The 72089-nt window shown below is 39.8% G+C and overlaps 1 protein-coding gene and 1 non-coding gene across 2 annotated transcripts; both read right to left on the reverse strand.

Annotated features, from left to right (window-relative positions):
- Positions 1-12743: 12743 nt before the first annotated feature.
- LOC133820322 (small nucleolar RNA R71) lies at positions 12744-12849 on the reverse strand. Its single transcript, XR_009886740.1, has one exon. It is a non-coding gene; the product is annotated as a small nucleolar RNA R71 (small nucleolar RNA).
- A 10358-nt stretch (positions 12850-23207) lies between these two features.
- On the reverse strand, positions 23208-24038 carry LOC133815236 (uncharacterized). Its single transcript, XM_062248092.1, has one exon. The coding sequence runs from the start codon at positions 24036-24038 to the stop codon at positions 23208-23210; it is 831 nt and encodes a 276-aa protein (XP_062104076.1).
- Between the last annotated feature and the right edge of the window lie 48051 nt (positions 24039-72089).

The following is a 72089-nucleotide window of genomic DNA, read 5'->3' on the forward strand; positions in this document are numbered from 1 at the left end:
TGCCCATTGCCCTGGGGGTGTACCACCGCAGAGAAGCTCCTCCTTATACCTCTTTCCTTACAGTATTCATCGAAAGCCCCTCCTTCAAATTGGGTGCCATTGTCAGAAATAATTTTGTAGGGTACCCCATACCGGCATACGATGAATTTGTTGACAAAAGAGGTGATGTGCCTAGCGGTTATCTTCACAAGGGGTTCCGCTTCTACCCACTTGGTGAAATAATCCACTGCCACCACCGCGTACTTCGCTCCACCTCTGCCTGTAGGAAGAGCGCCGATTAAGTCTATCCCCCAGATAGCGAAGGGCCAGGGGCTGGGCATGCTGGTCAGTTTGCCTGGGGGTCTTCGAGGGTAATTGGAGTGCCTCTGGCACTTGTCGCATTTCATGGCAAAGTCCTGTGCGTCTTTCTCCATGGAAGGCCAGTAGTATCCTTGTCTTATGGCCTTCCTAGCCGTGGAGGGTCCACTTTCGTGGTTGTCGCACTCCCCCTCATGGATCTCTTGTAACACCTTAAACGCCTCCTCTTCTTCTACACACCGCAGGAGGGGCATGGAGAATCCTCTTCTGTAAAGGACCCCATCTATCAAGGCGTACCTTGCGGCCTTGTATACCAACCTCCGAGATTCGTTTTTATCCACAGGCAAGACTCCTCCCTCCAGGTACCTCTTGATTGGCTCGGTCCATAATTTCTTTGGGACGCTGATCATGTGCACATCTGCGCCTTCGATGCTGGGCTTTGGCAAGTACTCCACGGGTATTGATTCCAGGACATCACCATCCTTGGTAGATGCCAGCTTTGCAAGTGCATCGGCATGGGTGTTCTTTTCTCTGGGGATTTGCTCTATAGTATATGCCCCCATTCGTCCCAGGTAGCCCTTCACCTTCTCTAAATATGCTGCCATCTTGGGCCCCCTTGCCTGGTACTCCCCCTTTATTTGGCATACCACCAATTGCGAGTCACTGAAAATATGAAGGCGCGTTACTTTCAATTCCTGGGCTAGGCGCAGGCCAGCTAAGAGTGCCTCGTACTCCGCCTCATTATTGGAGGCTTCGAACCCAAATCGGATCGCGCAGTACATTCTGTGTCCCTCGGGCCCAGTCATCATGATGCCCGCTCCTGATCCTCCTTCATTTGACGCCCCATCAACATGCAAACTCCACTCCTCTACATCTCCCAGTTCATCCTCCACAACAGGCTGCGCCCCTCCTTCACTCTGTCCTTCATTCGGCTGATGGGTGAATTCTACTATAAAATATGCCAGCACCTGTCCATTGATGGAGGCCCTTGGGGTGTAGACAATATCAAACTGACTTAGCTCAATCGACCATTTCATTAGCCTCCCTGAGGTCTCTGGCTTATGTAGGACTTGTCTCAAAGGACTATCTGTTAAGACATCAATCGTATGCGCATGGAAGTAAGGCTTCAACTTCCTCGACGCCACTACTAGCGCATAGGCCAGTTTTTCGATCTCTGGATACCGGCTCTCCGCATCCACCAGACGCTTGCTGATATAGTATACGGGCTGTTGTTGCTTCTTCTCTCCCTTAACTAAGGCTGCGCTGATGGCATGCTCTGACACCGCCAAGTATAGGTACAGCTTCTCGCCGTTCTCTGGCTTTGCTAACAGGGGCGGCTTCCCCAGGTGCTCTTTCAACCTGACAAAGGCTTCCTCACATTTTTCATCCCAAGAGAACTTTTTGCTCCCTTTGAGGATGTCAAAGAATGGGATGCACTTGTCGGTGGATCTTGAGATGAACCTATTAAGGGCTGCCACCCTTCCTGTTAGGCATTGTACCTCCTTCTTATTCTTCGGCGGGCTCATTTCTATGAGTGCCTTTATCTTGTCGGGGTTGGCCTCGATTCCTCTGGAATTGACCATGAAGCCCAAGAATTTTCCTGAGGATACCCCGAACGTGCACTTGGCTGGGTTCAATTTCATCCGATATTTCCTGAGCGTGTCAAACATCTCACCAAGGTCTTTGTTGAGCTCTGCTGCTACTTTGGTCTTCACTAGCATGTCATCCACGTACACTTCCATATTCCTTCCTATCTGATTTGCGAACATTTTATTCACCAGCCTTTGATAGGTGGCTCCCGCGTTTTTGAGCCCGAAGGGCATCACCTTATAACAGTAGAGCCCTTTGTCTGTAATGAATGATGTGTGTTCCTCATCTGCAGGGTTCATTGGGATTTGGTTGTATCCCGAGTAGGCGTCCATAAAACTTAGTAACTCATGCCCCGCTGTTGCGTCTACTAACTGATCTATCCTGGGGAGTGGGAAGCTGTCCTTGGGACAAGCTTTATTCAAATTCGTGAAATCAACGCAAGTCCTCCATTTCCCATTTGGCTTCGGCACGAGTACTGGGTTTGATACCCACACAGGATAGAAGGACTCACGGATGAACCCGTTGGCCTTCAACTTGTCAACCTCCTCCTTTAACGCTGCGTACCTTGTTGGATCGAGTGCCCGCCTCTTCTGCCTGACGGGCCTTGCTCCTGGGGAGATGTTCAGGTGGTGGCACATTACGCTGGGGTCTATGCCCACCATGTCCTCGTGACTCCATGCAAACACGTCTAGATTATCCTTCAAAAATCTTATCAATTCTTCCTTTACGTCACCTTGTAGGCTTCTCCCTATCTTCAATTTCCTTAAGGGCTCTTCCGTCACCGTGGCCTCCTCTACTTCTTCTACCGGTTCTGCTCTTGCCTCATCCACGACCCGAGGGTCCAGCTCCTGCGGACCCCCTGTGGGCATGCTTATCGCCTCATGCACCACCATGGCCATCGGCTCACATGGCTTTGCAGGCGCGCGAAGTGAGGTATTATAACACTCCCTTGCTTCCTTCTGTTCTCCTTTCATACTCGCGATCCCCCCTGGAGTCGGGAACTTGACAACTAAGTGATATATTGAAGTTATGGCTTTCAATTCTCTCAGGGAGGGCCTCCTTAATACCGCGTTGAAAGCTGATGCGCAATCTACAACAACAAAGTTAGACATGACTGTGGTTTGGCGGGGTTGCTCCCCCATGGTAAGTGTCAACTCAATCATCCTAAGGGGTTGCACTGAATCCCCTGTGAATCCGTATAGTGACGACTGGCAAGGCTTTAGGTGACGAATGCCCAGTCCCATTTTTTCCAAAGCTGGGCGATATAGGATGTCCACTGAGCTCCCTTTGTCCACCAGGACTCGATGTACACGCATATTTGCCAACTGGACTGTCAGAACCAGCGGATCATTGTGGGGGAAGTGTACCCCTCGTGCATCTTCCTCAGTGAACGTTATCGAGTCGTTTTCCCCCTTGAAACTTTTCGGGGGTCGCTGTTCTAAACTCATGACGCAGGGGGGCGGACTTCGTCGAGCCTCTCTTGCATATTTATCTCGTCCCTTCCTAGAATCTCCTCCAAATCTTGGGCCCCCAAAAATGGTGCGGACCTCCCCTTGTATCTCTGGGGCTCGCTCCTGTGCCTGGGGTGCTGTGGGCTCGTTTTCTGGTCTTTGCCTTTCTCTCTTGACATAGCGGCCTAAGTGCCCCCGGCGGATGAGCTCCTCAATTTCCTCCTTCAAGTGGATACACTCTGCCGTGGTGTGTCCAATGTCCTTGTGGTATTGGTAGTATTTACTGGGGTCCCTCTTGGACCGATCCTTTCTCATTGGTGGGGGCTTCTTGAAGGGCACTCGATCTTCGTTGGTGACGTAAATATGCTCTCTGGTGTCAGTGAGGTTCGTATAGTAAGTATAGGCCGTTGGCCCATGATCACCCCCTCGTTTGGTCTTCCTCTTCGGGTCGTCTCTCGACCCCTCATACGTCCTCTTCTTCTTAGCTATATTCGGCCCGTCGTTAATTGGGGGCTTTGCGTGGGGCTCCTCCTTTCCGGCCTTCAGGTTCGCGTGGCCATCCTCCACACAGATGTACTTCTGTGCTCTTTCATAGAAATCATCCAAGTCGGTGACTTCCCTCTTTAGCATGTTGTCCCACAACTTGCTCCCTGGGAGCACCCCAACAGTAATGGCCATTTTTAACTCCCGGCGCGCTAGGCTTCCCACTTTTGCGGCCTCCATATTGAACCGGTGAATATAGCTTTTTAGGCTCTCCTTCTCCCCTTGCTTCACGTTGGCCAAGCTGGTACCTGGCATCGTGTAGTCTCGCACGGCATGGTGCTGCTGGAGGAACTCGTCAGAGAACTGCTGCCAGGACCTGATGGACCCTGGCCTTAGCCTTTTTAACCATTTGTATGCGGGTCCTTTCAGGGTAACAGCGAAGCAATGACACCTGGCACCACTTCTAATCCCCCTCAATTTCATGAGATCGTTAAACGCATCCAGGTGGTACTTTGGATCCGTGTTCCCTTCGTAAGGGGTCATATTGGGCTCCTTAAAATTGGTAGGGAGCCGGATCGCCTGAATTTCTCGCACGAAGGGTGACTCATGGTCGAAGTCTTCCTCAAAGGCCTGGCCACCCGACACGGTGACAATCTTGCACCGCAAGCTCCGCATCTCCGTGTCTAAGTCCTGCCTCCTTTTGCTGAGGGAGTCCCTTAGAGTGGATGGGCCAGGATCTGCCTTTCCCTTGCCTTCTCGAGGCGCCTCAGGGGGTGTGGTCCCTTTGCCTGCCCTCTTCTGGTTGATCTCCTCCCGCAAGTCTGGGGGCGTTCTTTTGGAGGTGACCTCATCCTCACGTCGAGGGGCAGCGGTGGTTCTCGACGCTGGCCTTTGGGCCTGCTTAGGCGGTTCGGGGTGATCATGTTGCTTCGTGCGAGGGGTGTTTCTAGTTGAGTGTCGGGTTCTTCCATCATCTACTGGCACAGTGGTCTCCCCCCCACCTTTGCCTTTTTCTTTTCTCTTAGGCAAGGTTATGCTGGACTTACCCTGCAGTAGGCCATTAAGGACCTCTTGCATGTTTTCCAAGGTAGTTTCTAACCTTTGGTTTTTACGGTGGAGCTCACGTATCTCCTCTTCGTAAAACCGGGACTTTGAACTCGAGCTCACGGAGTGGACCCGGGGGTGTTTGTCAGGCCTATGGGCAGAAGGGCCCGGGTCTTGCCGGCCGGAGTTCGGTGCCCGCGGCGGTTTTGGAGGGAACTCATCAGCGTGCACCGGTGGTGCTCTGGGAGGACTCCCCCCAGGTGGAGCAGCCGGTGATGAGGCCACCCTGTCTCCTCCTTGAACCTCAGGGTCTTTCGGGGGCTCCACGTCCCTGGGTGGAGGAGCGTCCTTCATGGAGGCCTTCAGCTGGACTCCATTTAAGTGAACTTCGACCTCCTGCGTCTCTCTCAGTCGCTTCGAGCGTCTCGGCATCTTCTTCTTGTCGGAAATAATGGTGGAACAGTAGCTTGAAACTAACGTTCCCACAGACGGCGCCAAACTGTTGACGGTGAGAACTCGTCAACGAAGATAAGTTGGAAAAATTATCAAATTGAAATCGCTAATTGGAAAGCTATGAAAACTTCAACAATGACTCAAGAACAATGGAATAACAACAATGGAGAATTCAGTATCTCATTCACACTAATGTCTCTGCTACAGTAAAATTTCCAACCCCCCCTTCAGGTGGCCTTGGAATTCCATTTATAGTAGGCTCTAACGGGCTTAGGTACATAGTGGTCCAGGGGACCAAGTGGTACAAACGTACTGTACTAGGGAAGTGGCTTCAGAGGTTGTGGCTGTACATCCCGTACAGGAGCAGGTGTCAGGAGGATGTCTCCACTACTTGTCTGTACCCCTTCCTGAGGCGTGGTAGCAGGCGTGTTGGCGCAGGAGGTAGTGGTGTCGGCTCTGACCTATGACCGTAGACGTACGGACCATGATCCTCACTAGCACTGGCATCCGTACCTGGTACCTGGTCGTACAAATATGTCTCACTCGACTCGTACCAGATCTCCTAAACATGGGGATCCCGAGATGTAGGGAACGGAACCCTTGGTACAGGATGCCTGGGGCATTCTAAGGTTACCCACGGGCGTGGGCGATAAATGCTTGGCCTCGCTCTACGTCTTAGCATATGAGGCAAGACGCCTCTGGGCCATGCGTGTCAAGTTACGGGGCGTCGGCACCCTGAGAAGATGGTGGGTTGATAGACCTTCAGGGATGCGCGCGCGGGGCCTTGCGCGGCCTCGCATATGGGATGCTGTTGATGGCCTCGCGCGGTTGGAGTGGCCTAAGGGCCCCGTGAGACAGGGGGATCTTGCCCATGCGACGGCCTCGCGAAACGGCCTCGCGGGATGGGCCTCGCGAGATGACCTCGCGAGACGACGGGGCTCCGCGGGACGGCCTTGCGGGACGGCCTGACTTCGCCCACGCAACGGCCTCGCGAAATGGCCTTGCGGGACGGGCCTCGCAAGATGACCTCGCGAGACGACGGGGCTCCGCGGGACGGCCTCGCGGGATGGCCTCGCGGAATAGGAGGTGTGGTCCACGTGAGGGCCTCGCGGGACGGCTTCGCGAGATGGCTTCACGGAACGTGGCCTGACTTCGCCCACGCAACGGCTCCGCGAAATGGCTTCGCGGGATGGGCCTCGCGAGATGACCTCTCGAGACGACGGGGCTCCGCGAAACGGCCTCGCGGGATGGCCTCGCGGAACAGGAGGTGTGGTCTACGTGAGGGCCTCGCGGGACGGCTTCGCGAGATGGCTTCACGGAACGTGGCCTGACTTCGCCCACGCAACGGCTCTGCGAAATGGCTTCGCGGGATGGGCCTCGCGAGATGACCTCGCGAGACGACGGGGCTCCGTGGGACGGCCTCGCGGGATGGCCTCGCGGAACAGGAGGTGTGGTCCACGTGAGGGCCTCGCGGGACGTTGGTCTTGCATTTCCTCTTGATGGGATTATGAGCATTAACAGGAAGTAAGGGAATTCACTCTCTGACTTGTAGAGGGCGGCGACGCTTATGTGGGGTGTTGCGGCTCAAATTGAGGATTTTTTCCAAATGGGGTTTTTAAGCTCGGGAACTCAAACCTAAAGGCTCGAGAAGGGTTCTACTACCCGATTTAGTAGAATTTGAGATCCCGGAGGCTAGGAATTAACCCTGAAGGTTTTAAATAGTCTAGTGTTTGATGGTTGTCCATTATTGTGTTGTGACTACGTTATATAGTTAGGGCTCGGGAGTCAGGTTTGCGCTCAGGATTGCCCTACGCTATCTACTCGTGACTCGAGGTAAGAAAATTGTACCTTTGTTGTGATTAGGGCTCGGGCCCCTATTAATAAATATGACTATGTTTACTTTATTAGGCATGGGGGTATATGTTGTAATTGATTGCATGTTAGGAAAATTGTATGTTGATTATACCTGATCTGAAAGCTCGACCTAAGAGAGTTGGGGTCGGTAATAAGCATTCGGAACACAGGCCGTTTTGGCTAGGGAAACCTGTGAGTGCAATATGTACTTGTCTGGCCCCAATTCCACTTAAATAATTAGAAGTTCGGTCTGCACTTATCTAACTCATTGGCTGTTTAAATTGGACTATGTGTTTGTTTGAGCAAGGTTGTTACTGCTAAGCTTGTTATTTATATTCTGTTGCTTAATTGAATCTATTGATTTAAGTTTTCTTGTTGAGCCTTGGCTTACAGATGTTATGTTGTGTAGGTAAGGGAAAGAGGAAGTTGGACCAGCCATGAGTTGGAGAGCTTTGGGGCAGCGTGTACATTTGTAGCTGCTCAACCGCCACGGTCGAGGATTCAAGAGGGACTAGAGTAAAACCATAATTTTGCCGCTTAGGCCGACTTATGTTGTAATTACCCTTTGGAGTTGCAAATGCCTTGTGTTTATTTTGGGATCCCATGTACAAACTCAAACTTTTAAATGAAAGTAACCGTTCCTATGATCAAAACTTTTAAACCCTAATTTGTTTATTACCCTGAGTAACACATTTATATCTAAATGATTTGATTAGCAAGTCTAGCACTACTTATAATACACAATGTAATGGTCTTGGCTATCCAGTGTGTTACAACTTGGTATCAGAGCGGTCTAGGTTTAAGGGTTCCTGAAGACTAGCTGGGCATGTACACTTGCCACTAAAGACAAGCTCGACTCAGGGTTTGGTAACTATTTATGTGGTTACATGTTTAACTGCTTAAATAAGATATAAATGCCTTGTCTGCCTGTCTTATTAGGGAGCATGAGATATACTGATAGGGCCCGACCCTTGACTGCTATGTGTACATGAAAAGGCATGCTTATCAGCATTGCTACTATATTATAGTGTTATTGAAATTCTTGTTAGCATTGTGGTTGCATGTATTCGCTTAATTGTTGATGTTGGGTCATGGGGTGACTTCTAAAATCTTGTTATCATTGCCTTATCAGCTGAGTCATTGATTACAGATATACTTGGAGAGCTAAGCCTCCAAGGCAATCAGTTCGACTAGTCATCACTGAGATCGAGGCTAGAGATGATAACCAAGGTCAGAACCCTCCACCAGTCCCTGAGAACTGGCGACAAATGCTTGCTGATATGCAAGCCAGACTTCAAAGTCAAGAGGAAGAGATCTTCTTACTGAGATAGCAAGTTCCACGAGGGAACGTTGCACCAGACATGCCACCCGTAGCGGTACCAGCCGTACAATAGCCTGAGGTTGAAAACAGGTGGGAACCACTGCACGAAAGATTCAAGAAGCAACATCCTCCAACCTTTGAGGGAGGACCAGATCCACTCAAGGCTGAACAGTGGATGAGTCTGACTACCTCATCCTGGATTTTATGAGGGTGGTAGGTAATAACAAAGTGGCTTGTGTCACCTTTATGTTTCGAGACGTGCCCGTATTTGGTGGGAGGTTGCATCCCAGACTCAAAATGTTTCTACTATAAGCTGTGATGAGTTTAGAGACCTATTTAAATAGAAGTATTATTGTAATGCGGTTAATGCGGTTAGAGCGACGAAGGTAAATGAGTTTACCAGTTTGGTACAAGGTAGTGCGTGAGTCACTAAGTATGCCTTGAAGTTTGATAGGCTAGCTAAATTTGCACCAGATTTGGTGCCTACTGACGCATCAAGATAGGACAGATTTGTTCGTGGGTCGAATGCTATGATAGCCCAGGATGTTCGGATTACATCAATACCTGAGGAAACTACTTATGCCTAGGTGGTTGAGAAAGCCCTCACAGCTGAGGAGGTAGAGAACAATATATGGAGGGAGAGTGTTGTACGACATGATATTCGGAGGGAAGTGCCTCCATTTGTAGGATCTGGTAGGGGCGGAGGCCCTAGTGACCAGAAGAGGAAGACCCCTGACACATTGACCACTGCAGCACCTGATAGGAGGGGCCGGGGTGTTCAAGGCAGTAATGAGACTTGGAGGAGTGACCCAGAATGTGCCAGGTGTAGGAGGCGCCATCTGGTAGAATGTCGGCCGAAGGCATGCTATCTGTGTGTGATGGTTGGACATCTCAAGAAGGACTACTCGAGTTCGAAGAAAGAGGAACCCAAGACGGTGGACAGCTTGACTCCGGCTCGAGTGTTTGCCTTGACTCAGGCAGAGGCTGAGGCTAGTCCCTCAGTAGTGACAAGTCAGCTTTCTAGTGCTGGCACTCCATATATTGTATTGATTGATTATGGTACTACACACTCATTTCTTTATAGTAGGGTGATTGGTAGATTGTGCAGGCTCTGTGATTATTATACTACGAGGTTCAGGACTTTACTGTCTACTGGAGAGCTGGTAGTCTCTAGGAGATGAGTTAGGTCATTACTAGTTGTTGTGGACAATAGAGAACTATCAGTGGACTTGATTGAGTTGGGTATGAATGATTTTGACATGATTTTGGGAATGGATTGGTTATCCAGGTATAGGGCGACTATAGACTGCATGAAAAAGATGGTGACTTCCGAGCTTGAGAGTGAGGACCCCTTTTTTTTTGTTGGCACTGTGCACGGACCCCGTATGCCTATGATATCAGCATTGAGGGCTAGAGACCTATTGCAATGAGGTTCATAGGATTCCTAGCTAGTGTGGTGGACTCCACTAAGATCATGTCAGTGGGACCAGAGGAGACTAGATAGGTGTGTGAGTTCTTAGATGTGTTCCCTGAGGACTTACCGAGACTGCCACTCCACCGAGAGATTGAGTTCGTCATTGAGTAGGCACTAGGTACAGAACCATTGTCAAGGGCACCATAAAGAATGGCTCCGATAGAACTGAAGGATTTGAAGGTACAATTACATGAATTACTGGACCTAGGGTTTATCAAACCTAGCTTCTCACCATGGGGTGCTCCAGTTTTGTTTGTGAAGAAAAATGATGGGACCCTGAGGATGTGTATAGATTATAGGAAGTTAAACAAGCTGACTATCAAGAACAAGTACCCACTACCGATGATAGAAGACCCGTTTGACTAGTTGTAGGGCAAGACAATGTTTTCTAAGATTGATCTTTGATCTGGTTATCACCAGCTAAGGATCAAGGATGAGGATATTCTGAAGACGACCTTTCGCACGAGGTATGGGCATTACGAGTATACAGTCATGTCATTCAGGTTAACCAATGTCCCAACATCGTTTATGGATCTGATGAACAGGGTGTTCAAGGATTATTTGGATCAGTTCGTGATTGTCTTCATCAACCATATTCTGGTTTACTCTCATTCAGAGGCAGAGCATGAACAGCACCTCCGGTTAGTATTGCAAAGATTGAGGGAGCACCAGTTGTATGCCAAGTTTAAGAAGTGCAAGTTTAGGTTACCGCAGGTGACATTCCTTGGTCACATTGTTAGTGGAGACGGGATTAAGGTAGATGATAAGTCTAGTTTAGGGTAGTTTTAGAGTGTGTTTTAGTCTTAGTTTCAAGTCAAATTGTGGGTTTTGTGTGGTATTATGCTAGTGTTTTTTAATTTTTGTTTTTAGGTTTTTGCTATGAATTTGCGAATAGAGAGGAACATAGCAGATTTAGTGATGAAATTGGATATTTTGGGGAGATTTTGGCCATTTTGTATGAGTTCAGGAGAGCTGGGAATATTCAGGATAAATCTAGTGCTAAATGAAGGTTGAAAAGACTGTGAAAGGACAAAGGTTCCTAGAAGTCATGACTTGGACACTTGGGTTGCGGTGCACATGGAGGCAGAGGCGAATCAGCAAAGGGGACCAAAAAGACACGGGTCGTGACTTGGTCTATCAAGTCGCGACGCCTGAATTTCCAAAGATGGAGTGAAGTGCACAAAAAGACACAGATCGTGACTCAGGAATGAGTAAGTTACGACTCGCCTCATCAAAAGGGAAAACATGCTTTTTTAAGTGTGAATTTTAGGTCATTTGAGGGACATTTTTTTTATTACGGGATTAGTAGCTGTTTAACTCTAATACTCTATTTTTCTTCAGTTTTATGTCAGTTTATTAGTAGCTTAATTCTATGTTTCTGAACATCTATTTTATTGTGTTAATCATGTCTGTTATGAACTAAACATCTTTTCTAGGGTTTAATGTAGCGCTTGGATATTTGTTAATTTTCTATGAAGTTCATATAACTTCTTCTTCTATCCTCTCTCTCTATATGATTTATGCTTAATGCATGTGGATAATTGATCATTATTTACATGATTTATGATTTTGATTCGAAATCCGAGAAGGGAGAGTTGAATATTCTATAATCATATAGACATAAATTGCATATAGGACGAGAGTACTTGTAGGGTTTGTGTAGCGTTTAGGGTTTCTATGCTTCATGCATGCTATATGTTAAAACTTATCACAGATATGTAGAAAGTTTGCATATAGATTGAGATCTTTTTATCTTGAAAAAGAATTAGGATTGTTTTAGTTAACTCGTTATTAGGATAGAAATTGAAGAATTATATACGCTGATTAGTAACTTTATCAGGTTGAAAAGTTGATGAAGTCAATACCTTAGGTTTTTAATCACTGAATCAATCTTTATAATTCAACAATTTATTTCAATTTTAAGTTTTAGTTTAAAAATCACTCTCATTTCGACAGCCAAATAGAAATCTAGAATTGGTTATTGGTACTTGATTGATAGTCTCCGTGGGAATGATTCTTATTTATTATCTATATTACTTGAATCGATTCCGTATACTTGCGCATTGTATTTTCTCTATCAAGTTTTTGGCGTCGTTTCCAGGGATTATTTAATCAATATCAAACATAATTGATTCTTGTTCTACTTAGGCTTTTCTTTAACAATTTTTCTGACGTGTTTCTCTACTTGTTTTTCAATTTCAAGATCAACATGTAGTTTTGGTTTATGTGATGAGGTAAAACAACTGAGATATTACTGGCGAATCCTGAGATTGAGAGAACATGTAGACATAATCGGAAGAATAAGAGGTTGGAGGCAAGGATGGCTGCAAACTAAGGGAATGCAGTAAATAATGTCGCCAACAATGTCGAAGAGACAGTGGCTGCTGAGATCCCTGTTGTACAAGGGGCTAGAAGTTTAAGAGATTATGTACCCCCAAATTTTATGGGAGTGCATTCATGCATCAGACACCCCATAGTTGCTGCTAACAATTTTGAGATTAAGCCAACAATTCTGCAAATGGTTCAATGTAGTGTTCATTTTGGAGGCTTGCCTACAGAGGACCCTAACTTGCACATAGCTAATTTCTTGGAGCTTTGTGTAACATTTAAGATGAATGGGGTGAGCGATGACACAAGAATGTTGAGGCTATTTCCATTTTCACTAAGGGACCGCACAAAGAGTTGGTTGATTTCCCTACATGCTAACTCTATTACCACATAGGAGAAGCTCGCTCAAAAGTTCCTTGCAAAGTTTTTCCCTCCAGCAAAAGCTGCAAAGTTGAGAGAGGAAATTAATAATTTATACTAGACAGAAGGGTAATCACTGATGCTGCATGGGAGAGATTCAAAGAGTTATTAAGGAAGTGCTCGCATCATGGTATAGAGAAGTGGATGCTGGTCCACAACTTTTATAATGGGTTGAATGGTACTACTCGTACAATAATAGAAGCTGCATCAGGAGGTGTGTTCATGAGCAAAAGTGCTAATGAGGCTTATGAATTGTTAAAGGAGATGGCCATGAACAATTACCAGTGGCCTACTGAGAGGGAAAAGACAAAGAAGATGGCTGGGATGATTGAATTAGATGCCATCTCAATGCTTACTCACATCTCGTATGCTTAGCAAACCGTACTAGTAACCATTCATTAAAGAATCCATACTTTAATATGTTATTGACTATTTTATTCATTATATATGATCTTAATTCTCTCGTACTAATACAATATCATATTCTCATGAATGAATAGGGAATTTTCTTGATATTATTATATAATTAATTCAAACAATAATTATAACATTCAAATATAATAAAATTATACTTTTATTTAAAACCAATAAAATGTCTTTACATGCTTTTAGGGCATTGATCCTAACAATCTCCCACTTGCCCTCAAAGCAAGTGAGGCATCTTCCTTAATCCCATATTGCGCACGTGACCCATGAACGACTTTGCAGGAAGTGTCTTGAACAACAGGCTTTATTCCGACGATATCTTCATAACAGTCACATCACCTCGGTGTAAAATCTCTCTTACCAGATGGTATTTCCTTTCTATATGATTTCCTTTCTTGTGGCTTCTCGGTTCTTCAGAATTAGCTACTGCTCCACTGTTATCACAGTACACGATTAGTGGCTTATCCATATCTGGAACTACTTTCAGATCAGTGTAGAACTTCCTCAACCAAACTGCCGCCTTAGATGCTTCACAAGCCGCTATGTATTCGACTTCCATGGTTGAATCAACTACGCTGGATTGTTTAATGCTTCTCCAGACAACAACTCATCCACCAAGAGTGTACACTGGCCCAGATGTCGACTTTTGACTGTCTTTGTCTGATTGGAAATTAGAATCAGTGTATCCAGTGGGGTTAAGCTCACTACCCGGTTATACACCATATAATCTCTTGTTCTCCTAAGATACCTGAGAATGTGTTTTACTGCAATCCAGTGTTCCAAACTAGGATTTGATTGATAACGACTTACAATCCTAATTATATAACATATGTCGGGTGTAATGACCTAAATTTCCTAATAAGGCTTAGGGCTTTTATTAGGAGGCCGGGACGGCCATAACTGATTTATTATGCAATTAAATGATTATATGCATTTTTAGGTGTATTAAATATGCATGTGAACCCATTTCTATTCAATTGGGTAATTTTCTTATTTTGGCCATTTCAAGTATGTTTGGCATATATGTGATATGTGTGTGGTGATTTATTATTATTTGGTTATGCTAGGGTTACCTAGCACGAGACAATCCTAGGAGGCAAGCTAGTGGGAAAGTCACAACGGAATTCATACTTGACTGAGTCAAGGGGTATTTAGTACATTACCGAGGTATTGGGTAATGAGAATAAATATTTGATGATAAATTGAGAATTAGTAAGATCAGGGGGAAATTCTGGGAGATTTAACTATTTTACCCCTGGGGTCGTTTTCGGGACCCCAAGCATTAGGATTTGCTTGAGGCTACTTATGTAACGATCCAAAAATCACTAATATGGCTTAAGGACATTGATTAGTGTGCCGGGAGGGCATAATTGGTTTATGTGTGAATTTATTAAATTAACGTGTGATTAAATGATAAACATGCTTGTATGGTTATATGAATGTAAATGTGATTACATGTTGTATTTGTGAGAACCGCATTATTATGTGGGTAAATCTGCAGCGTGCGACTCGAGGCGATCCTAGGGAGCTAGTTAGCGGGAAGTCACAACGGGGCTTAATGTTTGACTTGGGGTAAATCAAGGGGTAATTCAGGTATTAGATGACTATTTGGGTTATCGGGTTATGGAAATAAATATATGGAGATATATTTGAGGTTAGGAAGCCTAGACGGGAATATTGGGGAATTTTACCTTTTTGCCCTCGGGGACGTTTTCGGTACCCCGAGCCCTGGGATTAACTTATTGCCTAAGGTTAGGCTAAGTAAAAACCTCAGAATTTGGTGGAAATAGAGGAACCTACTCTTGTATCTCTCTCTCCTTCCTTCTTCTTCTTTTTCAAGGGAACCATTAGAATCTAAGAAACTCAGCTAGAAACTTTATGATTTGGGCTAGAGTTTTGAGGAAATAGCTCAGTTCAGCAATAGAATTCAACCATAAACTAAGGTAAAGCACTGAATTTCATTTTTGATTAGTTGATTATGTGGTTTATGGGTTGAAATCTAAGGGTTTTTAGGTTCTTAACTTCAAGGTTGAATTAAGGTGGAAAGCTTGGGAGTGAGCTCAAATTTTTCTTAGAGAAGTGGTTCTGCTGTGGAGGTAAGCTTGAATCCATGAAATAATGGCTGAATTCTGGTGTTCCATTGCTGGTTTTTATGTTCTTGAGCTCCTGGGTTTCAGAAATTAAAATGGGATTTTAATGGGTTTTAAAGCTAGGTTTTTGCTGGATTATGTTGCTAGAATCATGTTAGAAGTTTTGTGATCAATGGGTTTTGGAATTAGGATGGTTTTGGGTGGTTTTGAGTTAGGATGTTAAAAATGGTTATTTTTCTGGGCACAAGAGGTTGGGCCGCGACTCTGTTCTAGAGTGCTGCGGCCCTGCGAAGCAAAGAAGAGCCAGGGAGGCTCTGCTGAAGGGAAGCGTCGTGGCGCCATAGGGCAGGGTCGCGGCACATGTCTGTGATCAAAGAGGCCTAGCCTTTGGTTTTGGGGGCCGGCCACGGCGCCAGTCCTTAGGGCCGCGACCCTAAATGGCATTTTTCGCTAAATGAAGGTTTTAAGCGCGGGAATCTAACCTAGGGTTCTCAGGATCGATTCCACCACCGTGTTTGGTGGAATTCGATGTCCCGGAAGCTAGAACTATACCCGAAAACCTTTATTTGAATATTAATGGAATCCGTTATCTTGGTTGTGACTAGGTGATAAGCTAGGGCTCGGGGATCGGATCGTGCTCAAGAGGCATCGGTCGTAGTCAGTACACTTGAGAACTAAAGGTAAGAAAACTGCATCCGGTTGTGGATTTATAATGGGACTAAGGGCTCCATATCTTGTATGCTTTGAAAGGATGGCATTGTGCCATGTAAACAGTAAACCAACGACCTAAGAGTGCTAAAGTTTACACTAGCGCACAGGGCGCGGCTCGGCCACTGGTAGCTGAGGACAACTTATTATGCACTGAGCTCGGTTTAAGCGGATCGGAGTTAGTGGGGTAAACAGGGGGTGCGACCTAAGGTGTCGACCCTGATTATTATGTGATTTGTTTGTTATTATTGATTGGTGGATTGTTATGCTGTGTAGATGGGTGATGATTAGCTGATTCTTTGGTTGAAACTTCATGCTCTGTGTTTATTGTGATATGTTAGGTGTATGAACATGCTTAAATGGGTTATCCAAATGTTATTATTGCTTGCTTTGTAATATGATATGTTTTCTTGCCGGGCCTTGGCTCACGGGGGCTTTGTGGTGCATGTAAAGGCAAGGGCAAACTTGATCAACCCTGATTAGGAGAGCTCCGAGAGCATAATGTACATGATCAGCTGCTCAGGCACCACGGTTGAGGGGAGACAGGGACAAGAAAACCATAATCTTCTGTTTAGCCATTAGAAAGGCTGGTGGTTTTCTGTACACTGGAAGTTTTGTGAACAGACTTTTAAATGCTATTTCTTTTGGGATCCCATGTGTAAAATGTTTAATTTTATGAAATGTACCTTTTGAGACCAAACCCTTTTAACCCTAGCACATTAATAGTTTCAATTAGACATTTTTAACTAAATGACTTGATTAGAAAGTCCTGCACCTTTATAAGTACATAGTGTAGCATTCTTGGCTATCTAGGGCGTTACAACTTAAGCTTGAAGTAACCTGTTAGAATTATAAAATAACGTTCAGAATGTTCTCTCTTCCTCCCGTTCCCTTTTCGACACCCAATCACATTTTCAAAGGAAACTTGAGTTCTAGGACTCAGATTCAAGCGAGGATCGAGGCATAGCGATTCTAGGGAAGATTAGAAGCTTTTTAGCCGGAGGATTTAGCTGGGAAACAACTCAATCAGAGTTAATCCAAGTTTTAAGTTCTTAGTTTTTAAAGTTTTTAAGCTTTGATTGAATTTTATGTTTTGATGAGTTTTTGGATGAATTAAAGCTCGAGTTTTATTGGTTTTGGGAGATTAGGATGTTTTGGAACTTTAATTTTGAGATTTGGATCGGATTTGGAGCTTTGAAACTCAAATAACACGAAGTAAGAACCCAAAAATCTGGTTTGGGCGCTGTAGCGCTAGGTTGGTAGCGCTACAATGCTAGGTACTCTGTTTTGGGGGAGTTGGGTCTACTTGTAGTGCTGTAGCGCTACACAATCTTCAGAAATTGGTTTTTTGGTAATTTTTTGGGTTTTGACCCGAAGGCTCGGGGGATGATTCCACCACCCTGTTTGGTATAATTTGAGGTCCCGAGAGCGCAAGATTGGTCCCGGGATTGGGTGTTTGGAACTTGAACTCATTGAAACACTGTTTATGGTTGTGACTAGGCTATTGCTAGGGGATTGGAAACAGGATCGTGCTTAAGAGTTGTTCATTGGTAACCTGTGCTTGGACCAAAGGTAAGAAAACTGCACCCAGTATGTGATGCATGTGATGCATAAGATACATGTGATTAGTGCATGATCATAATTATGCTAGTGATTGCTAAGTAAGCATGCTAAATACCCTACATTTGGATATTTGACATATGATATATGCTTGGTTGCATTGTTTACTTGTGTATGGCACTGACCCATGAGTCAGAAATCGGCACGAGCCGTATGGTATTGGCTTAAGAGTCAATAATGAAATTGATGTGTTCAATACAAGCTGAAATGATTAGATCTAATCGACGTAAGCATTGAATGAATCATCATGAACATTAATGCTTGACCGACCTCAAGTTTGATGAAAAATAAAAACGCTTGTCTAGTCTAAAGGCTAGTTACTTAGAGCCAGGGCCAAAAGGCTCAGGTGACTGCAACGTCACATGGATATGGGTGTTGAGCCCAAGTTCGTGACTCACTCATCAGTCACTTATCTGATTAGGGTGCGGAGCCCAAAGTGCGACTCACTCATCTGATTAGGGCTACAAGCCCCAGCATGGTTACCAGAATTTTAAACTGTTAATCACTCATCTGATTAGGGCTACAAGCCCCATGATGATTATCAAAATCATAAAGTGTTATTGACTCATCTTATTAGGGTCTAGAGTCCAAGTCTGTGACTTAATTGTCACTTATTTGATTCACTTACTTTAGATGGACACATTAGCCATCTATTCTCATTATGACTTGAAAGTCATCTATACAAAGGGCATGCCCCATAAGTCATCTATACAAAGGGTAGGACCCACAATCATTATTTGGACTTATTTGCATGCATGAATATGGCTATTATTGCTAGGCATGCCTATTATGATATAGTAACATGTTATTACTGTTCATGAGCATATTGAGTTTTCTTGCTGAGCTTCGGCTCACGGGTGCTAAGTGGTGTAGGTAAAGGCAAAAGAAAGTTGGACCATCCTTGAGTTGGAGAGCTTAGGTGACGATGTGTACTAATGCGGCTGCTCGACCACCACGGCCGAGGGTTTAAAGAGGAAACAGGGTTAAACCCTATTTTGCCGCTTAGGACAGCTGGTTGTAAATATTTTATTGTAATTAACCTTTAAATTATATTTTTGGGTTCCCAATGTATACAGGTTACGTTTTAGTGAAACGTTGTACCTTAACCAAAAAATTTAACCCTAAACTATTAATCATACTTAGTTACACGATTATGGCCAAATGACTTGATCAGCATGTTTAGCACTGTTTAAAATGCACACCGTAACGATCCCTGGGTAATAGGGCATTGCAACTTGGTGTCAGAACGAGCCAAGGTTAAGGGTTCCTGAAGAAAAGTTGGGCATGTACACTCGTCACTAAAGATAGCTTCACTCAGGGTATGGTAACTATTTATCTAGTTATGTGCTTAACTACTCAAATAGAATGTAAGTGCTTTACCTGCATATTGTATTAGGGAGCATGAGATTCTGATAGAGCCAGTCTCTTGACTATTAATATGATTATATAATTACATGCTCCGTGAATGTATACATATGAATGTGATAATTTCATGCTAGAGTTGGAAGCATGGCGTATATGTTGAAAGAGCAGGGGTTATGAATTGATGAACAAATGCTATGGGAATGTTTTTAGCACTGCAGGGGTTTGTGAATGTAGTGTGGTATGATTGTTCCCATGGGGAAGGCTTTTGAATATGCTCATCATATTTAATGGGTCAAGTTATTGACTGCAGATTCAATCAGCAGGTATGTATCCAAGGCAGATAATGAGACCTAGTGGTGGTTATACTGGACTGGGGATTACAGCCAGGGTTTGAGTTATTCATCTACCCCTCAGAATTTACCACAGGTGTTTACAAATATGCAATTAAGATTACAGAGGCAAGAGGAAGAGATTAGGTGTTTGAAGCAACAATAGAATCTGTTAGGGAACACCTCTTCCTTTGTTATGCCAGGAGTGGCACTAGTTTTGGCTCAGCCTAGGGTTGAGAACATGTGGGAATTTATTTGTTGAAGATTCCAGGAGTATTACCCTAAAGTCTTTAAGGGAGGCATAGATCCATTCAGAGCTGAGCAATGGATGGGCATGATCATTTCCATTCTCGATAGTATGGGGGTGGTAGGTCACGATAGGGTGATCTGTGCTACATATGTATTGCGTGATGATGCCCGGACATGGTGGGAAGTAGTATCCCAGACACTAGATACAGCTGTGATGGACTGGAAAGAATTTAGGCAGCTGTTCAATGAAAGATATTACTGTGATGCGGCCAAGACTGCTAAGATGAATGATTTTCTGAAGCTCGTTCAGGGAAATGCAACAGTAACCGAGTATGTTAACAGATTTGATGCATTGGCCAAGTTTTCTTTTGATATGGTACCCACAGATGTAGCTCGGAAGGAAAGGTTTATCCAGGGATTGAATCCCAGAATAGCTCAGGGCATTAGAGGTGCCCCAATGCATGAAATCTCTACCTGCGCTCAGGTGGTAGGGAAGGCTCTTGCTGTTGAGAGCACAGGAAATGAGATAATAAAGGAGGGTGCTGGAGAGCGTAGTACTCAAGTAGTGACACCTCTGTTTATTGGTTTGAGCAAGAATAAAATCTGGAGGACTTATTGAAAATGCGCTCGGTGCAAGAGGCGTTATCTAGGAGAATGCCGAGCAAAGTCATGTTTCTTATGTGGAATGGTTGGGCACTTTATGAAGGATTGCCCAAAACGGAGGATGGATGAGCAAAAGGGGGTGGACAGCTCGACTCCAGCTCGAGTGTTCATTCCAATGCAGTCAGAGACTGAGAGTGAGACTGAGGCTGGTTCCTAAGGGGTGGCAGGTCAACTTTCTAGTTTTGATTTTTGTATTGTGCTGATTGGTTTTGGTGCCATGTTGTTCTTTGCTTGTTGCATCTAGAGAGGCATAGACTTGATATGCAGATTACATGGTTATGTTGTGATGAGTTAGATTATTGTGGAAAGGACTCATCAATTGTTTTGATAGGGTTTGTTATGAATGACTTCAGTATGATCCTAGATATAGATTGGTTAGCCAAGTTTGGGACAATGATGGTTTGCAAGGAAAGAATAGTGACTCTTGAGCTTGAGAGTGGGAAGCCCTTGTGGTAGTTGGCACTGCGCATGGATTGTGTATGTTTATGACACCTGTATTTAGAGCTAGAGATTTATTGCAGGAGGGTACATAGAACTCCTAGCAAGTGTGGTGGGTACCAGTTAGGTTGTGCTAGTAGGACCAGGACAGACTGGATTAGTCTGTAAGTTTCTGGATGTATCTCCAGGGGATTTTTCAGGATTACCTTTACATAAAGAGATAGAATGGTGATTAGGTTGGTGCCAGGGACATGATCGGGTCTAGGGTATTGTATTGAATGGATTCAGCAGAATTGTAAGAACTAAAGGACTCAGTTATTGGGTAAGATGATATTCTTTAAGGTGAATCTTTGATCTAGTTAGCACAAGCTAAAGATCAGGAAAAAGGATATGCAAAGGATTGCTTTTTATATTAGATAAGGGCACTGAGAGTGGTGAGTTGTTTTGATGGATTAGATGAACATAGTATTCAAGGATTACCTAAATTGGGTTTGTGATCGTCTTGATTGATGGTATTGTGGTATATTCTCGGTTGGAGAATTGCCAAGGTCAAGGAACGCCTTAGAGGTAAGGAGTTTCCTTGGACGGGCAGGATATTATATGTGTTTTGGGAAAGAGTTCTGAGTCTTCTTACAGATCATAATCAGTTTGCAGGTTGTTATGACACCTCAGTGACAGGGAAAAATGATTGCCTATGCATCATGATAGTTGAAGGATATGACCAGAAATAGAGTAGAGTTACTGGTGGGCCAGGTGGCCAACATTATGTTTAATTTACTCTTTCAGAGAGGATCAAATGAAAACAATTAAGTGAACCAAAGATAGGAAGATTGAGGGGAATGTCCTAGCTAGATTAGCTAAGGATTATGCAGTGTCAGGTATGAGTTTATTGTGGTAAAAAGGGATCGAACTTGGGATCCGATGGACATTGGGATTAAACGAGGGATTTTGGATGAATCTCATACTTCTCTTTTATTCTCTTCATCCAGGCATTATGAAATATGTATTAGGGTCTGAAAGTTTTATATTGGTAGCTTGGGATGGAGAGGGACGTAATAGAATACATGACAAAGTTCTTAACCTATTAGCCGGTCAAGACTGATCGTGAAAATATATATATACGCAAGTGCACGCAATCCATTCAAGTAATATACGATAAGTAAAGTATCGTTCCCTCAAAGACTATCTTCCAAGTACCACTAATTTTTCTTTAAATTTCTATTTGGAAACTAAGAATTTGACTTTTGAATTTAATTTTAAATATGAAAATACTTTAAACAAGAAAACAACTAACTAAAAGATTTAAATCACTATGAAAAAAAGACATAGGATGTTAATTTCATCAACTTTTCATTTTACTAATTGTATTAATCAATTCTAGATTTCTTTCTTTTTATTCTAATAACAGGTTAACATAAATCGATTCCTATTCTTTTTCAAGATATAAGATCTCAGCCTATATGTAGATTTTCTACATCTCTGTGATAAAATTAAACATATAGAAGACATTAAGCATGGAAACCTAATTACTACACAAGTCATACATGTACTTTTGTCAAATATGTAACCTATGTCTATATAATGATAGCATATTCAATTCTCATCTTTCGAATTTTGAATCAAAATCCTTAAATTAAGAAAATAGTGATCAAGTATTTACTAGCATTAAACACACATTATATAGATTAGAATAGAGAAGAAAAATCAAAAGAATATCATAATTCAATTAGATAGAAATCCAAGTGACTACATTAAACCCTAGATAATTTTTTTTTTGATGAATAAGAAAGATTGTTCAACAAACCATTACAAGACAAGTCTATGAAACCCAACACAATTACAAGACCCAATTCCAACCCAAAAATCTGCCGAAACAAGTAAAGGCCCTATATATAATCTGTACAAATCAATTCAGAGACAAACTGTTAATAAATTCTCTATCTTTCGTAGATGCTTTACATGGCAACACACTAAATACCCGAAATTTACAATCATGCTGAATTCTACTAACTGTGTGTTGAATTTGCCAAAGCTTGTGATTCCAAAGTGCATCATTCCTCACTCTCCATATATGATACACTGTTGCAGCAAGAAAAGAGAACAACATGCTCTTGTATATCCTGGATTTAAGCTTGGCATGAGAAACCCAATGCAGAATACAAGTGAGATTAGTTGACTGTGCATTCCAATTAAGCCAATTTTTGATAGCCTCTAAACACCTCTGACTGTATATACATTTGAAAAAGAGGTGGTCAATGCTTTCCTTTTCCTGTCCACACATTAAGCAATCCTGATCAATATTAGGCTTGAATTTAACAATTCGGTCCTTTGTGTGTAGTCTTCCCCACATAACTAACCACATAATAAATCGATGCTTGGGAGTAATGAGTCTATCCCAAACAAACTTCCTCCATGATACTCTAGATTCTTGAGGAAACAGCAAGTCTAATCCCCATTTGATAGTATATTCCTAGGACAAAAAAGAATCCTGAGAAATTTTCATTATGAAACTATCCTTCACAGCCACTAAACACTTCCAGTACCAGCTGCAGTCCATGGGACATTTATAATCCCACCAATTGTGATTCATCAAATAGACACTATTTATCCACTTGAAAACAGGCTATCTTTCTTCTTGGCAATTGCCCAAACATATTTTCCCATGGCAGCCATGTTCCAATCATGTAATTTCTGAAATCCCAAGCCACCTGCAGCCCTTGAGACACAAATATTCTCCCAAGCAATTAGCCCTGGTAAGTGAGTATCCGAGATACCTTTCCAAAGAAAGGCTCTACATATAGCTTCAACCTCTTTTAACAATTTCTTAGGCAAAATCATAATTTGAGCCCAATATGAATGAATTGAGATTAGGACTGAATTGATCAATGTGACTCTCCCCATATAAGAGAGGTTCTGAGTACTCCAAGATCTAATCCTGCTTATCATCCTTTCCAATATACATTTACATTCAGCAGAAGGAATTTTTTTTGAGCAAATAGGGATGCCGAGGTACCTGAATGGGAGGTGGCTGCGAGAAAATCCAGAGACCTCTAGGACCCGATCAACTACAGCTTCAGGCATACCGTGATAGTATATGGCAGACTTATCAGAGTTGGGAACCAGGCCCGAAGAAGAGGAAAATAGCTTCAGACCTCTGAGCATGAGAAGGATTGAAACATAGTCTCCATGACAGAAAATAAGAAGGTCGTCCGCAAAACATAGATGGTTTAACTTCAGATTGGAGCATTTATCATGGTATTTGAAACCAGATAAAGTACCCACTTTACTCAATATTCTTGATAGATACTCCATTCCAAGAACAAACAGCAAGGGAGATATGGGATCCCCTTGCCTAAGACCTCGTTTTGATGCAAAAAAACCATGCATCGATCCATTGAGAAGCAAGGAAAACTTGGGAATTTTAACACAAGTCATTATTTATTCTGAAAAGTGTTGAGGAAATTCAAAAGCCTTGAGCATCTCTTCAATGAATCCCCACTCTATTGTATCGTATGCTTTCCTTAGATCAATATTAATCATACAACTAGGCTTGCAATTTTTTCGCCCATATAATCTCACCAAATCCTGACAAACCATAATATTATGGGCTATGTGTCTACCATGTACGAAACCCCCCTGGTTTTCAGCAATTAAATAAGGTAATACTTGTCTCAATCTCGAACAAATCACTTTCGATGCAGCCTTGTAAATCACGTTGCAGCACGAGATTGGCCTAAAGTCACTCACACTTCGCGGACAGATCATCTTAGGAATAAGAGTAATGGTAGTGGCATTAATCTCCTTGAGTATTCTGCCTGAGGTCAAGAAAGATAGTATCGCAGATATCACATCATACCCTACCAAATCCCAGTTATCTTGGTAAAAACTACTACCAAAACCATCCGGGCCTGGGGCTTTCATTCCAGGAATAGAGAACATGGCTTCTTTGACCTCCTGTGCTGTGTACTCGGCTTCAAGAATTTTGTAATGTATTTCAGATAACTTTGGTCCAATATTAATAATGCTCTGCTTCACCCTATATCTGTTAAACATCACAGAGCCAAGAAGATGTTGATAATATTGAAGAAATGCTCGCTGAACAGTAATAGGAGAATCACACCAATTCCCTTGCTCATCTTCTATTGTATAGATTCGGTTCTGAAGTCTCCTTGCCCGCAGAGAAGCATGAAAGATTGCTGTGTTTTCATCTCCATTGGTAGCCCAAGTAATTTTAGCTTTCTGAGCTAGAAAAAAAGAATATGCCTTGGATAATTTGGCATAATTCTCCCTAGCATTCTGTTCCTCTACCTGCATTCGGGAGTCATGAGGATCTTTATTCACTTTTGTCTGCAAGTTCATCAATTCTTCTTTAGCAACCATTTCTGCTTTGTGTAGATCATTGAAACCTTCTTTATTAATCAGCTTAAGGACATGTTTCAACCGTTTGAGTTTCACTGTCAATTTGTACATAGCAGAACCAACAGCTCCTTCTTGCCAACTCTGAGCAACTCTTGCACCAAAATCATCTGCATCTTTCCACATTCGAAAATATCGAAAAGGTTTTTTGCCACTAATCACATCTTGATATTAAGACACCAAAATGGGACTATGATCAAAACAACCCTCAGGTAAGAAAATTGCTTCTGAATGTTGAAACACATCTGCCCATTCAGGATTAACCAAAACTCGGTCTAGCTTTGAGAAGACTCTGTCCTCTGGCTTTTGCTTATTACTCCAGGTGTAAAAGTTCCCAGAATATTTTAAGTCCTCCAATTGACATCTTTCCACACAATCTCGAAATTCTTGAGTAGGACTTTTAGTACATCTTCTCCCCATTCTTTCATTAGGAAACAGGATATCATTAAAGTCACCCATAATTGTCCAAGGCCCCTGTATTTGTGTTGCAATATCCTCCAGATCTATCCATAGTTGAGTTCTCTTCTTATCTTCGTTGAAGCCATATACAAAGGTAACATTAAACCTGCCTTGTTTCTGCCTTGAATGAACAACACAGTGAACTAGTTGAGCTGTACAAAGTCTAATATCAACAGAAAACAAATTTGGTAGCCATGCTATAACAATCCTCCCTTTGTCAATCCAAGAGTTATTATTTGTAAAACACCAATTCTAAAATAAACTAGTGTATAGAGAACCCATGCTCTTATTCTTGACCTTAGTTTCAAGGAGACTAACTAGCCCAACTTTTTTAGAAAAAATCAATTGCTTGATTTCTTGATGTTTTAGTTGGCTATTAACCCCCCTAACATTCCAACAGAGGATCTTATCCATTGGAAGTAGAGGGATCTCCCCCCCCTTCCATATGACAATTTGGACCCTCCTGTTCCTGACTTTCTAGTATACCAAATCTATTAGTCACTTTAGTCATAACTGGTAAAGCTTCCTTATCTACTCTTTTCCCCTTCTCAACTCTTTGAAAACCCTCCTTATCCACTTTCAGAACCATTGTCTCCATCTTTGTCACTTTTTCTTTAGGAACCCATTGTTTCTCTGTTTCCTTCTCTATAAGCTTGTTCCTACACTGTTTAGTTTCATGTCCCAAACCTGAACAGCTATAGCAAACCAGGGGCAACCATTCATACTTCACTTCCAAAACAATGTCACGATCAAATTCATCAGTGAAAGAAATTGAAGCTGGGAAATCTTGTGCAAAGTTAACCTCAATTAAGACACGGGGATACATCAGCCGGTCCCTGTGTTTTGTAATGTCATCAACTTGTAGAGGTGTGCCTATCTGTCCAACAATCTTGAATAAAGATTTCCCCCCCCCCCCCCCCAATATTTGATATCCAATCCTTTTAATTGTATCCAAGTCGGTACACTAGTAATCTCCTCTTTAGAAAAGTCATCTATCGGGTTCCATGGTTTCATAACCACAGGCTTTCGATCAAAGAATATGTAACCTCCCTGTAGGACCTTATCTCGTTGTTCCATGTTCTGAAATCAAATGATAAAGATCCCCCGAGCAATCAATCCCACCTTAACAACATCCTCTTTCCACATTCTCCTTGCAAAACCATCAAGAATATGAAGAGGCGGATTAACTCCCATTACAAAACAAACTATCGATGACTGCCAATAGTTAACCTCCTCTGCAATATCATCAAAGGTTATTTTCACTTTTGAGCTAGTATCTCGCTTCAAATAACCATCACTTCCAGGAGCAATCAGGCAATCGCCTTGCTTGTCCATCTGACCCAAACCACTTTCGCAGGCAGTAGCCCCTGGACAGTCGCCCTTCTGCTTTGGTGATCCAACAAAACAGAACTCTAAATTCTTAACGATGTTAGATCGCAAAATCGGAGGAGGAATTTTCTTACCCGAATGTACATCTTGTGTCGTGCGATTCACAATCGTTAGCCAGTCAGAGAAATCTTGTCAAATCTCACTTTGTTTCCTGAGAAGCTCCTCCGTCGCTTCTGGTGAGTAATGCTTCTCAACCCATTGATCATCCACCTCTTTATCTTCCTCAATATCCAGCTCCGTCACTCCTAATACCTCATCCATTGACCTCGTTTTGATGATCCTATCAGAAGATGATGGACCATATTTCTTAGATTTCGGCTTCGATTTGGTTTTCCCAGCTGCCTTCACTCCTTTCGCCATAGCTCCGGTGAGACACCGAAGGAGAGAGAGATAGAACCCTAGATAAAAAATTAGTTCATGAAAAAGAATAGAAAAAGAAGTAAGAGAAGAAAGAGAGGAAATAGAGAGAGGTCAAGAAGAAAGAGAGAGAGAAAGATCTAAAATAGTCTAAAGCATTCTTTTAATAGTAATAAGGTTGTGAAAAGAGTTTTCTAGATGTTTTCATTTGTTACTTGATAATGCTCCAAAATATTTTTATTTGAATTTAAAATCACGTAACTCTAGCTTGTGTAATCTTGTAGGTCAAATAACACAATGTAAACGTCGAAATTTGACTTTCCTTGTGAAATAAGATTTCGTAGGTCTTTGAATAAGCTTTCCAACGCCAAAAAAAGTTAAATCTGATAAGTAAGTTGGGAGATATAATCAAAATACCAAAACTGTCTCAGATTCAAAATATCTCAGATTTTTCCAACAATTTAAGTTTGAATTCTCCTTTACTTCTCCAATCCATTCAAATAAATATCTTTTTATTGTTTTTCTCTTGATTGAAGATAATATTTCAAATAAATTTTGAAATATTTCTCAAATATCTATTTAACAAATGACAACCTGAAAAATACAACAACCACACATAAAAAGAACTAAAAATATAAAATATTAATAATAAAACTAAAAAAACTAAGACTAAAAAGTATTAAAAATCTATCCTATCAAAGACAAAGTATCATAAACCAGTAAGGCTATTGTAGCCTTTGAGTATTCCATAATGGAAATAAGGAAACATCGCGATGGGTTTCGCTGTGGGGCTGCCCTGGATAGTGGGCCAACGTGATTTGGATTGGGTCATTATGGACCAGTATTTAAAGTGAGTTCACTTCAATCAGTAATGATAAGTAACACAACTGATCAGTATTCACATCTTTGTGTGAGAGAGGTAGTACGCCTTCATAGAATTCAAGGTCTATCTTATCAGATGAAGACTCTATTATTACTTCCAAGTTTTGGGAAAGGTTGTAGAAGGCGATGGGTATACAGTTGGAATTTAATACAATTTATTATCCTCAGACTGATGGTAAATCAGAGAGAGAATTATCCGGTTATTGGAAGAGCATCTTATGAGATGGGTGAGATGTTATATCTGGATCCTGAGGTAGTTCAGAGGATCATTGAGGATATTAAAAAAAAGGGTTAGAGCTTGGATGCTCACTTCTCAGAGTAAATAGAAAAGTTATGTTGATTTGAGATGCAGGAACATGGAATTCCAAGTGGAAGACTGTATCTTCCTTAAAGTATAACCATGGAAAGGGGTGAGGAAATAAGGGCAAGTTGAGCCCTAGATTAGTAAGACCGTTTGAATCTTGGATAGGATCGGTCAAATTTCCATTGGATTGGCCTTATCTTTGGCACTGTCAGTAGTATACAGTGTATTTTGTATTTTCATGTTGAGGAAACATGTGTTAGATGAGACTCATGTGTTGAGTTATGAGAATTTGGATATTGAGGCTAAGTTATCCTGTGAGGAATAGCCAGTTCAGATTTTAACAGAAAGAACAAAGTTCTGAGAAGCAAAGTTATACCTTTAGTTAAGGTATGATACAAAAATAGTGAGGTTGAGGGAACGACCTGGGAACTGGAATCAGATATGCGAAATTTATATTACAGGCTGATCAGATAAAATTTCGAGGATGAAATTTCTGTAAGGAGGGGATAGTTATAATGACCCAAATTTCCTAACAAGGCTTGGGGCCTTGATTATGAGGTCGGGAGGGCCATAATGGATTTATTATGCAATCAAATGATTATATGCATGTTCAGGTGTATTAAATATGCATGTGAACCCATTTCTGTTCAATTGGGCAATTTTCATATTTTGGTCATTTTGGGTATATTTGTCATATATGTGATATGTGTGTGGTGCTTTATTATTATTTGGTTATGCTAGGGTTACCCAACACGAGATGATCCTAGGAGGCAAGCTAGTGGGAAAGTCACAACGGGATTCATACTTGACTCGGAGTGAGTCAAGGGGTATTTAGTACATTATCGGGATATTGGGTAATATGAATAAATATTTGATGATAAATTGGGAGTTAGTAAGATTAGGGGGAAATTCTGAGAGTTTTGACTATTTTACCCCCGGGGGCATTTTCGGGACCCCGAGCATTAGGATTTTCTTGAGGCTACTTAAGCTTGAAGTAACCTGTTAGAATTATAAAAGAACGTTCAGAATGTTCTCTCTTCCTCCCGTTTCCTTTTCGACACTCGATCACATTTTTGAAGGAAACTTGAGTTCTAGGACTCAGATTCAAGCGAGGATCAAGGCATATCGATTCTAGGAAAGATTAGAAGCTTTTTAGCAAGAGGATTTAGCTGGGAAACAACTCAATCGGAGGTAATCCAAGTTTTAAGTTCTTAGTTTTTAAATTTTTTAAGCTTTGATTGGATTTTATGTTTTGATGAGTTTTTGGATAAATTGAAGCTCGGGTTTTATTGGTTTTGGGAGATTAGGATGTTTGGGAACTTTAATTTTTAGATTTGGATAGGTTGGGGTCAGATTTGGAGCTTTGAAACTTGAAGAACACGAAGTTAGAACCCAGAAATCTAGTTTGGGCGCTGTAGCACTAGGTTGGTAGCGCTACAGCGCTAGGTGCTCTGTTTTGGGGGAGTTGGGTCTGCTTGTAGCGCTGTAGCGCCCAAAGGTAGCGCTGTAGCACTACACATCCTTCAGAAATAGGTTTTTTGGTACTTTTTGGGGTTTTAACCCGAAGGCTCGAGGGATGATTCCACCACCCTGTTTGGTGGAATTGGAGGTCTCGAGAGCGCGAGATTGGTCCTGGGATTGGGGTTTTGGAACTTCACCTCATTGAAACACCATTTATGGTTGTGACTAGGTTATCGCTAGGGGATTGGAAACAGGATCATGCTGGAGAGTTGTTCATTGGTAACCTGTGCTTGGACAAAAGGTAAGAAAACTGCACCCAGTATGTGATGCATGTGATGCATAAGATACATGTGATTAGTGCATGATCATAATTATGCTAGTGATTGTTAAGTAAGTATGATGAATACCTTGCATTTGGATATTTGACATATGATATATGCCTGGTTACATTGCTTACTTGTGTATGGCACTGACCCATGAGTCAGAAATCGGCACGAGCCGTATGGTATTGGCTTAAGAGTCAAGAATGAAATTGATGTGTTCAACACAAGCTGAAATGATTAGATCTAATCGACCTAAGCATTGAATGAATCATCATGAACATTAATGCTTGACCGACCTCAAGTTTGATGAAAATTAAAAGCTCTTGTCTAGTCTAAAGGCTAGTTACTTAGAGCCAGGGCCAAAAGGCTCAGGTGACTGCAACGTCACATGGCTATGGGTGTTGAGCCCAAGTTCGTGACTCACTCATCAGTCACTTATTTGATTAGGGTGCGGAGCCCAAAGTGCGACTCACTCATCTGATTAGGGCTACAAGCCCCATCATGGTTACCAGAATTTTAAACTGTTAATGACTCATCTGATTAGGGCTACAAGCCCCATGATGATTATCAAAATCATAAAGTGTTATTGACTCATCTTATTAGGGTCTAGAGTCCAAGTCTGTGACTTAATTGCCACTTATTTCTCATTATGACTTGAAAGTCATCTATACAAAGGGCATGCCCCATAAGTCATCTATACAAAGGGCAGGGCCCACAATCATTATTTGGACTTATTTGCATGCATGAATATGGCTATTATTACTAGGCATGCCTATTATGATATAGTAACATGTTATTACTGTTCATGAGCATATTGAGTTTTCTTGCTGAGCTTCGGCTCACGGGTGCTAAGTGGTGCAGGTAAAGGCAAAAGAAAGTTGGACGATCCTTGAGTTGGAGAGCTTAAGTGACGATGTGTACTAATGCGGCTGCTCGACCACCACGGCCGAGGGTTTAAAGAGGAACTAGGGTTACACCCTATTTTGCCGCTTAGGACGGCTGGTTGTAAATATTTTATTGTAATTAACGTTTAAATTATATTTTTGGGATCCCAATGTATACAGGTTACGTTTTAGTGAAACGTTGTTTCTTAACCAAAATTTTTAACCCTAAATCGTTAATCATACTTAGTTACACGATTATGGCCAAATGAATCGATTAACGAGTTTAGCACTGTTTAAAATGCACACCGTAACAGTCCCTGGGTAGGAGGGAGTTACAACGGGCATAGTACACAACATAGCATACATTAAACTCCCAACCGCTGAAGCATAGGGATACTTTCTCATATCCTCTTTCTCCTAAGGTGTCTTAGGACATTGTTCCTTGAAGAGAGCAATTCCATGTCTGGTCAGTAACTGACCTTTATTGGAATTCTCCATAGAGAATCTTTCAAGCACTTTATCTATAAATTTAGCCCGGGAAAGTGCCAAGAGCTTGTTCTTCCCATCCCTTAGGATTTGGATTCCCATAATATAGCTCGTCTCGCCCAAATTTTTCATTTGGAACTTTTCGGCTAACCACTTCTTCACGTTTGACAATGTCTCTACATTGTTCCCAATGAGAAAAATGTCATCACTGTAAAGAACTAAGAAAACCACCACTTTTCCTTTGATGTATTTATGCACACATGCTTCGTCGACATTCTGTTCGAAGCCATATCTTTTAATTGTTTTATCAAAAGTGATATTCCAAGATCTAGATGCTTCCTTTAATCCATAAATAGATTTCAACAACTTGCACACATTTTGATCTTCCCCATTCTTTATGAACCCTTCTGGTTGTACCATATAGATACTTTCATCAAGATAGCCATTCAGAAAAGCTGTCTTGACACCCATTTTCCATATCTCATAATCAGTGGCAGCCGCTATGGATAATAGGGTGCGAATGGATTTGAGCATGGCCACAGGAGAAAATATTTCTTCATAATCAACACCTTCTCTCTGAGTGTAACCTTTGGCTACTAGCCTTGCTTTGAAAGTCTCTATTTTCCCATCTACACTTGTTTTCTTCTTGTATATCCACTTACACCCTATGGGCCTGACATCTTCAAGTGGATCCACAAGTTCCCAAACAGAATTGGAATACATCGATTCCATTTCTTGGTTCATGGTTTCGTGCCATTTCTCCTTTCTAGGATCATCAATTGCTTATTCAAAGGTTAATGGATCATCCTTGTCTGTATCAGAAACAAGGACATGTGCCTCATGTTCGTAGTAAACAGGCTGTCTCACAATCCTCCCACTATGACGTTGCACTGGGGTTTCCTTTTTCAGGAATAGTGGTTTCCTTGGTTTGTCGTTTATCATTTAATGATGAAGATGATTGTGATGGAATATTATCAGCTGTGAGTTCCTCCAATACCACCTTGCTCTGAGGTTTATAGTTATTCATATAGTCATGTTCAAGGAAGATCGCATTTGTGGAAACAAATACCTTTTGATCCTTTGGACTATAGAAATAACTGCCTCTTATTTCTGGAGTGTAGCCAACAAAAATGCACACTTCACACCTTGAATCAAGTTTCCCTAATTTAGGTCTAAGAACATGACCAGGACAGCCCCAAATGCGGAAATGGTGCAAACTAGGTTTGTTTCCATTCCACAGTTCTAATGGCATCTTGCTTATGGTCTTAGATCAAAATGTAAGTCGCAGTTTGAAGTGCATATCCCCAGAATGAGAGAGGAAGTGAATAATAGCTTAACATAGACCTAACCATATCCAACAAGGTCCTGTTTCTTCTTTCGAAACACCATTTTGGTGTGGTGTTCCTGGTGCTGTGAGTTGGGATATAATACCATGCTCCAGCAAGAAATATTTGAATTCTAAATCCAAATATTCTCCACCTCGATCAGATCAAAGTGTCTTAAGAGTCTTACCTAACTGCTTCTCAGCCTCAGCTTTGATTTCTTGAAACTTACCAATGATTTCAGATTTCCTGTGTTCCTGAATCTGAATTTCGTTCCATCCTTACTTTTTGTCATGCTTATGCTTGTGGTGGACACTTTGGACCTAAGAGGACAGCTCGTAAGATATTTGACAGCAGTTTCTATTGGCCCACAATTTTCAAAGATTCTTATGCTTATTGTAAGGCATGTGATCGTTGTCAATGAGTTGGTAACATAACAGCCAAGGATCAAATGCCTCAAACTCCTATTTTAATTCTTGAGATCTTTGATGTTTGGGGTATGGATTTCATGGGACCGTTCCCAGCCTCTTTCAGCTATGAATATATTTTATTGGCAGTAGACTACGTGTCTAAATGGGTGGAAGCAATTGCAACTAGAACGGATAATTCAAAAACAGTAGTGGAATTCATTCGCTCCAACATTTTTGTGCGTTTTGGTACACCTAAGGCTATACTTAGTGATCGAGGCACTCATTTTTGTAACAAGAGTATAGAAGCATTGTTTCGACGCTATAGTGTAACTCACAAGGTAACAATTTCCTATCATCCACAAGCCAACGGGAAAGCGGAGGTTTCTAACCGTGAAATCAAATTGATTCTTGAGAAAACTGTAAATCCAAACCGGAAAGATTGGAGTACAAGGCTTGATGATGCCTTGTGGGCGTATCGTACGGCATATAAAACACCTATCGGTATGTCACCTTATCGGTTGGTGTATGGGAAGCCTTGCCATTTACCGGTAGAGCTAGAGCATAAGGCTTGGTGGGCTGTAAAGAAGTGTAACATGGATATGGTTGCTGTAGGACAACAACGAATGCTTCAATTGCATGAGCTAGAAGAAATACGAAATGAAGCATATGGGAGTTCGAGAATCTACAAGGAGAAAACCAAAGCTTTTCATGACAAACATATTCTTCGGAAGAGTTTTGTGGAAGGTCAGAAAGTTCTCATGTATCACTCTCGCCTTAAAAATTTTCCTGGGAAGTTGAAGTCTCGCTGGTTAGGTCCGTTCATTGTTACCAAGGTTTTTCCTCATGGAGTGGTTGAAGTTGTAAGTCCAAGTACCGAAAAGTCATTCAAGGTGAATGGTCAAAGATTAAAGCCATATTATGAATCAATGGAGAAAGAACAAGTTGATGTGATTCACCTCATTGACCCGGTATATGTTGATGAATGAAGCATTAAGTCGAGCTAGCGACGATAAACTTAGCTACTTTGTAAATTAGTTTATTTTCTTTATTTAAATTGAACATTATGTTTTTGTTGAGGTAATTTAAGTTTAATTTCTGTAATTAGAACTGTGAAAATCGTGAAAAAAAGCAAAAATGAAAAATTTTGAAAAAAAGGGGAAAGGGACTTAGGCCGCGACCCTTTTATGAAAAAAAAAATGATGAAAAGCTTAAGAGGCTTCGCAGGCCGCGGCACACCATTTGTAAGTCGCGGCCTACGAACTGAATTTCAGAAAACAGGTTTCACAGGCCGTGGCACGTCTTTCTTAGGCCGCGGCCCTTTTCTCCAAAAAATTGCTTCAGGGCGTGGTAGGCCACGACACGTATTGCGCAGGCCGCGGCACACGAGAGGAATTTCAAAAAAAAAATAAAATCACGTCAGTTTTGTGTGTAGGCCGCGACACACATTTTGCAAGCTACGGCCTACGAACGATTTCAACACTTTTTAATTTTAAAAACTCCATCTCATCATTTCTCTAAACATCACCAAAAACCCTCATTCCTCTTTCTTCTTTTTTCCCATAATTCTCATCACAAACCCCTCTCCATTCCTCCATTTTCTCTTCTTTTCTTTATTCTTTTTCCATCACCATCACCCTAATTCATTCTACCCATTTCTTTCTTTCTTCCTCCATTACTCCATAAACACATCTCCACCTTAATTCCCCCACACTAATCCGAAATTTCCCCACACTAATATGAAATTCACACATTCCCTTTTGTTTTCTGCATTTCCTATACATTTCATACATATAATCCAAGGAGGTTTGCATTCATATTCATTGCTCTCATCAAGTAAGTTTTTCTTTGAAAAATATTTGTTTTGTTACTTGAATAATTGAAGAGTGGTGTAGTTTGGAAACATTTGTGTGGTTGTTTATTTTGGTAATCTATGTCCTTTGTATTACTTTGATTATTAATTCATGGGTTATTTGCGGCAATAATGCCTATGTAGTTCATTTTGTAGCACTTAAATGCTTATGTAAAATTTTTGGCGGCAATAATGCCTACCGTTAATGTTTTGTTGCAGTAGTAGGTCCCTGGCCGTTAACTCTAACTGAGAACCTAGTTGGCGGACACATGGCAGCATCTAATTGGTGAAATTAAATTTAGTTTATTTATTATACTAAAAATCATTACAAAAAATATTTTTAAAAATATAAATGACTTAAAATAATAAAAAAAATCAACAAAATCAAAATAAATAAATCAAAAGAATAAAAACTGAAAATTTAACTAATTGAAAATTTTTTAACGTAAAAACTAAATTTAATTGAAAAATTAAAAACTAATTAATATCTTAATATCACAATCAACACAATTTTATCATGTTTTCAAGATCACCAAAGCCTGGTAATATACTACAAATTTGAATCCATGTAGCCTAAAAAAATCACAGAGATATGAATCAAACCATTTTTCATCAATAATCCTTTCATTGAATTTTAAGAAAACAACTCCAAAGTTTAAGAACACCCAAATCATTAACCAAAAACTCTTCAAGAACACCTCAGAAAATACCATTACAAAATACCCAAATCAAATACAATCCTAGAAGTTTCAATACCCAAATCAAAATACAATTTTTTTAAAAAAAAAACCCAGTAACTTTTTTCAAAGAAGAAATTAAGATACCCAGAAATCTCCATCCCCAAATCTTGTTGCTGTCTCAGTCGCCCAGATCTGCCCCAAGCTTCGAAGTCGTCATTGCTATCCAAGGTCTCAGTCGCCCAGATCTGCCCAAAGCCTTGAAGTCCCTATTGTTGTCAAAGGTCTCAGTCATCCAGATTTGCCCAAAGCGTCGAATTCGTCGTTGAGATCTTCAAAGCTTCGAACTCGTTTGACGCCGGTCTTCAAAGCTTCGCCCAGGTAGTCGAAGTTGCAGTCGTCATCAAGATCTGTCCAAAGCTTCGAAATCGCCGCTGAGAACTTCAAAGCTTCGAACTTGTCTGTCATTGGCCATCAAAGTTCTGCCTAGATAGTCAAGGTTGCAGTTGAGATCTACTGCTGGAAAAGAAGAAGAAGAAGACGAGAATAAGAAGAAGAAGAAGGGCGGGAGGAAGAAGAAAAAGTCGAGGTCTGCCCTTGAAGATGAACCCATTTTTTTTTCTTTTCCAGATTTAGTTCTCAAGAATTTCTTAGTTAAAATTTATTTTTTTAGTTATCTATAATTTTAATTTATTGAATTTTTTATTATTGTAAATCAATTATATTTTAAAAAATAAATTTTTAATGATTTTTAATATATTATATAAACTAAATTTAATTTCACCAATTAGATGTTGCCATGTGTCCGCCAACTAGGTTCTCAGTTAGAATTAACAGCCAGGGACCTACTACTGCAACAAAACATTAACGGTAGGCATTATTGCCGCCAAAATTTTTACATAAACATTTAAGTGCTACAAAATGAACTACATAGGCATTATTGCCGCAAATAACCCATAATTCATGGACATTTTGATTTTTTTGGGAAGTTTTACTTCATGGTCTATAATTTGTTGGAGATGGTATTTTTTTGCACTCTATGTGTTTGATAAAAATTTTGTGAGGAATGGAGTATATGGTTGGTGTATGAGTGTTCTTGGGGTGAGTTAGAATTTGTTATGTAGGAGTTGAGTTGATGCATTGTGTCACTTTGACCCCGGATTTGGGGGCATTTAAACTTCGGTATGGATTAATGTTGGCCATTGTGGTGTTTTTCTCTTAATCTTTTAATGACTAACAATGGTGTTTTTGGGTTCTTGTTCTTTATTTTTCTAATTTTTGGACAGCCATGGCTCCAAAGACAAATAGGAATCAAGCTTCTTCATCGAAGCCAATTCCCTATGATCCCCAAAGATTTGTGTCTATCGGGGCCTATGAGAGTTACTTGAATGCCATTGCTCATGACAAGGTGTGGGTCCTTGAGTGAGGATTTGATCTTCATATGCATCATGATCAACCTTTCCTCATGCATCAAATTGACTCTCGGGGTTGGGAAAAATTGTGTGCTCATCCTGAACCGGGCATTGATCCTATTGTTCGTGAATTTTATGCCAATGTTGTGGCTCATGAAAATTATAAGGTGAAAGTGAGAGGTGTCAAAGTGTCCTTCAAAGCAGCTGATATTAATAGCTATTATGAGCTACCTCACTTTCAACGTGATGAATATGGTGCGGTTAAAGATAATTTTGATCATCAAGCTATTATTGATGAAATTGCAATGCCGGGTGCTGTATGGAATTTATATAATAATGGGGTTCCTCGCTACATCAAAGTCGCTTACTTGGATAGCAATACAAAATCTTGGCAGCGGTTCATGGGGCCAAAATTAATGCCTACAGCCCAACTTGGTCATGTTGATATTCATGAAGCAATTCTTCTTTATGCAATTCTCATTGACAAAACAATTAATGTGGGGAAAATTATTCATGCTTCCGTCATCCAAAGTATGAGCCAAGTGACGAATGGATTTTATGTTCCCTCATTGATCACTGCGTTATGTAAGAAGGCAGGTGTTCCATGGGATGAGTCTGAAGACAAGGTGCATCCATTGCACATTATTGATCACAATACCCTTGATCGATTGAAGGGGAAAACCGCTGTTCAAGTTAATGATCAAGGCCAATCTTCTATTCCGGCGCCTGTTCCTCCTCTGAACGATAGTAGAAGAACCACTCAACAACGTTTACAAGCTTTGGAGCAAGAGGTTTATTATGGCTGACTTGATATTCGGGCTAATACTCAGCATATCCTGGATCACAACCAGAGGTTTGTGGAATATGCGAGATATCAGGATATTTGTTATAGGATGGATCAGGCTCATTTGAATGTGGATATGTCTACATATCCACCCGCTCCTACTTGGTTGCAGCCATACCCACCACCGGTTCCCATGCCCATGGTGCCATATCAGGCCTCTGATGATGACGATGTTGCTGGCGCGGCAGATATGGATATTCCTGAGGAGTGATGTGTTATGAGGGAGTGATGTGTGTGTGTGTGTGTGGGGGGGGGGGGGGGGGGGAGATGGGAAGAAATTTTATGTTTTGTTCTGTTATGTCTTTGTTAATTTCTTTTCTTTTCATTTTATTTAGTGTCTGTTAGTGTTCAGTTGTGTTGGTCTTGTTGAAAGCATTGGTCGAAGATAAAACTTTGAATTATGCTTAAAGTGATGTTAGACAATGAGGAATTTTGTATGATTTGTGTGCTTGACTCCTATGTGAATTGCTATTTTGATTTATGTTGTTTTTCACCCTATGCATGATTGGATTCACCACTTAAATGTGTTGGAAAAAATTTATGCTTGTTGAAAGAATTTTTTTTTTGAAGTCCCAACCACTCTAGAAATCATTAATCAATTGTTTGAGGCGAAATCATAAGTACACATGATTAGGAAGATAATTAAGGCAGTTCTTTGGATCGTTTGAGCCGTTCAAGCCAACCTATTATATGATAATCCCTAGTTTCCCATGTTTGAGCCATGATGACTATTTCTTTTCTTCTATGAACCGAAATTTTTGACCTTATACTTCCTTGAAAACTATTTCTTTTTGTAACCCATTACACCATGGTTATTTATATATGATTTTTGATCTTGTGGGATGGTTTGTTAAAAAAAAAACACTTATGGGTTATTTGTTTGGTTGTAATTTATGTATGATCTCTATTTCTCTCCTTAGAATATTATGAAGAAAAAAAAAACAAAAGAAAAAATGATTTGCAATGAAAGAAAATGCATATATGCAAATGTTGCAAAAGTATAAGTGTGGGGGAAATAGTGAGATCATTATGGAAAGAAGAGTAAGAAAAAAAAATAGGTACTTCTTGATTTGTATGGGAAAATTTGGGGCAAGTTCAAAGAATGAAATTGATGTATGCTATGGTGTGATTTGAGCTTAAATTTATCTTTCTCAACTACCCTTAACCTTAGCCTGACATTACAAGCCTATAAAGACCTTTTGATTTTTGATCATTGTGTGTTTATATTAGTGGAGAATGATTGGTTAATGTCTATGGAGTTGATGCTTTTCATTGAAAAACATTTTGGCATATAGGGACTGATTTAAAAGAAAATGATTTGGCAAGTATGGATTAAATTTGAAGCATTTGAGTTGGTGTTGTGATTAAGTGCTTAGTAAATTATTTTTGAAAATCAAATGGTAAATTACATATGGAGTTGAAATTCTAATGAGTATGAAAATCTTAATTGTTTTGGCATTACTTATTTGTGTGATTCTCAGAGACATTCAAGCTTTTGACAAGACCTTTGTTTAGTGAGTCTAGATTAGTTTGTTTTATTTTTAGTTTTGTTATTTTAGTGTTTTTCTAAGGGACTAGCAATATTCAAGTGTGGGGGAATTTGATAAGGTCATTTTTGTATTAATATTTGTTAAGTTTTTCTATGCTTGGATGGTGTTATGATAGCATTTTTAATAGTTTTAACTAAGTTTCATGATTCTACAACATATTTTCTACATTGCGTTTTATGATGATAAATCTGACATTTTGATGGCAAGTGTAGTTAAAATAAATTTTTAGGAGTATTCCAAGCTTTCGGGATTGATATGTTGAAGTGGCGGCAACGTGCAAGCTATCTAAGATCAAGAATTGAAGAAATTGGAGGTAGGCCGCGACTCATAAAACTCAGGCTGCGGCACTTTAAATGGAATTGGAGTTTCAGAATTTTTTTTCTTCCAGACAGGTCACTGCTCATAATTTTCAGGCCGCTGCCTGAGTGACAGATTTATGCATAGATTTTGTTCTAGGCCGCGACTCGCATTTTCCAGGCCGCGACTCGCGATGTCGTTTTCAGATTTTTTATTACTTTTTAATTAGAATTTAATTGAGACTATAAAGAATGATTAGGGTTAATTTGAGAGGGATTTTTTATGACGGTTTAGGAGAGAAAAAGACTGAGAAAGGGCTGAAGAGAAGACTACAAAACTACATTACTTTTGTTCACCAGTCTAGTTTCTTTTCTGTCCTTAATCTCTTTAATTTTAATTATAATTATGTTTGTGATTATGATTACTATTATGGAGTAGGTTCTTTTTCAGGTTAAGGGTTAATTCAAAACCCAAGACATGAATTCTTGATTGTTGATAATGAATATCATTCTTTAATTTCTCTCAATATTAAATTGTTTCTATTTTTCCAATTGAATGTTATGAATTTTGTGATTTCTTGTTAGGTGGCCAACTAATTAAGGTTTTAAATTGTTCAATTGTCATCTTAGAATTACTACTCACCTAATAGTTTAGGATTCTAAGTGTATGTGATAAATTGCAATTGATAGTTATGTCAAAAGAATTGTTGATTGTGATGAAAAATAGAACCTAGGTTAAATGAATTATATGCTTCATTAATTTATTGCCTAGATTAATTTGTTTCCATAGGACTTTATGCTTTATCTAAGTTAAATAGATTGTATGCTTCATAGATTTATTTCTTAGATAAAAGAGTTAATTATTGAGCGCTTCGCCTTGATTACTTATAATAGGCAGAATGAGATAATTGACTGCTTCAGCGTTATCTGCGGGGTTAATAGTTTAATTGAGAAATTGGAATAATATTTATTATTAGTGATTAGGAATGATTGTTGAGGGTGGAGATTAACCTTTAACTGTTTCTTAATATCGTAATATCAATCTTTATTTGCTTTCTAGTTTATGTTATTTAATTTTGAGTTAAAAAATAAAAATCCCCTTTTAAGTTTTAGTGTTAATTATTGAATAATAAAGTGAACGATAGTCCTCGTGGGTTCGACCTGTGCTTGCTATTATACTGAAATAATTGGAAGTATTGAAAGAAAAATCATTGTTAAATTTGTGTGGTATACGACAGCCATCAAAAAGTTAGAAATAAAATTGCAATCTAAGCCTATGTACCTTTCAAGACTCTCCGAGAATGCTTCTCCTCTCCTTTAAATAATCAAATTCAAATAATTATAAACTTAGGATATTAAAAGATCTTAATCAACTAAAATATATTTTATTTTCTAATAAAATAAAATAGGATAATTAAAATTTTAAATTCAGATAATTTAAAATTAATTAAATAAAAGATATTGCACAAAAATAAGATCTAGGGTTTGGGCACCAAGATTGGTGCCCTAGGAACCCTAGGCCAGCGACACAAGGTGCTATAGGCACAAGTGGTTCTTGGCCAGGCGTGACTGTAGCAAGGGCTTGGCTCACAGACATGGCACCAAGGGCGCAGGGGTGCGAGGCTTCTCGGCAGCTACTAGGTACGCATGGCACTGCATGTGGGATGCACCAGGCGCGTGCAGGGAGCAGGGGCTCGGGCTGGGTGACGCATGCGGGAGAAGGGAGCTCGGGGTCTGGGCACGCGCGCGAGTGAGGCAGCCATAGGGCTGGTGCATGCGGCTAGGGATTGGGCCCTAGGCTCAAGTCCTTCCAATTTTCTTTGTGTATAGATTTTCAATTTAAATTTCAAGAAATAAAATTACAAAAATCATATGCCTTTTATGGCTTACACAAGATCTAGAAAATTAAAATTCCTAACCCAATAGAAACATATAATTAACAATCCATCATTCAACAATACATTCAAAAAGTATATCCATCAATTCAATATATATATCAACATACATATAACAATTGCAAGAAACCCACCTAGTATTTAATATATATATATGTATAGACTGCTCTGGTACCAATTGTTGGTATTAAATGATCAAATCAAAGGTGTGCAACAAAATATATGGAACCATTTTAATAAATATTAATACCAGCCAGGATCAAATACATATATAAACATTAAATCATATACAAAACAGATCAATGATTATCTCTTGTAGCCTATCAAATGTCCTTGAATCTTTTTGTATAAAATCAACAATCTTCTTATCCAGTAATCTGAAAGCTCACAACTTGATCTTCCAGACAAATGCTCAAATACACAAGGATGTGTGTGAGCACGTAGGATTCAAAAGGTTGATTTATGTGACTTTCTAGATGTACTCAACACATGAGATCTAGAGAGGTTTGACTGAGAGAAGAGGTTTATAATAGTTTTCAGGTTTAGAGAAAACTATCGCTTTTGAGAGAGAGTCTAAATTTTTAATTTCATAAAATTAATGAAAAACTACTTCTGAAAGTCGCGTACTATCAGACATATATAAAATTATTTAATCTAATTAAATACTCTTTATTTCATTAAGAATAAAATTCAAATTAAAACGGATCTGATATTTATGTTTAATTATTTATTTAAATCATATTTATATTTAATTATTTATTTAAATCATATTTAAAAATATTAATTAAATAACTGATTAAAAAAATTTATTTGAAATTCAAAATTCAAATCCCGGAGATAAAAATCTCTGAGTTAGGTGCCACACACAGTGTTGTAGAGTGTGTTTTGCCCAACCCTATTAGGGTTTACCTAATTTTCTCATTTGTTTGTTCAATAAACTTTTAAGACAATATATTTATCCCAACATAAATGTCAATTAATTCAAAATTAACTTTATCTTAAAATATCAGTTTTAAATTAAATAAATTAATATCATATTCTAAATAAGATATTTATTATTCTCTCTTTATATTATTCCAAACAAGATTAATATTAATTTTAACCTATAGTTTTTCAAAATAAAAACTATAAAGTTAAATAATTAATTAATTCACAATTAATCAATTACCCATAATTATCACATAATTATTTCCTTGCCCTGGAAAATTAATTCCTTTGCAATTTAGTCATTCTCTCTACAAATCTTTCTTTTGACATCTTTTCCCTTGACAGTGTAGGACAGAGGTGATCTGGGGACCATGGACCTATAATACGAAGCTCCAATAAACCAGATTATTAATTAAACTTTTTAATTTAATAATCTTATTTATCAATTCCATGATTACTCCACTATAAATATGGAATTGCACTCTACGTATTTATAAAATTATATTTACAGAGTTTTCTCTAGTAGTCCATTGATATAATCAATATATGTAGTTCTGTCCTCCATTATTTGTTCGTTAATTAGAGATGGTCAAAATTACCGTTTTACCCTTCTAATTTCCTCTTGATCCTTAAGTACCATTAATTCACTAGCGAATAATTAATCTATAATATAATTATAGATTTGAACTCAATAACTATTCAGTTCCAAAGTCAACCCTTAAAGGAACCAATATTTGATCCGTTAATAAAGCATGGATTCCAATATTGTAATTCATGTTCCCAGCCACCCATGATATTGAATCTCCAAAACAAAAGTCACTAGCCTCATTATTCTAAGAGACCTTAACGAGTGAATCAAAAGATTCAATAAACATAAATAGGAGTTCATGAATACTCAAGATTTAGATTGATCTACAAATGATCATCTATTATGACAAGAATTAAATCTTTATGTCAAACGACAAGTTTATAAAGATAATTAATTATCATCGGTCCTGTCATATGTAATCTCTATTATATACAACACCTTTACTAAGATGTCTATCCACATCAGTAATCCGAATCTAGATTACTCGCATCTTGTATGCTTAGCAAACTGTACTGGTAACCATTCATTAAAGATTCCATACTTTAATATGTTACTGACTATTTTATTCATTATATATGATCTTAATTCTCTCGTACTAATACAAGATCATATTCTTGTACTAATAAAGCATGGTTTCTGGGACCCGCGTCGCGACCTGTTCATTAGGCGCCGCGATCCGTGTGTGCATGAAGCCCTGGGGAGGCCTCTGTTGTTTAGGCGCGCTGCGACCCTGGGGGTACAGGTCGCGACCCGTGTCCTCCATTAGGAGGGCCTAGTTCTCTGACCAAGTAGCGGTTCATGGCTCTAAAGGGCATGTCGTGACCCTAATTGAAAGAAAAGGGGGGAATAGGGCTTTAAGGCTCGGGAACTCAAATGTTAAGGCTTAGGACAGATTTTACTACCCGGATTGGTAGTATCCAAGGTCCTAGAGGCTAGAATTATATCTCAAAGTTATTTATTGGTTTAGAACTTGATGGATGGCTATTAAGAATATGTTGTGACTAAGTTTTCAGCGGGGCTCGTGTTAGAGGACTGTGCTTAGGATTGTGGTGCTCAGATAGCTAAGGATACAGGTAACAAAATTGTTGTACCTGTAGAGCAGGGCGTGGCCCTATTAATTGAATTACAGGGCGTAGCCCTAGTGTTAAGTTTAGTTTATGTTTAAATATCTATTGTTATTATGTTCTGTGATGCATATTTTTGAGTGAACGACGAAGGTCAGAAACGACAAAGGCCGGGAACAGCGAAGGCCGAGAAAGACAGGGAGGCGTGTATGGCAGGGGTCAGGATCGGTGTTGAGCACGTGACGTGCAGGTCGTTAGGGCAAGACCCTCCTAGGATGCTGGAGACATCCTCTCGGTGAAGACCGCGAATCTAGGGCCTGGAAAAGCGCCTGGGATGACATGACCGCTATGTGTTTAGCCTATTGGCTGTTTTGTTATATGTTGTTGATAGATATGCATATGTTATTTGTTTGTGTTAAGTTTTCTCGCTGGGCTTCGGTTCACGGGTGCTCTATGGTGCAGGTAAGGGCAAGGGAAAGGTCGACCAACAATGAGTACGGAGAGTGTGGGGCGACGGGTACATGTTTGGCCTGCCTGGCGACAACGACTAGGGCTATTTTTGGAAAATGTACTGTATTGGTAGATTTGTCGCCTAAGTCGATCTTAAATGTATTTTGAGATGTGAAGTATTTTCTAAATAGTATTTTGGGATCCTGAATGTATAACTCTTTATGTTTTCAATGAATTACCACATTTTTATATTAAATGCTTTTCAACGAATTTTATTACAATTTAGCCACACTTTCAACCTAAAACCTCGATTAGCGAGATAATGTCACGTTTTTAACTCACGTAGTAATGACTCTAAGGAAGTAGGGCGTTACAACTTGGTATCAGAGCGAGCCAAGGTTTATGGTTCCTGGAGATCTACTGAACATGTACGCTCGCTGCCAGTGACAAGCTCGACTTAGGGTTGGTTGGTATTTAATTAATTATATGCTTAATTACTTGTTAAAGTGCCCTGTTTGCCTGAGTGTTTATATAGAGCATGATGAATGAATTAGTATGTGCATGATGCTAGGGCATGGCCCCCTTGACTGTTGTATGCTGCTTGTGATATGTGAATTCGCTTGTTGTGATTGGTTGATGAATTTGGGAGGTGGTTTTGGATGTTGTTTTCATGCCTGATGGGCAACGTCATTGATTGCAGGCATATTGTTGTGATGCCTCGACGATCAATTAGACTCCGCGGCAATAGGGCTGAGGATAACAACCGAGGTTAGGACCCTCCACCTGCCCCACCGAATTGGCAACAACTATTTGCTGAAATGGAAGCTAGACTTCACTAAACAGAAGAAGAGCTTCGACAGTTGGGGCAATAAGCCCTTCCTCAGGGCATTGGGTTGCAGGTTCCACAGGCTGTGGCACCAGTGCCAACCCAGTCTGCTGTGGAAAATAGATGGGAACCTTTGTATGAGAGGTTCAAGAAGCAGCACCCTCCCACCTTCGAGGGTGGACCAGACCCTCTGCGGGTAGAGCAGTGGATGAACATGATTTCTTCCATCCTGGATTTCATGAGGGTGGAAGGGAATAAGAGAGTAGTCTGTGCCAGCTACATGTTGAGAGAAGATGCTCGCATCTAGTGGGATGTTGTGTTGTAGAGAAGGAATGTTGAAGTAATGACTTGGGAAGAGTTCAGAAACATATTCAATGAGAAGTATTACAGGGTCGCAGTCTGAGCTGCGAAGGTTGATGAGTTTTCCAACTTGACTCAGAACCGAATGACGGATACTGAGTATGCATTGAAGTTTGATCGCTTAGCGAAGTTTGCATTGGATTTGTGTCATCTGACACGGCACGAAGAGATCAGTTTGTGTGGGGACTGAATGTCATGATCGCCCGTGACGTCAAGATAACTTTGGATATGGGGACGACCACTTATGCACAGGTAGTGGATAAGGCCTTTACAGCTGAGGGGGCCGAGGATCAAATATGGAGAGAGGGCACTGCTAGGTGCGATGCTCGGAGGACGGTGCCTCCTTTTACTGGATCTAGTCGAGGTAGTGGCCCCAGTGAACAGAAGAGAAAGGCGCCAAACTCTTTTGTTCGTCCTAGCTCGGATAGGAGGGCATGGGGTGCTTTCAGTGGTTGTCAAGGCGGGGGAGACAACTGGAGGAGTTTCCCAGTGTGTCCACGGTGCAGACGACGACATCAGGGAGAGTGCATGATCAGGGCCTACTTTACTTTTGGGAGTATTAATCATCTGAGGAAGGACTGGCCACAGGCTAGGAAGGAAGAGCCAAAACAAAGCGACAGTCTCTCTTCTGCCAGAGTATTTACCTTGACCCAGACTAAGGCTAAGGCTAGCCCTTCAGTCGTGACATATCAAATTTCTAGTGCTGGTTCTTCTTTTACAACATTGATTGATTCAGGGGATACCCATTCATTTGTTTCTGCTAGAGTGATAGATCAGCTGTGTAGACCTAATGATTTGTATGATAGAGGATTTTAGAATTTGTTGCCAACTGGGGAACTGGTAGTCTCTAGTAGATGGGTTAGAGCATTGCATGTAGAGATAGATTGTAGGGAGTTGTCTGTGGATCTGATTGAGTTAGCGATGGATGACTTTGATATGATCCTAGGGATGGATTGGTTATCGAAGTACGGGGCGACGATTGACTGCAAGCACAAGATGGTGACCTTTGAACAAGAAGGGGAGGTACCATTTGTATTCATGGGGATAGTGAGGGGACCGCGAGTACCTATGATTTCAACACTGAAGGCTAGAGACCTGATGTAGGAGGGTTGCATAAGATTCCTAGCAAACATTGTTGATACCTCTAGAGTTATGTCGGTTGGGCCGAGTGAGACCAGACTGGTATGTGAGTTTCCAGATTTGTTCCCCGTAGACTTGCTAGGGTTGCTGCCACATCAGGAGATGGAGTTCGTCATAGAATTGGCACCATGGGTGGAGCCAGTATCTAGGACACCTTATAGAATGGCTCTGGAAGAGTTGAAGGAACTGAAGATTCAGTTGCAAGAGTTACTGGATTTGGGATTCATCAGACCGAGTTTTTCACCATGGGGTGCTCCAGTGTTGTTTGTTAAGAAGAATGATGGATCCTTAAGGATGTGTATTGATTACAGAGAGTTGAACAAGCTGACCATTAAGAACAAGTACCCACTACCCAGGATCGACGACTTGTTTGACCAGCTACAAGGGAAGACAGTGTTCTCTAAGATTAACCTTTAGTCAGGCTACCACCAATTAAGGATTAAAGAGGAGGACATACCAAAGACCGCTTTCCACATGAGGTATGGACACTATGAATTCCTGGTTATGTCATTTGGATTAACCAATGCCTTATGGATTTGATGAATAGGGTCTTCAAGGACTATTTGGATAAGTTTGTGGTTGTGTTCATTGATGACATACTGGTATACTCTCAGTCAGAGACAGAGTATGAACAACATCTACGCCTGGTATTACAACTGTTGAGGGAGCATAGGTTATATGCCAAGTTCAGCAAGTGTGAGTTTTGGCTATCGCAAGTAACATTTCTGGGTCATATTGTCAGTAAGGAGGAGATTCTGCTTGACCCAAGTAAGATTGAGGCAGTGAGGGATTGGCCCATGCCGAGTAGTGTACCGGAGGTTAGGAGCTTTTTGGGATTGGTAAGGTACTATCGGCAGTTTGTCGAGAAATGCTTTAGAATAGCCACACCATTGACTGAGTTGACGTGTAAGAAGATTAAGTATGTGTGGAATTGAAGTGGTGATTGATCATCGCTCCAGTATTGAGTTTGCCATCAGACATTGAGAAGTTTGTAGTCTATTGTGATGCTTCCAGACAGGGTTTAGGGTGTGTACTGATGCATGCCGGAAAGGTAATAGCCTACGTGTCTAGACAGCTGAAGGAGTATGAGCGGAGATATCCCACACATGATTTAGAATTAGCGGCGGTGGTATTTGCACTTAAGGTTTGGAGACATTATTTAAATGGCGAGAAGTGTGAAATATACATCGACCATAAGAGTTTGAAGTACTTCTTTACTAAAAGGGCTCTTAATATGCACCAGAGATGTTGGCTGGAATTGGTAAAGGATTACGATTGTGATATTCTATATCATCCTAGGAAGGCCAATGTGTTGCCTGACGTGCTGAGTCAGAAGGTCCCTGGACAGTTATTCAATTCGAGGCATATATCAGATAAGTTAGGTGAAGAAATGACTATAGCGGGTATAGAGTTGGTGGTTGGTCAGTTAGCCAACATCACTCTACAGCCTATGCTCCTTGAGAGGATCAAGGAGGCACAGGGGGAGGATCCCCAGTTGAGAGGGCACAAAGAGAGCGTCTTAGTCGGAGCGGCTAAAGATTTCTCTATTTTGGGGATAGGACTACTGAAGTACAAAGGCCGGATTTGCGTTCCGATGGATTTGGGTATCCGGTGAGAGATTCTGGATGAGTCTCACACTACTCCCTATTCTTTACATTCGGGTACGACGAAGATGTACCAAGATTGAGAACTCTGTATTGGTTGCCGGGAATGAAGAGAGATGTGGTGGATTATGTGGCCAAGTGTTTGACTTGTCAGCAAATAAAGACTGAACATCAGAGGCCAGTAGGATTGTTGTAGCCTCTAGGGATTCCGGACTGTAAATGGGAGGATATCACCATGGACTTCGTGGTTGGATTATCGAAGACAGTGGGACAACATGATTTCGTGTGGGTGATTCTGGATAGGTATACCAAATCTGCCCACTTTTTGCCTGTGAGGACGACTTATACTGTGGAGCAGTATGGTGAATTGTATGTGAAATAAATCGTGCGACTACATGGGGCTCCGAGGTCAATCGTATCTGACAGGGACCCTACCTTCACCTCTAAGTTTTGGGAAAGCCTGCAAAAGGCTATGGGTACACAGTTGTGGTTTAGCACCACTTATCATCCTTAGACGGATGGACAGTTTGAGAGGACAATTCAGATACTGGAGGATATGTTACGAGCCTGTGTGCTGGATTTTGGAGTAAGTATCTCCCTTTGATTGAGTTTTCGTACAATAACAGTTATCAAGAGACTATCGGAGTGCCTCCGTATGAGATATTGTATGGAAGGAAGTGTAGATCACCCATCCATTGGGATGAGACGGGTGAGAGGAAATATCTAGGTCCTGAGGATGTTCAGAGGACCAATGAGGCGATTGAAAAGATTAGAGCTCCAATGCTCACCTCCCAAAGTCGCCAGAAAAGTTAGGCAGACTTGAGATGTAGGGGCGTGAAGTTTCAAGTCGATGACCATGTGTTTCTCAGAGTTTCTCCCTTGAGAAGGGTGAAATGGTTTGGTGTTCGGGGCAAGCTGAGCCCTAGGTTTGTTGGCCCCTTTGAGATTCTGGAACAAGTTGGAGAGGCAGCTTACAGATTGGCGATGCCTCCAGCTCTATCAAGGGTTCACATTGTGTTTCATGTATCCATGCTCTAGAAGTATGTATCAGATACTATGCACGTGCTGAGTTATGAGAACTTAGACCTAGATCAGGATTTATCATATGAAGAGAAGCCGGTTCAGATTCTCGACCGAAAGGATAAAGTCTAGCAGAGCAAGATCATCGCCTTAGTGAAAGTGTTGTGGACGAACAACAAAGTGGAGGAGGCAATTTGGGAACATGAGATGGATATGCAGAATCGGTATCCCGAGTTATTCAGGTAATTTTGAGGACGAAATTTCTGTAAGGAGGGGATAGTTGTAACGTCCAAAATTTTCTAATAAGGTTTAGGGCCTTGATTAGTGTGCCAGGAGTGCAATAACTGATTTAATTACGTTATTATATGAGTTTGGTGATTATGTGATTAGAAATGCATGTTTAGGTGAATTAAATATACATGTGGACCTAATTTGGTTATTAGGGGCATATTTTTAATTTTAGCTCGTTGAGGGCATAAATGTAATATTTGTGTATATTGTGATTGATACCACGAGTGAGTGGTGATATATTTGTGATGTACGATCCGAGATGGTCCTAGGGATCTAGAAAGTCACAACGGGTTAAATACCCGGCTCGGGAGGAGCCTATGGATATTTTGGGAATGTTATATGTGTTCGAGAATTACCGAGTAACGGGTAGTAGTTTAGCAATGATTTGGACATGTTGAGATTAAATGGGGATTTATAGGAACACTCAAGGAATTAGCAGGACACGATAAATGACAGAATTGCCCTTAGTGGCACTTAAGGATGTAGATAGGCTTAAGGGGGGAAATTTAGACTTTTTGGAAAAAGGATATACACGGTTTAGGGAGCTAAGACTCTAGAAGGACTTAGAGGAAAACAAAAGGAAAAGGAAATCACATCTCTCTCTCTCTCTCTCTCTCATTCACCTTACCTTCTCTCCCTATGGTTCTTGGTGTTTGAAGAATTTTTGAAGAATTTTAGGCTTGAAATTCAAGGGTTCAAGGCTGGAACTTGGGAGGCTAGAAGCTTGGAACTCAGGGAATTAGTTAAGTTCAAAGGTAACTTCTTAAACCTGATCATCAAGTTGGATTCTATTGGTTTTGTTGTTAGAACTTAGGCTTGCGTGAATATGGATTCCAAGGTTTGTTTTGGATGTTTGATGGGTGTAAGAATTTGTTTATGAGTTTGTTAGGATGTTTAGGCTATATTAGTATGAATTCTGGGCTTAATTCCAAGGTTGGCTAAAGTTTGTTGTGTGAATTATGAGTTTAAGCTTAGGGAAAAACTTGAGAAATTGGCTGGTTTCTGGGTTTCTGGGACTTGCGCCGTGACTTTGTTCATCAGGCGCCATGACCCGTATGTGCGTGAAGGCCTGTGGAGGCCTCTGTTCTTCAGGCGTGCCGTGACCCTAGGGGTGCAGGTCACGACCTGTGTCCTCCACATGGAGGGCATAACTCTATAATCAAGTAGCAAGCCGACGAATTTTACTACCTGGATTGGTAAAATCCAAGGTCCTAGAGGCTAGAATTATATCTCGAAGTTATTTATTGGTTTAGAACTTGATGTATGGCTATTATGAATATATTGTGACTAGGTTTTCAACGAGGCTCGTGTTAAAGGACTGTGCTCGGGATTGCGGTGCTCAGCTTGCTTGGGACACAAGTAAGAAAATTGTTGTACCTGTAAAGCAGGGCGTGGCCCTATTAATTAAATTATAGGGCGTAGCCCTAGTGTTTAAGTTTAGTATATGTTTAAATATATGTTGTTATTATGTTATGTGATGCATATTTTTGAGTGAACGGCGAAGGTCGAGAACGACGAAGGTCGGTGTTGAGCACATGGAGTGCAGGTCGTTAGGGCGAGACCCTCCAAGGATGCTGGAGACATCCTCTCGGTGAAGACCACGAATCCAAGGCTTGGTAAAGCACCTGGGATGTCATGGCCGCTATGTGTTTAGCCTGTTGGCTGTTTTGTTATATGCTGTTGATAGATATGCATATGTTATTTGTTTTGTGTTAAGTTTTCTCGCTGGGCTTCGGCTCGTGGGTGCTCTATGGTGTAGGTAAGGGAAAGGGAAAGGTCAACCAACCATGAGTACGGAGAGTGTGGGGCGACGGGTACATGTTCGGCCTGCCTGGTCGCCACGGCTAGGACTATTTTTGGAAAATGTACTGTATTGGTAGATTTGTCGCCTAAGTCGATCTTAAATGTATTTTGAGATGTAAAGTGTTTTCTAAACAATATTTTGGGATCCCGAATGTATAACTCTTTATGTTTTCAATGAATGACCACATTTTTATATTAAATGCTTTTCATTGACTTTTATTACAGTTTAGCCACATTTTCAACCTAAAACCTTGATTAGCAAGCTAATGGCGCGTTTTGAACTCATTTAGTAATAGCTCTAAGGAAGTAGGGCGTTACAAAGCTATAAGAATATGTGTGCTTGGTTAAAATTCTCTTTTTATTTACATGGGTCCACTTAAATAATTGAGAGCTTTATCATGATTTTTAATAAATTTTGTGTGATTGAATATTATTTATGCTTGATGAATTTTTAAAATATAATAAAATAAAAATTCAAATTGGTTTTATCCTAGATTTTGTTTGCTTGCCATTTGAGACAAAATCTTTCATGATGCATGCTTAGGAAGATGATTTAGGCAATTATTTGGAACGTTTGAGCCTTTCAAGCCAACCTTGATTTATTAAATCCATAGTTACCCAATTTTGAGCCTAATTTGATTATTTTTGTTTGACACTTATTTTGAGCTTATTTGAAGCTTTGTTAGTTTTCCTTCCCTTTGATATACCATGAGCATATGAAAAGTGATTGGGGGATGGTTTGTAATGGGGATTTATATGTGGAAATTTGTGTTTGTAATAGAAGAAGAAAAATTAAGAGAAAAAAGTATATTGAATATGAACTACACTCCAGTTGAAAGAAATAAGTTTGGGGGAGTGTACTATCATTATAATAAAAAAATAATAAGAAAAAAAATCAGTTTATGAATTTTCTCTCAATGTAAGAAAATTGGGGAAATTTGGGATTGTTTTTAGGGTTTGTTAGTTGATACAAGATTGATTTGTTTGGTTTGTGTGCTTATGCTATATTTGAGCCTAAATGCCTTTACCTAAGCCCTTCAATTATAAGCTGTGATAGTCCTATTGATTTATGAGCATGTGTTTTCTACATTAGTGGAGATTAGTAAGTATAGCAAGCTTATGGGATAATGATATTAATTGATTGTAATGAAAAAAATTTGGTTAGCATGAATTGATTTGAATGCATTTTATTTATTAATCATGCTTTTTGAGAGCTTTCATTTTTATTTTGACTTAAGTGAATTGGAAGAATATTTTGACTTAAATTCTGGATTATAAGTTGATTTTCCTAATGATTATACAAGTGTGTTAGTCATCATAGCTTGAGGCATGAAGTATTGCTGTCGGCTTGATTCGATTGTGTTGGTTGTTTAGGTTTTGAGTTTTGTCTATCCATTGTTGTGTTCTTTGTTCGAGGGTGAGCAAGGATTGAGTTTGGGGGAATTTGATAAGTTTAGTTTAGGGTAGTTTTAGAGTGTGTTTTAGTCTTAGTTTCGAGTCAAATTGTGAGTTTTGTGCGGTATTATGCTCGTGCTTGTCTTGTTTTTAGGTTGTTGCTATGAATTTGCGAATGGAGAGGAAAATAGTGGATTTAGTGATGAAATTGGGTATTTTGGGGAGCTTTTGGCTATTTTGTGTGAGTTTGGGAGAGCCGGGAATATTCGGGATAAATCTAGTGCTAAACAAAGATTGAAAAAGACTGTGAAAGGACAAAGGATCCCAGAAGTCGCTACTTGGACACTTGGGTCATGACATGCATGGAGGCAGAGGCAACTTAGTAAAGGGAAGCAAAAAGACACGGGTCGCGACTTGGTCTATCAAGTCGCGGTGCCTGAACTTCCATAGACGGAGTGAAGTGCACAAATACGGGTTGCGACTCATAAACAAGCAAGTCGCGACCTGCCTCACCAAAAGGGAAAACATGTTTTTTTTTTAAGTGCAAATTTTAGGTCATTTGAGGGAGGTTTTTTTCATTATGAGATTACCAGATGTTTAACTCTAATACTCTATTTCTCTTCAGTTTTATGTCATTTTTTTAGTAGCTTAATTCTATGTTTCTGAATATTTATTTTATTGTGTTAATCATGTATGTTATGAACTAATTTTTTTTTCTAGGGTTTAATGTAGTCACTTGGATATTTGTTAATTTTCTATGAAGTTCATTTAATTTCTCCTTCTTCTATCCTCTTTGTATATGATTTGTGATTAATGCGTGTGGATAATTGATCACTATTTACATGATTTATGATTTTGATTCAAGATCCGAGAAGGAAGAGTTGAATATTATATAATCACATAGATGTAAATTTCTTATAAGACGAGAGTACCTGTAGGGTTTCTATGCTTCATGCCTGCTATATGTTAAAACTTATCACATATATGTAGAAAGTTTGCATATAGGATGAGATCTTTTTGTCTTGAAATAGAATTAGGATTGTTTTAGTTAACCCACTATTAGGATAGAAATTGAAGAATTATATGCACTGATTAGTAACTTTAACAGGTTGAAAAGTTAATGAAGTTAATATCCTAGGTTTTTAATCATTGAATCAATCTTTATAATTGCACAGTTTATTTCAATTTTAAGTTTTAGTTTAAAAATCACTCTAATTTTGACAACTAAATAGAAAGCTAGAATTGGTTATTGTACCTTGATTGATAGTATCCGTGGGAATGATTCTTATTTATTATCTATATTACTTGAATCGATTGCGTATACTTGCGAATTATATTTTAGCTATCAGTAGACCCGACTAAGGTTGAAGCAATTAGGGATTGGCCGAGGCCAAGGAATTCCTTGGAGGTCAGGAGTTTCCTTGGGTTGGTAGGGTATTATCGACGCTTTGTGGAAGGATTCTCAAAGATTGCTACACCATTGAAAGAATTGACACTGAAGAACTTGAAGTTTGTGTGGTCAGACAGATGTGAGAATATCTTCCAGGAGTTGAAGCGATGATTGATTACTTCTCCGGTGCTGAGCCTTCCTTCAGATGGGGGTAAGTTTGTGGTGTATTGTGATGCATTGAGACTGGGGTTAGGATGTGTGCTGATGCAGACTGAGAAGGTCATTGCCTACGCATCACGAAAACTGAAGGAATATGAACAACAATACCCTACTCATGATTTGGAGTTAGTAGCGGTGGTATTTGCAATGAAAGTATGGCGGCACTATTTGTATGGAGAAAAGTGCGAGATATACACCGATCATAAGAGTTTGAAGTATTTTTTTACCCATAATGACTTAAACATGAGACAGAGACATTGGCTAGAGTTGGTAAGGGTTATGACTGTGAGATTCTTAACGATCCAGGGAAAGCAAATGTAGTGGTAGAAACTTTGAGTCGGAGAGGCCCAAGACAATTGTTTAGTTCAAAGCAGATATCTAAGGAGTTGTCGAAAGACATGACTAGAGCAATGATAGATTTGGTGGTGGGCCGATTGGACAATATTATCTTGTACTCCACTCTTTTGGAGAGGATAGAGGAGGTCCATATGAGTTATTCTCAGTTGATAAAACTTAGAGAGGATGTCCTAGATGGAGTAGCTAAGGACTATTCCATTATAGAGACGGGTCTGCTGAGATACAAGGATCAGATTTGTGTTCCGAAGGACGTGGGTATTAGGCGAGAGATCCTTGATGAGTCTCATACGATACCATACTCATTACATCCAGGCACCAAGAAGATGTACCAGGATCTAAGGTCATTGTATTTGTGGCCTAGGATGAAGAAAGATGTGGTTAACTATGTGGCGAAGTGTCTAAATTGTCAGTAGGTGAAGGCTGAACACCAGCGACCAGCGGGTTTGTTACAGCCTCTAGGTATTCCTGAGTAGAAGTGGGAAGACATTACTATGGATTTTGTAGGAGGCTTGCTCAGGACAGTGGGGCAACATAACTCGGTATGGGTGATAGTAGACCGATATACCAAGTCATCTCATTTTCTGCGAGTGAGAATAAACTATACCGTGGACAAGTATGCAGAACTATTCGTGAGAGAGATTGTACGTCTCCATGGGGTTCCAAAATCTATAGCGTCGGACCAGGATACCATTTAAACCTCCATGTTTTGGGGAAGCATGCAAAAGGCTATGGGGATTCAGTTGAAGTTCAGTACAACTTATCATCCTCAGATAGATAGGCAGTCGGAGAGGACGATTCAGATATTGGAGGACATGCTTAGAGCATGCTTACTAGATTTTGAGGGGTCCTAGAGTAAGTATCTTCTGTTGATTGAGTTTCATACAATAACAACTATCAATCAACGATTGGGGTATCCCCATATGAGATGATGTATGGCAGGAAGTGTAGGTCACCCATTCATTGGGATGAAATGGGAGAGGGGAAGTATTTGGGTCCTAAGATGGTTCATAGGACTAATGAGGTTATTAAGAAGATTAGAGCTTGAATGCTCACCTCACAGAGTAGACAGAAAAGCTACGTCGACCCTAAGTGTAGGAACGTTGAGTTCCAGGTAGGGGACCACGTATTTCTATGAGTTTCACCATTGCAGGGAGTAAAAAGGTTTGGGAGGAAGGGCAAGCTTAGCCCTAGGTTTGTAGGACCTTTTGATGTCCTAGAAAGGATCATGCAAGTAGCCTATAGATTGGCTTTGCCCAAGTTATTATCAGGAGTTCATGATGTGTTTCACGTCTCCATGCTTTAGAAGTATGTGTCGGACACAACCCATGTGTTGGGTTATGAGGATTTGGAGATATAGACAGATGTGTCTTGTGATGAGAGACCAGTTTAGATCCTAGATAGAAAAGACAAGGTTTTGAGGAACAAGACGATTCCTCTAGTTAAAGTTCTGTGGAGGAACAACAAGGTCGAGGAAGCAACCTGAGAGCTAAAGTCAGTTATGTTGAATCAACATCTCGAGTTGTTCAGGTAAATTTCTAGAGCGAAATTTTCAGTAGGATGGGATAGTTGTAACGTCCCAAATTTGCCAATAAGGCTTAGTGCCTTGATTAGTGTGACGGGAGGGCATAATTGAATTTATATGAGAATTATATGAAATTAATTGAATATTGTTGATGGTAAGAACTCGTCAATGAATTAAGGTCGGAAAACTCAACGACTTAACAAGAAACTTATGAACTTAGAAGAACTTGTTAGAAACTCAGAGAAAAATTGTAGAAGAACAATGGAAGAAAACTTGCATATTTCTCTAAGAGTAGTCTGTTGTTACAAGTATTTTCCCACCCTTTTCTCAGTTGAAGGAAGATCATATTTATAGGGGAGCTCTAATGGCTCTTAGTAAAAAAACGTTCCCAAGGGGACAAAGAGGTGGTGGTAGGATAAGGCACTTTAGAGGATCATGAAGCAGGTGTCTGTGGTGTCAGGCTCCAGGCTTGCCGGGCTAGACATTTATCGGAGGAGGTGTGCCTCCTCTTAGTACTTTGTATGACCACTACTCTCCTGACTTATGTACATCCACTACTCTTCTGATGGTCATGTTTGGTTTGTACTTCGTACTACTTAGGCCTTTTTTGTACTTCTACTTTGTCTATATCTTGAGAGCTTGAGTGTAAGATGCTCATAGCTTGAATCTGAGGAGAGACTATGCCTTCAGGTTGTATGGACCTATTAGGCCTATTTACTCTCAAAATCAATGGTGGTCCTAAGCTTGTACTCCAAGGTTGTTGAGGTCCTTTGAATAACCCCCTAGCCTCTAGGAAGCTTCACATGCATTCTATGGTCTTGAGTAGGGTCAAACTGGGGCTTGGGCTTCAGGGGGGCCTTGATATCGCCCCCTCAGGCTGAGGAGGCCCCCCAGGTCGCCCCTGGGGGTCCTAGTGGGCGTGGCCTTGGTCTTGAGGCTCTTCCCGCCATCTTGAAGCTCCTCTTGGACGCCTGTCTCTTGCATGGCTTCGCTTGTCATTTTTCCATGCTCACATTAGTTGCTTAGTAAACAATAAAATCCATGGAGGCTTGAGCTCGCCCCCAAGCTCCAGGGAGGCTTAAGCTCGCCCCAAGCTCTACGAACGTGCGAGTTTGATCCTCGAGGCTTTTCCTATCTCTTGGGACTCCTCTTGGGTGTTTTACTTAATGTGGAATTTTTACATCCACATATATATGTGTGATTATGTGGCATATATGGATTATAGCGTGATATGAATACTTATGCATGTTTATGTGTATTAAATATGCACGTGGGCCCGTTTTTGTTAATACGGGCATTTTTGTAATTTTGACCCTTTGAGGGTATAATTGTAATTATATGTGTTATGTGATTGAGACCACATTACTATGTGGATATATTTGCGATATTTGGCACGAGGCTATCCTAGTGAGCGAGTTAGCAGAAAAGTCACAACAGAGTCAAATACCCGGCTCGGGGTGAGCCTAGGGGTATTTTGATAATTTAGTGAATTGTCCATGTTATCAGGGAATTGGAATTAATTTGGTGATTACTTGGGTATGTCAGGATTAATTGGGAATTTATAGTGTTATTTGAGGATTAACGGGAATTTTGGGGAAAATGACTAAAATACCCTTGGGTTGGATAAAGGGCATTTCCATAGCTAGGGGTAGGATGGTCATTTTGACCCATGGGCTAAGCCAAGTTAGCCAAGAGCTGAGGCCTTGGGAGCATTCATGTAACCTCTCTCTCTCTCTCCCTTTCACTTGTGTTTTGGTTCCAAGAGAGAACTTGGAAGTTCTTGATGATTCTTGAGTCTAGAAGGGGGCTTGTGGGAATTGGAGCTTGCTTAAGGAGATGTAGAAGTTGTAAAGCTTGGGGTCATAGCTGGGATTCACAATTCTAAGAGGTAAGTTTAACTCTAAAGCTTCTTAAGTTTTGTTCTTGGGCATCCTTGAGGAATTTGTGTTTCTTGATGATGGAAAGTGTCTTAGAGGTTTTAAGTTGTTGTTTATGTTAGGAGTGTGTCCTAAAAGCATGTAAAGACATTTGTTTTTTCTGTGAATAAATAAATAAAATGGTTTATTATTATTGTCATATTTAGATTGTTAAATTATTGTTTGAATAATTTTGTAAATATCAGAAAAATTCCATATTCATTATTGAGGATGTGATATTGTATTAGTACGAGATAATTAAGATCACATGAATGAATAAAAATGGTCAACAACGACAAATTAAAGTTATGGAATTCTTTAATTGGAGTTGTAAGTACGGTTTACTGAGTATCATAATGATACAAATAATCTAGATTCAGATTATTGATGTGGAAAGACATCTCAGTAAAGGTGCTTTATATAATATGATTATATATGACATGGACCGATATGAATTAAAGTCTTTATCCAAAAACCATTTAACAACAAAGACTTGTAATTCATATCATAACAGATGATCATTTATAGATCAACCTAAATCCTGAGTGTTCATGAACTCCTATTCATGTTTATTAAATCTTTTGATTCACTCGTTAAGGTCTCTTCAAAGAATGAGGCTAATGACTTTTGTTTTGGAGATTTAATATCATGGATGGCTGGGAACATGTATCAACAACAAGGAATCTAATCTTTCCTAACGGATCGTATATTAGTTCCCTTAAGGGTTAATTCTGGAACTGAATGATTTTGAGCTCAAATCTATAATTAGATTATAGATTAATTATTCACTAGTGAATTAATGGTACTTAAGGAATAAGAAATAAATTAGAAAGGTTAAATGGTAATTCTCCCATTCTAATTTATGAACTAATTAATTAGAGGGTTGAACTATTGTAAGATGGTTATATCAATGGATAACTTAAGAAAAAGATTTCTGTAAAAGTATATCTATAACATAAAGAGTGCAATTCTGAATTTATAGTGGAGTAATATCAGAATTAATAAATTAACTATTATAATTAAAGAGTTTAATTATTTAGTTTCAATTTATTGGAGCTTAATGTTATAGGTCCATGGTCCCCAGAATGGCTCAAACAATCACTGTCAAAGGCAAATACAAAAATGGGTAAAAAGGACTTATGTGATAAGTAAAATATTTTTCTATGTATCAAACATAATTATTGTTTAATTATGTGTAATTAATTAATTAAGAATTAATTAATTATTTGATTTAACAAAAATATAATTAATTTTGAATTAATTTATTTTTGGGATTTTTGGTATTTAAATAATAATAAAAATTGGGAAAAATCACATGCATGCACATGCATGTGGTACACATGTGGCACAGTGCACATGCACTGTGCTACACGCATAAGAGATAGACTTGGTCTCTTGATTCCACAATTTTAGTTATTTAAATATTAAATAAATAATGAGATATTTTGATTTGATTTAAATATTATTATTTAAACAAAAATCTGATAACTGATTAGTTATTTTGAATTTGTTTAAAATAACAAATATTTTAATATATTGGATATTATTAAATATTGGATATCAGTTTTCATAGAACGTAAGTTTTCAGGGATAGAAAAATATCTAGGATTCTCTCAGAGAAAAAGATAAGTGACAAAACAAAGGTCATTGTTCTTCACAAAACCTAGGTCCAAACTTTATCAGATCTCATGTGTTGAGAATATCTGATAAATAGTTATTGCCTATTATTTGTATAGCGAGCCCACACTCGTTCTTTGGGTGACTGAGAACATTTTGGAAGATCTTGGTGTGAGATCTCAAGGATTCAGCCATACGAAAAGATAGCAGCAAGGAAGGACCTGAGGTAATGTTTCTATTCTTGTCCTTGATTCAATATATATATATGAGTGTGAAGAAGTAGATCTAGAAATCTTATGGGATTAATCTGACAATTTGATTGTTGTTCCGCTGCGCATAATCTCTGATTTGATCAATAAAAACCAACAGTTTATTGTCTTCTCAGTTGCTGGAATAGTTTGGGTGGTCAATTTGGGGATGGAAACTGAGTTTGGAGAGGATTTGGGAGAGATTACGATTTCTGAAATCACTAACTTTTCTGGGTTCAAGGGATTGCACTGCGGCGCTGTTCTTGGAGCACCACGACCCGCATGAACTCATGGGGCTAGGGTGGTTGTTTGAATTGCCTTAGCACCGAGGCGCTGGGTGGGCTGCACCGTGGCATGTGTCTAGGGAAGTAAGGGAATTTTCTCTCTGACTTGTAGAGGGCCACGACGCTTGTGTAGGGTACCTCAGCTCAAATTGAGGATTTTGGCCAAATTGGGTTTTTAAGCTCGGGAACTCAAACCTAATGGCTTTGGAAGGGTTCTACTACCCGGTTAAGTAGAATTCGAGATCTCAGAGTGTAATGCCCCGACTAATTCTAAGACCTCGGACCATTAAAACAACTAAGATATATTTACTATTTTGGAATATCTCAAGAAATAATAGAACTTTATTAAAAATCCAAAATACGTGATCCCATTGTTTAATACATAAAAACATAAAGAAAACATAACCTTTAATTAATTATTTAAATACTAACTGCGGAAAGCATAAATACATAAATTAAAAAGACTTGAAACAAAAACTTCATCCTCGATCTTCTAGGAGTCCATTCAATCAATCCATTCCAAGGACACATGCCAAGCTGCCACGAATCCATCCCGCCTTCCAAGCTCATTTTCCTGGACCATCTAAAATAAAAAGAATGAACCTAATGCCCAGCAAGGAAAATCTACTAAAAACATATATCATAAATCATATACTATAAAATATATGACGTAAAAACGTAAATCATAAAAACATAGGACTATAATATTAATGGGCATTAACTCATTACCGTAGCATGTGATAAAACCATCTAGGTCCTCAGTCTACTAATCGAGGTAGGTTAGATCACAAGGTAGTATATGATAACCCATCTAGGTCCTCTGTCTACTAATCAAGGTAGGGTAAATCATAACTCTAATCTACGATAATGATAAAAATCTTGAGATTTGCTATCTAAGCAACTATAAGTCCCAAGTGACTACAAAACATATTCATACATATATATATATAACATATCAACTTAACATAACATATCAAAACACATATATCTAACCTATTTTCCTTACCAAAATCTGGGATATTGGAGACAAGAACGGGATTGGGAAACTCCTAAAATCAACAGTAAGAATCATGAGTATTTCTAAAGAATTGGAGATGAAAAAGAGATCTAAACCATCAAGAAAGAAACTTACTGAAAACCTTAAATTTCAAGAAACTTAAACACCTAACAAAAAGCCATAATAACGAGTTAGGATCTGAAGGAAAATGAAAGAAAACTAAAGAATTATGATGGACTAAACCTGAGGATAAGAATACCTTGGATGGACAAGAACTCCGATCTACACCTCGATACCAAAATATCACTCTATCTCACATCCCATGTGTTTAGAAAAGCTTAGATTGGAAAAGCTTTTAACCCAAAACCCTAGTGTTTTTTCTCTAAAATAAACTTAGCAGCTTAGAGGCTTTGAAGAATGCTTGAATGATGAGTGAAATGGATAAGTACTATGTCCTATTTATAGAGTTCAAGGAGTGAAACCAACCCCTTTTAAAAAGAATAAATAAATGAATATAATTTGAATAAATTTGAATTTTCTTTTCAACAAACGCCCATAACTCGGTCAAAAACGTTCACGAGTAAGTCCAAGTTTTTGAGGGCTGTTTCTTGTTCGGTTCTACAAAGTTTCAAAAAAAAAAATAACCCAAGTGCCGATATATCGCCTATACCTATGCCCCAAGCTTCCATGGTTTCGTTCGTGTGAAGTCGACGTGTTTTCTGTATCATCCATAAGAGATATATCGGCCCCAATAGCTACGATATATCGGCATACGTTGATGTTTTAAACACGTTTTTGCACTCTTTCAGCATATTTTGAATTTTTTTAAACAACTTTGACTAAGTAAAACGTGATCCTAACAGTTGCTGGAAGGTTCTAGAGCTTTTAGATCTATCCTTTATTAATTTAATCATCTAAAATGCTTAAGTCCTTAATAAATATGCATGTGACAAGTGTCACGTTCTTAATTATTCTATCTAAACCTTAGGTTTTAATATATATCATTTCTAGAACCAGCTATATTAATCAAACCTTATGTTATAGTTAATATTTCTAAACTATAGGTTAAATTTGTAAAATGTGTAACTATTTCTTTGAGTTTCCAACTAAATCCCGGCTTAAACCAATAACCACGAAAACTAAGCTACTACTATTACTACTATCTAGCTAAGTAAAATTCTGGGACACTATAATTCTCCCCTACTTAAAAGAATTTCGTCCTCGAAATTTACTTACCAAGCAATTCTGGATACCGTGCTAGGATGTCTTCCTCCAACTCCCACGTTGCCTCCCGTTCTGTACTATTACTCCATAGGACCTTGACTATTGGAATATTTTTAGACTGTAATTCTTTCATCCCCTTCTCTAGGATGCTAACCGGTCGTTCCTTGTAACTCAAGTCTTTCTAAAGTGTTAAAGTATAATACTTGAGGATGTGAGATGGGTCTGGCACATATCTACGCAGCATCGAGATGTGAAGTACATTGTGGCTTTCTGCTAGAGCTGGTGGTAGGGCTAATCTATATGCTACTGTTCTCACCTTGTCCAATATCTGAAAAGGACCTATAAACCGGGGACTAAGTTTGCCTTTCTTCCCAAACCGCTTCGCTCCCTTCATAGGAGATATCTTTAAAAAGACTTGATCTCCGACTTTGAATTTCACATGTCATCTCTTGGCATCTGCATAACTCTTCTGGCGACTCTGAGCAATGAGCATACGCTTTATAATCAGTGCCACTGCATCCTAAGCCTCTCTAACAACTTTAGGTCCAAGAAGTTGTCTTGCTCCTACCTTGTCCCAATGTAGCAGCGATCAACACTTTCTTCCATAAAGTAACTCATACGGTGCCATATCGATTATTGCCTGGTAGCTATTATTGTAGGAGAACTCTATAAGTGGCAAATACTTACTCCACGATCCTCCGAAGTCTAGTACACAAGCGCACAATATATCTTCTAAAATCTGTATGGTATGCTCGGATTGACCGTCGGTCTGAGGAAGAAATGTCGTACTGAGACTTAGCTTGGTACTCATGGCTTGCTGCAAGCTTCCCCAAAATCTTGATGTAAACTCCGATCCTCTATCAGATACTATGGTCTTAGGGATTCCATCCAGTCGTACTATTTCACGAACATAAATGTTTGCGTACTGTTCTACATTGTACGTAGTCTTGTCTGGCAGGAAGTGAGCTGACTTGGTGAGTCTATCTACCATAATCCAAGTCGAGTCGTGCTGCTTATTTGTTCGTGGTAATCTTATCACAAAGTCCATGGCTATGTCTTCCCACTTCCATTCCATAATACTAAGCAGTTGCAATAAGCCTGTAGGTCGCTGATGTTCCGCATTCACTTGCTGGCATATAAGGAATTTTGACACATATTCTGCTACGTCTTTCTTCATTCCCGGCCATTAATACAACGCCTTAGGGTCGTGAGTCATCTTGGTCGACCCCGGGTGAACTGAGTATGGGGTAGTGTGTGCCTCTTCTAAAATCTTTATCTTAATTCCATGGTCATTCGGCATGCATACCCGGCCCTTATATCCCAAGAAACCCTGTTCTGATATAGAGAAATCTGTGGTCTTGCCTTCCTTGACTGCAGCTATATGCGATACTAACGTGTCATCATGCCCTTGCTCGATCCGTATATCTTCTAATAGACTTGACTGGATGGAAAAGTTAGCCAGTTGACCAATGACTACTTCTATTCTGACATTAATCAGCTCTTGCTGTAGCGGCTTTTCTATTCCAGATAATGCTGCTAGATTTTCGTAACTCTTCTAGCTTAATGCATCTACAACTACATTTTCTTTTCCTAGGTGGTATAGGATTTCGCAGTCTTAATCCTTTACTAGTTCTAACGACCTGCGCTGCCTCATGTTGAGCTCTTTCTGCGTGAAGAAATACTTTAAGCTCTTGTGATCCGTATAAATCTCACATTGTTTTCCATAAAGATAGTGGCGCCAGATTTTCAATGTGAAGACCACCACTTCCAACTCCATATCATGCGTTGGATAGCATTACTCATATTCCTTTAGCTGCCTTGAGGTGTAGGCTATTACTTTGTTATTTTACATCAGCACACAACCCAAACCTTACTTCAACGCATCACAGTATACTACAAACTTGTCGTTGGGTGTTGGTACACAAAGTACTGGTGCTGAGCATAACTTATCTTTGAGCAACTGGAAGCTCTCTTAACATATATCCGTCCAGTTGAACTTTTGCTGTTTCTAGGTCAGGTTGGTAAGTGGAGTGGCTATCTTAGAAATGCCTTCTACAAATCTCCGATAATATCCTGCTAGCCCAAGAAAACTTCTAACCTCTGACGCATTCTTAGGTCTTGGCCAATCCTTCGTAGCTTCTACCTTAGCTGGGTCTACTTCGACTCCATCCTTGGATACTATATGGCCGAGGAATGCTACTTGCGATAACCAAAATTCACATTTCTTGAACTTGGCATAGAGTTGATGCTCCTTTAGTCGCAGCATGGTCAATCTTAAATGTTCCTCATGATCGAATTCGTTCTTGGAGTACACCAAAATGTCGTCAATGAACATTATGATGAATTTGTCCAGGTAATCCTTGAAGACCCGATTCATTAAATCCATAAATGCGGCTGGAGCGTTGGTAAGACCAAAAGACATAACTAGAAACTCTTAATGTCCATATCGAGTTCTAAAAGCTGTCTTTGTTATAACTTCTTCTCGTACCTTGAGCTGGTGATAACCAGACCATAAATTAATCTTTGAAAATACAGTTGCTCCTTGGAGTTGATCAAACAAGTCGTCAATTCGGGGTAGCAGGTACTTGTTCTTAATTGTTACCTTGTTCAGCTGACGGTAATCGATACACATCCGGATGCTTCCATCCTTCTTCTTCACAAATAGAACTGGTGCTCCCCATGGAGAATGGCTTGGTCTGATGAAACCCAAGTCTATGAGTTATTGCAATTGTGTTTTCAACTCCTTGAGTTCAGTTGGTGCCATCTGATATGGTGCCTTTGAGATAGGCTCGGAATCTGGTACTAGTTCGATTGTGAAGTCAATTTCCCAAGTAGGCGGTAGCCCTGGTAAGTTGTCAGGAAATATCTCTGGAAATTGCTTTATAATGCAGAAATCTCCAACCTTTAAGGGTGTTTCTTGTGCCACATCCGTGAGGCTTGCTAAGAATGTGTGACATCCTTTCTCTATCATCCTTTGAGCTTTGAGAGATGAAATAAGCGGTGTCCGTAGTCCTAAAACCTTTCACATGAAACATAGTTTCTGACTGTCAGGAGTTTCAAACGTCACTTGCTTACGTCTACAGTCGATGGTTACGCCATGCCTTGCTAGCCAATCCATGCCCAATATTACATTGAAGTCCTTTATCTCTAGGTCTATCAGGTCTCCTTCTAATTCTGTGTCCTCGATTTTGATCGGTACCCCTCGTACTATTCGTGATGGTATGGCTACTTTGCCCGAAAGCAATTCTGTCACAAACCTAGTTATAAATCTTTCACAAGGTTTGTCTAATTTCTCTATCATTCCTAACGAGACATACGAGTGTGTTGCTCTCAAATCAAACAATATTGAACATATATTATCGAGGATAGGAATTAGACCTGTGATCACTTTGTTACTAGCTTCGACTTCTCCCTGGGTCAAGGCAAAGACTCTGGTTGCCTCTATTTTCTTCTTGTTTGAGCTATGGACATTCCTTCTTCTGATGACCTTCCTAGCAACAATTGTAACAACCTTTGGTGTTTGCACGACACTCCCCAGGATGTCTTTTCTGGCACTTGGAGCACTGCGGGTATACTACGTAACCCGATCTGTTATTTCCATTGCTAGTCCGTGCTCTTTTGTCACCACCGGCTTGCTTACTATCAGGATGCTTTCTTTTTTGGCCATTATTGTTGTGCTGGTGGTTGTTGTTGTGGCTCCGACCATTCTGCGTTTGATTCTGCTGCTTGGGTTCAGACTTGTTGGCCTCCTCCTTACTAACATTTGCTTGTAGCCTTTCCACCTCTATAGCCGTTTGTAAGGCATCGATGTAAGAAGTGGTTCTAGGATTTGCAAGCTTGACTCCTAACTCAATCTTGGGTCTGGGTCCCCTGGTGAGCTTGGTAACCCACAAGAAATCGATTGGGACCAACTTTGGTGCGAACTTGGCTAGACGATTGAGCTGTTGAGCATACTCTACTACCATTAAGTTGCCTTGCTTTAGACTGGTGAACTCTTCCACCCTCGTAGCGATGACTGCTGAGTTATAGTACTTTTTGTGAAACAACCCCATAAATCTAGCCCAAGTCATGATGGCGATGTCATGAGTTTGATGTACTAAATCCCACCAAATTCTAGCATCCTTCTTCAGAAGAGAAGAAACGTAGGATATGCGATCCGCCTTGCTGACGTTCATGTGTGCAAGGATCGACTCCACATTCCTGAGGCATTCTTCCGCCTCCAAAGGGTCTGTTGTCCCTTCAAAGAGCGTGCTGCTTATGGAAACGCTCGTAGACTGGCTTTATGTGTTGAGCTGAATAAGGCACATAGTTCGCCATCGCCCATCCCCCATATGGACCTACTTGCTGGGGTGCTTGAGCTGCTAGCTGAGGCTGTGGCTGAGGCTGAGGCTGCGGCTGAGTCTGAGGCTACGACTGAGTTTTTTGTCATTGTTGCTGCAGCAGTTCTTCCACTTGTTGACATAGCCGGATAATCTCAGCGATGTTGTCAACTGGTGGCGGTGCGTTTCTATTGGTAGCAGCATTGGTATCATGCGTTCCCCTTCTTCGGACTGGAGAGGCTTCGTTAGTCTCGTTAGTGGCGCTGCAGGCATTGCCGTTTGTGCGTGCAGACCTTCCTAGCGACATCTTCAGCAAAGTTCTAACAGTTGAGAAAAACACGTTAGAACTTACCCTAATAGGTTCTAAGGCAAAACTTAGTCTAGGAAAATATAACTCGGACCTATCAGTTATGATTTTTTTATGAAAAATTATGTAAGCCTTTTTTATAATTATGGTGTGTTTCTATACTTAGAAAATTAGCCATCTTTATTATTTTCTAAGTCTATTTCTAATTATCCTATATGACTTACTTCTCAGGCTCGAAACTTGTCACTGTTCCAAAGTTAACCATATTGAGGGAGGGCTGGGATTAGTAAAATCATTCCCACTACTATGGCCCCCTAAACTCTCAATACAGAACCCGACCCATTGATTTGTATCCACCCTCACCGAACTCGGTCATTATTTATTAAATTTATTCCAAATATATTAAGATTGTAAAAAAAAATCAAACTCATACATGTCATTCAAAAATAACAACTTTATTCATTTGGAAAAGATTTTCACTAAGTATAATCATAAATTCATAAATAAATAAATAAATAAAGAAACTATACTAAAAATAACTAGGGTGAAATCTAAGAATCAGGATCTTCTACATCTAACCCTTCATCTAACATATCATCATCTATTTCTTCATATTCATCATTATCATGAGCCTCAAAATTACCTCGGGTAATATTCATTAAGATATTATGTTTATGTTCATTAGTGAATTCAAACTTATTGGTAAGCCTAAGTATGAGAAAATAATATCTTAGGGCTACTGGTGAAATATCTTCATCATCCATAGTCTCCCATATTTCTTCTAATTTTGAAACTACAGAAAGAAAATCTTTAAAAAGCCTAATTACTAGGACATATTGTTCCATAGCACTCATCATAATTTGCTTAGTAGTTTAAAGGTGAATTATCTCATTGTGGAATAGGATCAATCTTTGAGTGATTCTTGCTAGCAATCCCATTGTATTCTTGGTTCTCTAATCCTTTTCAATGCCTTAATGGCTCGGATATCATGATATGTCAAGACTCCATTCATTCTTAACTGAAAACACAATGACTAAAAATGTTAGCTATTAACATAAACATAATAATCATAATATAAACACTTACATTGGCGATTAGTTCTGTAGCTTGTGCGTGTGTATCAAGGAGAACTTCATGCATATGAACTAAGGCTATGATACCAACTAAAATGCCTCGACTAATTCTAAGACCCCGGACCATTAAAACTACTAAGATATAGTTACTATTTTGGAATACATCAAGAAATAATAGAACTTTATTAAAAATCCAAAACACGGGATACCATTGTTTAATACATAAAAACATAATGAAAACATAACATTTAATTAATTATTTAAATACTAAGTGCAGAAAGCATAAATACATATATAAAAAAGACTTGAAACAAAAACTTCATCCTCGATCTTCCAGCAATCCATTCAATCAATCCATTCCCAATACACATGCCAAGCTGCCACGAATCCATCTCGCCTTCCAAGCTCATTTTCCTGCACCATCTAAAATAAAAGGAATGAGCCTAATGCCCAGCAAGGAAAATATACTAAAACATATATCATAAATCCTATATAATAAAACATATGACATAAAAACGTAAATCATAAAAACATAGGACTACATTATTAATGGGCATTAACTCATTACCGTATCATGTGATAAAACCATCTAGGTCCTCTGTCTACTAATCGAGGTAGGGTAAATCATAACTCTAATCTACGATAATGATAAAAATCTTGGGATTTGCTATCTAAGCAACTATAAGTCCCAAGTGACTACAAAACATATTCATACATATATATATATATATATATAACATATCAACATAACATAACACATATATCTAACCTATTTTCCTTACAAAAATCCGGGATATTGGAGACAAGAACGGGATTGGAAAACTCCTAAAATCAACAGTAAGAATCATGAGTATTTCTAAAGAAATGGAGATGAAAAAGAGATCTAAACCATCAATAAAGAAACTTACCAAAAACCTTAAGTTTCAAGAAACTTAAACACCTAACAAAAAGCCATAATAACGAGTTAGGATTTGAAAGAAAATGAAAGAAAACTAAAGAAATATAATGGACTAAACCTGAGGATAAGAATACCTTGGATGGACTAGAACTCTGATCTACACCTCAATACCGAAATATCACTCCATCTCACTTCCCAAGTATTTAAAAAAGCTTAGATTGGATAAGCTTTTAACCCAAAACCCTAGTGTTTTCTCTCTAGAATAAACTTAGCAGCTTGGAGGCTCTAAAGAATGCTTGAATGATGAGTGAAATTGCTGAGTACTAGCTCCTATTTATAGAGTTCAAGGAGTGAAACTAACCCATTTTAAAAAGAATAAATAAATGAATATAATTTGAATAAATTTGAATTTTCGGTTCAACAGATGCTTAGAACTCGGTCAAAAACGTTCAAGAGCAAGTCCAAGTTATTGAGGGCTGTTTCTAGCTCGGTTACACAAAGTTTCAAAAAAACAACCCAAGGGCCAATATATTGCCCTACCCTAGGTGATATATTGCCTATACCTATGCTCCGAGCTTTCGTGGTTTCATTCGTGCGAAGTTGACGTGTTTTTCGTATCATCCATAGGCTATATATCAGCCCTTATAGCTGCGATATTTTGGCATACACTGATATTTTAAACACGTTTTTGCACTCTTTCAGCATATTTTGAATTTTTTTTAAACAACTATGTATGAGTAAAACGTGATCCTAACATCTGTTGGAAGGTGCTAGAGCTTTTAGATCTATCCTTTATTAATTTAATCATCTAAAGTGCTTAAGTCCTTAATAAATATGCATGTGACAAGTGTCACGTTCTTCATTATTCTATCTAAACCTTAGGTTATAATATATATCATTTCTAGAACTGGCTATATTAATAAAACCTTATGTTATAATTAATATTTCTAAACTATAGGATAAATTTGTAAAATGTGTAACTATTTCTTTGAGTTTCCAACTAAATCCCGGCTTGAACCAATAACCACGAAAACTAGGCTACTACTAGTTACTACTACTACTACTACTACTACTACTACTACTACTACTACTACTACTACTACTACTACTACTACTACTACTACTACTACTATCTAGCTAGCTAAGTGAAATTTCAGGACACTACAAGGAGGCTAGGAATTAACCATGAAGTTTTTAAATAGTCTAGTGCTTGATGGTTGTCCACTATTGTGTTGTGACTAGGTTATACAGTTAGGGCTCGGGAGTAAGGATCGTGCTCGGGATCACCATACCCTATCTACTCGGGACTCGAGGTAAGAAAACTGCACCCTAGTTGTGATTAGGGCTCGGGCCCCTATTAATGAATATGACTGTGATTATGCCGGTGATTACTTGATTAAGCATGCTGGTATATGTTGTAATTGATTATATGTTGTAATTGATTGCGTGTTAGGTAAATTGTATGTTGATTTTACCTGATCTGAAAGCTCAGCCTAAGAGAGTCGGGGTCAGAAATAAGCATTTGGAACGCAGCTTGTTTTGGCTAGGGAAACCTGGGAGTACAATATGTGTTTTTTTTTGTAGGGTTGTTACTACTAAACTTGTTATTTATATTCTGTTGCTTATTTGAATTTATTGATTTAAGTTTTCTTGCTGAGCCTTGGCTCACGGGTGATATGTGGTGCGGGTAAGAGAAAGGGGGAGCTGGATCAACCATAAGTTGGAGAGCTTTGGGGGCGGTGGGGGACATTTTCATCTGCTCGACCACCACGGCTGAGGATTCAAGAGGGACTAGAGTCAAACACTAATTTTGCCGCTTCAGCCGGCTTATGTTGTAATTACCATTTGGAGTTGGAAATGACTTGTAAATGTTTATTTTGGTATCCCATGTATAGAGTCAAACTTTTAATTGAAAGTAACCGTTATTATGATCAAAACTTTTAATCCCTAATCCGTTAATTACCCTTAGTTACACGTTTATATCAAATGACTTGGTTAGCAAGTCCTAACACTATTTAAAATACACAATGTAATGGTCTTTGTTATCCAGGGCATTACAATAGCATACATCACACTTCCAACTGCAGTTGTGTAATGAACTTTTCTCATTGCATATTCCTCTTAAGGAGTCTGAGGAGACTGGTTCTTTGAAGGATGAATTCCATGGCAGCATGTTAGACATCCTTTCTTGGAATTTGTCATTGAGAAACATTCAAGCACTTTATCAATGTAAGTTGTTTGAGAAAGAGCTAAGAGTTTGTTATTTCTATCCCTAATGATTTGGATACCTAGATAATAACTCGCTTCACCCAAATCCTTCATCTAGAATTCACTGCTCACCCAATTCTTCACTTATGATAATTTTTTAACATTGTTTCCAATGAGTATGATATCATCTACATAAAGAACGGGAAATACCACTATTTGATT

This window comes from Humulus lupulus, chromosome 2 (assembly GCF_963169125.1).
Source record: "Humulus lupulus chromosome 2, drHumLupu1.1, whole genome shotgun sequence".
Lineage (NCBI taxonomy): Eukaryota > Viridiplantae > Streptophyta > Magnoliopsida > Rosales > Cannabaceae > Humulus > Humulus lupulus.

Bases quoted from the DNA above. Each gene is read 5' to 3' on its own strand.
- LOC133815236 (XM_062248092.1), bottom strand. From the start codon at position 24,038: ATGACTTGTGTTAAAATTCCCAAGTTTTCCTTGCTTCTCAATGGATCG.